Source organism: Cylas formicarius, unplaced genomic scaffold, assembly GCF_029955315.1.
Source record: "Cylas formicarius isolate icCylForm1 unplaced genomic scaffold, icCylForm1.1 PGA_scaffold_8__14_contigs__length_24414737, whole genome shotgun sequence".
NCBI classification, from domain to species: domain Eukaryota; kingdom Metazoa; phylum Arthropoda; class Insecta; order Coleoptera; family Brentidae; genus Cylas; species Cylas formicarius.
Window position 1 is genome coordinate 19,066,977 of NW_026844361.1, and position 72,089 is coordinate 19,139,065.

The 72,089-nt window shown below is 34.4% G+C and overlaps 1 long non-coding RNA gene across 1 annotated transcript; it reads left to right on the forward strand.

Moving 5' to 3' along the window:
- Positions 1–14,236: 14,236 nt before the first annotated feature.
- On the forward strand, positions 14,237–46,592 carry LOC132706600 (uncharacterized). The gene is made up of 4 exons (XR_009619603.1): positions 14,237–14,311; positions 43,138–43,374; positions 44,735–45,047; positions 46,441–46,592. It is a non-coding gene; the product is annotated as an uncharacterized LOC132706600 (long non-coding RNA).
- The last annotated feature ends 25,497 nt before the right edge of the window (positions 46,593–72,089 follow it).

A 72,089-nucleotide genomic window follows, 5' to 3' on the forward strand; every position in this document is an offset into this window, starting at 1 on the left:
TTATTTAATATTTTGGATAATTAAATCGCGATAGCAAACTATCCAAAAAAATATAAATTTAGATATTGGGAGAGATATTTGTAAACTAGATTGAGCATAACCGACTTACGTGTCTTGGGCTCGATTTTTGAGAAATATTGAATGGTAAAAACCCATTAACTCTTTTATTATGGACATTTTCAATTTGCACAAAAACCTTATTAGAACACTTTTTTGAATCAAATGCAGTGGCGTACTGAGGTTTGTTTTATAATTCTCCATTTTTTCACAAATGGATGCATTTTATATGATTTATATATGATTTTATAGTGTTAAAAATCTGCCCGTGTTGAGTCATTTTCGATCATGTTGGAGATGGGGGAGATATAAGGTAATTTGTATTTATGGATAAGTAGGCCGTGCATATAGCTGTCAATGTCAAAGACAGGACAAGACTATAGGACTAATAAAAAGTATAACTAACCGCGTAAGTAGTAACTTATGAAATCCAAATACTATTTCATATTTTGAATTCATTGGTAATAATTAAATATCACAAGATTATAGAAATTCCAATCCGAATTCGTAGCGCGTAGCCCGAAACAGCTTTGTATTTAAAAAAGAAAATGCTTCGCGGTTTCTTGTCAAAAACGTGGCTCATTGTTTTTCTATCGAGCTCCTATGGAACCACTATGGAACTTTCGCAAAATCGATGTAATTGTATTTTGCATAAACCCTGTATAAATTGACTTTCACTTGGGTAAATACAAAAATTTCTACCCATAATAGCGATTAACAATAATTTTTTTTTCAAATATTTCGCCCACCCTGTATAATAGACAAGAAAAGTAAATCAGAAAATTGTAGCTCTCAGTTCAGTTTACGGTATATATTATGCCACCTCTTGACGTTTTTCATTTACTACCAAGTATTTACCCACAAAAACGGAAATTTTTAGGATTTGTTGGAATTTTTGTCCAAAAACAACACTCACCGTATATAATTCAAATAATATTCGAATTAGAGGTTATAGCCCTAGAGCTCCCATGTTCCTTAGTCCATAAATTTTTCCAATAGAGTAAATGGTTTTGGAGAAAACATTTGTAAATGACCTCATCGCGTCTAGATTGAGGGCGAGAAACGGTGATTTCAATTTGAATTTTTTCAAATATCTCGAACAGCGTATCTGATAGACGAAAACCGTAAATAAAAAAATTTTAGCTCTTAATGCCTACAATATCGTTTAAACAATAAGCCATATTTTTTACGAATTTTGATTTGCGGATTAAAATGTGCTATCGGAAAGAACAATTTTCAGGGTCTTTAAGATTTTTGGCCGTAATTGAAAAAGACGGCCTATAAGCGAAAAAATGCTTGAAATAGAATTATAGTACTGGATCTTACGCGTCTGCCTACGAGTTAATAGTTTTGGAGGAAACATTTTTTTTCTGGAATAACAAATAACCCCAAAAAATTTTTTTGGGCTATTTGATCACGACCAATCTAAAGTGTTTAAATGTGGATCCGGACTTCTACTTCTCCTATTACGTTATTAAATATTGAAAGGTATACAGCGAACATCTGTACAATAGGTAAAGTCCTTAAATACAAAAATCTTTGTTGTCTACAGGAGCTATATTTTGGTATAAAATAATTTGACTTCTGAATCGCAGTCTTCTAGTTATGGTAATAGTGGCCACACCCTGTACATTTTTGGAAATTGTCAGGGATAAAAGTATATAGCATGGGGTCTTGCGGATCGTTTGATACGCGTTTTTTTTTAAATACTTCCCGACTCAACCCCCCCCCCCCCAAATTTTCAAAAAAATTTCGGCCACTTGTCGTGTTTCATAGCAATGTCCAAAAAACAGTCGAAAATCTAAAAAGAAAGAAAGCTGAGGTCCGATCGCGGCCATTTTTCGTGGGTTTATGTGTCCCGTGCTTTGTTTAAAAAAATTTTTTGTGGATCTGCTATATGCAATGAAAATAGTTGATATTATACAGGGTACCTCATAAATTTCTTACAGCACCGAACTACTGTATTTTGAATTGAATTGCTAGTATGGTAAACGGAATCACAAAATTCGTCCTTAGAGTTTCTTTCAGGGTGTCCAACAAACATCAAAACTGTAGGAACGTTACATTTTACAATTTACGCTCCACTGGAGTCATCTTCAGTCGCACCTGAAATCTTTGGTATAAAAACCAATAGACCACGGCCTAAAGGCCGGGGATATCGTTTTGATTCTCAATATATTTATTTATTAGTAATTTTTTTCACAATTCGTAATGGTTTATATTTCAAAATGAATACAGCGTTGCCAAACTAACGAAATTTAGTGAGTGTTTGTGGTTGCTTCGCCGGTACTTAAACGATCTTCCCGATTGTTTCACGTCTTTGGATCCGCGCCTAAAACTCAAGACTAAAAAATATAAGTAAAAGGGTTTCCATCCACGTACGCGCCATTACGGCCGTGGCGGCTCTCCTTACAAAGCGAACCAACCAATCTCCCAAGTTAGCCTTGTTATTGGTCGTAGTTCTAGAAAATTCGCGGCAAAGGCACTCGGATCGACTTGTTCATTGTCTCTCGGCGCTCCCACGAAAATTGTATTAGAGTATAGTGAAGTAAATTTGTCAAAGAGACGTGCCTGGTGTGGCAAAGTAAGTATAAACGACATTAAGAAGTTGCCAATTAGTTGAGTGTGTTGCCTGGAGGAACGCTGGCGAGGCTGCCTGCTTCATTTGCATACCTAATGTAGCACTGTTATATAATATAAATGAGAAGCGAATGGTGAGAAATGCGCGGAGGTGAGACGTCAGGGAACGAAGGCTCAAGAGGGCGCGGGGCTCGACTTTTTGATTAGCTGCGGGCGTGACGAAAGCTTTTAAAAGTCGACAGAGACACGAACGAAATGAACCAGAGATCAAATGGTTTGATCGTGTTAGTCCCACTCCGCAACCTACGGTTCAATTTGTCGAGAATGTTAATAAAAATAGAATAGAGAATTATGTATGGCTTTCCGTCTTTAACTATACCAGCTGAAACAGTTGAAATCATACATAAGATCTTTCCTTTACACATAAATTAGCGATTTCTACGTAGGGATAATAATAAAATTTCTAAATGGATGTTCCAAAATATTTCAAAAATTATAGAAAATATATATATATATATATATATATATATATATATATATATATATATATATATATATATATATATATATATATATATATATATATATATATATATATATATATATATATATATATATATATATATATATATATATATATATATATATATATATATATATATATATATATATATATATATATATATATATATATATATATATATATATATATATATATATATGACACTATATTCCGGGATATCATCCGTTCGCTCGTTGAACTCCGACTGGAATCCTGCATCCGACTGGAATCCTGCAAATCCTGCATCCGACTGGAATCCTGCAGACGTTTCGCCAAAATCTCACTTGGCATCTTCAATGCTCGCGCTCCGAAAACACTTCGAACACAGCGAACGGATGATATCCCGGAATATAGTGTCATCACATTTTTCCATCCGTGAATCAATACGTGAGAATATATATATATATATATATATATATATATATATATATATATATATATATATATATATATATATATATATATATATATATATATATATATATATATATATATATATATATATATATATATATATATATATATTTTAACGCACCACTATGACAAAATGGGTTTGGGTTTTTGGGATTGCTTTTGAGTTAATATTTACTAAGACATTTTCCTAATAATAATGAAAAAGTAAAAAATTAAAAGCCATGGCTGTGACCTGTAGAGTAAAAGCAAAACAATAATGATAAAAATAAATTGATATAATTAATATAGAAAGATATAAAGCGAATATGGCATAAACAATTGAGGTTTTGTATAGGTAACGAAAATTTATTATTTGCCCGTTATAAAATGTATATATAAAGTCAACATTTAAATTGTAAATAAATGGGAAGTAAAAGTTTTATGCCTTTAGAAGATTCTAGAGAGTGTTGTAAAAGTAATTTTTCTCATTAATCAACTATAAACTTTCCCGAGATTTTCGAACCTTCAATTTTATGACGTAATCCGAAGACGCTGACAACTGCTCCAAATGTCATTTTTACTATTCAAGACACAGACTCCAAAATAAAACAAGAGAATGGGCGGTATCAAATTGCCACGAACATTTTAAACGAACACAATCGCAGAAACGTACGTAGCTGGAGGCTTTTCTCCAAGATTTGCGATAATCGAGACGTTTTAGCAGATAAAGTGCTAAGTCTCGTAAATTGAACCTGCAACGCGATGCACCTAAGTCTAGAACGGCTCCTAAGAAACGCGGGAAATTAATCCTATGTTAACGTCTAATTGGTTACCTAATTCGCCTATAAAAACCAATATTACTTCAATATTTTCAATAAAAAAAGTCAGCGGTAAGGACTGCTTAAAACATATAATTTAGTCACGTAACTTATGGCTAACTTATGGATTATATAGGGCGTTAATTAACATTTTATGAAGTTAATTTTGTTTTATATAAACGTGGTTCCAATGTAATTTAATTAATCTTTTGTTGTTATAAATTACCGTTGCCTTTTATTTTATCCAAATCCGAGAGGTTGGAGGCAATTTCGTGGATACCTTGTAGAAAGGTTCTTGCCCGTGGGTACTTTTTTCTTGTCTGCCGAAAAGGGGGTAGTTTTGTTATCGCGATCGGACAAAGTGTAACACTGTCCATCTGGTGGTCACCGATTGAAAAACCTGTTTGAAGGGGGTCAGTTAAAGGTGACAAACGAAGGGACCAAGACGATCCGAAAACGTTGATATGTACGGATCGTCGCCCATAGGTCATGGGAAAGATAACCAGTTTTCGATAGAACGTTGTGACACTAGCCACCTCCGAAAGGTCATTTTATATCATTTTCATACTTATAAATTATAACAAAGGCATTCGAATTATATTATTTTTAAATTTTTAGAACATATACTTCTAGCAAAATAACGAATACGTTATTAAAATAATAATTGTATGGGGAACAACCCTGTATAGTCGTTGGTTCGGAAGGAAAAAAAAATTAGATAGTTCTGTTCTAGTCTAGAAATGTGCTCGTTTATAGAAATAAACCTGAGGTGTCTGCGTTACAATTCAAATTATAAAGTTAGTAGCGAACGAATCAAACTTTGTTCGTCTGTGTATATTTTACCTAAAACTTTCGTCATTACGAATATTCAATTAGTTGGTGGGACGCGCCGCGCGGGCTTCCAGGGGGGCGTGGGGGACCGACTGCGTTTTACGGGGTTTGATTTAAGAATATCGATCTGTTATCAAAGAAGAAAATCCGTTTAAACTAACCAAAACTACAGTGAATTATTATTTTTATTTAAATAATAAATAAACAAAATTTTAATTTCAATAAGATAGTAATATAAAAATCCTATTATTACTGTTTTTTAATGTTTATAGATTTTTCTCTACAAACAAACTTACTTAAATGAATAAATTGGCGTTTTCCGCACTGCATAATTGGTTATTTCGGAGTAATAAATAATATAAAAAAATATTTTCTTGTTTTAAAATAATTGGAGCCTCTTAATTGATTTACTCATTTTTTTTTCTTACTTTTTGACTATTTTAATTTACTTTACTACCTATCTTAAAAAGGTATATCGTAGAGATACTTTGAGATATAAGATGTTTAAATTTTATAAAATTTGTTGCTTTTTAGTTATGTATATGGTTATTATCTTTGATGTATAGAACTTTAAGTTGGCATTACTGTTCAGGATGGCGACCGATTTAACAGCTGTCAAGTGAATTATTCTCAGTTTGATTTGGCAATTCGTCATGAATAGACTCACGCCTGAACAACGCTTGCAAATAGTGCAATTTTATTTCTGAAATAATGGTTCTGTGCGAATACGTATCGCGCACTACGTCCATTTTATCGTCGACAAAATCGTCCATCAGAGCAGTTAATTCGATTAACCATGGAACGTTTTCGCACCACGTTTACGCTTATTGATAACTCGCATCCCCAGAGACGCCTTACGGTGCGTACAGAAGAAGCTATTGCTGCTGTAGAGCGTAGCATTGAGGAAGACCCAAATGAATCCATCCGCCATCGAGCACAGGAATTGGATCTGTGTTCATCCACTTTATGGAAGATTTTGCTTAAGGATATTGGTTTACGTGCTTACAAAATCCAACTCGTGCAAGAATTGAAGCCAAACGATCATCAAGTAAGGCGTAGATTCGTCGAATGGGCCCAAAACGAGATTGCAGTTCCCGATTTTCATAAGCGAATTTTGTTTAGCGATGAAGCGCACTTCTGGTTGAATGGCTACTTCAACAAACAAAACTGAGGCATTTGGAGTGAAGTTAATCCTCTAGTATATGTCGAAACACCGTTACATCTAGAAAAACTGACTGTTTGGTGCGCTTTATGGGCTGGCGGAATCATTGGTCCGTACTTCTTCAAAAACGATGATGTCCAGAACGTTACAGTCAACGGTGATCGGTATAGAGCTATGGTTACTAACTCTTTCATTTCTGAATTGAGAGGAGATGTGGTTTCAACAAGACGGCACAACATGTCACACAGCTCGTGCCACAATCGATTTATTGAAAGACACGTTTGGTGACCGCTTATTTCACGTTTTGGACCTGTGAATTGGCCCCCAAGATCTTGTGACTTAACACCGCTAGACTAATGCTTGACAAATTGGAAGACAACATTCGCCGTGTTATTGCCGATATACGGCCACAAATGTTGGAAAAAGTCATCGAAAATTGGACGTCCAGGTTGGACCACATTCGCGTCAGCCGCGGCGGTGATATGCCAGAAATCATATTTAAAATGTAATGCCACAAGATCATCTTTCGGATAAATAAAATTCATGTCCATCGAATAATCCATCGTTGTTTTATTGCAACTTAAAGTTCTATGTTATTAATAGAACAGGAAAAATGGATTTTATGATATGTTAAGCAAACAATAATTATTTTAAGAGCTCAGAGTTAATTTCCCGTTTTCTTTTATATCTTTATATCTTTCATTTTATTTATTTGGAGATAGAAGAAGTACATGCACAATAATTGACATTATAGAGGAAGCAAATACACTAACATTAAATAACAGAAAATACATATCTCAAACTGATAAAATTAATTAGAATATTATCCGGTAGGTTGTTACAATTTGAGAATTGAGTATATTAATGGAACATTTGTAATCCATTTAATTTAGATATATTTTTTAAATGTAGTTTTTACCATATAAATGTTAAAATATTAGGCCCTGCGCCAAGTTGAAGATAAATGCGTCAATGCTTTATTTTTATCATTTTTTTTTTCTTTTATTATTCAGGGCTCTGTATCAGTACTTTTCCTCTTGTATATTGACCGTTAGGGGCGTTTGCGTGGCTCGAACGACTTTGAAAAAATTGCGTTTAAAAAGTTTGCTGATGACTTTACGATATCTATGGCGAGTAGGTGGCAAATGCAACGTGGTATTGAGTGAGATGAATTCTTGGTTTAATGGTAATAACTTATACCTTAATCAAGTGAAAACATCTTTTATAAAATTCCATCATAAATACTGAAGATTCACTATCGGTACATGGCAAAGTTTCTTGGAATATTCATAGATAAAAACATAAATTTTAATACTCATTGCTCTTCTTTGGTATTGGGGTTGCTGTCAATATCTATTTATTACATAACCTGAAGGATATTTTAACAGAATCACAAGAATATTAAGTGTTTATTACGCTCACGTTGAGATTCGACAAATGTGTTCGTGGTTCAAAAAAGGGCCATAAGGTGAATTCCCAAATCTACTTCTTGCAAAACCAATTTTAAAAAAATTAATATTTTGACATTGTATAGTATTTATGTTTTTGAAATGTGTGTTTATGTCATTTGTGTGTGTCTTATGTTTTGTGTTGAACAGTAATTTTTGTGTTGTTGTTGAACAGTGTTGTTGTTATTGTTGTTTGAACAGTTTTCTATTGAACAGTAATTTTCACTCTGCGAATAGAAGATGTAAACACGACTTATTATTAGAGTTATTTATGCAAAATATAATAGTTCTTATAGAATGTCATTGGCGTGCAATTTCTTTACCTTTTACAGACAAAAATAAAAATGTGTGATAATTTATGTGCATTTAAAAAAATGTTAAAGGAATATAATGTGATTACATGCCTGTACTCAACAGAAGAGTCCTATAGTTGGTCTTTTTCCTTGCTTGTTACTGTTTGTAGTCTTGAATTCTGCGTCATTTTATTTTATGTTATTTCCTATACAAGCATTGTGTTTGTCGATTTGGAAAATAAAGATTATTATTGTTATTCTATTCTAAGACGGAAACGCATCGATACGAACGTCGTGGGAAACCTGTTGGAGCGTAATATCTTTTGAAAATTATTAATTCGAAGAACTTGCTACTATGGCTGCCAAATTAGAATAGGCCTATATTCCAATTTTACGTTGCGTTGTACATGTACTTGGTGACTTGGTCAGCTGTAGCTTGTCTTGCTTTAAAAAAATAACTATATCGGAGCTTGAAAAAACCGTAAATAACCTAAAAAATAGAAGTACAAGTGACTCTGTTCTAAATATTAAGCTTGTCAAGGATTTATTTTGTGAAATAGGTTATCCGTTGTTATATTTGGTGTCAAATAGCCAAGTGTAAAATAAATAAATATTAAATACATAAGGGCCAATATGTTAAGATCGGTTCGCCAACGTCAAGGGGGGCGACTTGACCGCAGTCGGTCCCTTTATTTTACCATTTTCATTCCTTCTTCTCTCTGTATATCCGAATAAAATCCTGTCTCTAACGACCCCGAGCGGCGATCTCCGGGGTAGTTATATATACAATATACAGCTTGTTATTTTCCAGCTGCGCATTTAACAATGAAAACTTGTTATTATTGTCGAAGTGACCAGTGTCCGCGTTCGCGTGGATACGAGTAGCCAAAGGCCGTTTTGAACGCCACGGTATAAGGGTTGGAAGGGACGAATAACGCACTGCTAGTTTCGTACTTACCGAACTGCCTCGTTAATTAATTAAGCAAACAACAACAGTGCGGCAGTTGATGCGATTTAAACGTTTTACCAAAGTACGCGGTTTCGATCCCTTGAAAGTTTTCGCGATAGACGCCCTGAAATGAAGCTTATTTTCTACTTTATTTGTTTGAAAAAATGTTTATGTTGGCCAATCGCCAAAATTAAATGTTTTACGCATTTATTTAAAAGAAAAAAATATTCACTTTTATTGAATTCCACAGATTAATGTCTAAATCAAGCCCCATTATTTAAATCATCTTAATAACTGTAAAACAAAAATTTTACAAATAAGATGCTATAAACATGTCTGCTAAGGAGAATATTTCAAATACTTCAGCACAACCAGCGCAATGGGAGTTAGCTACGACCAGATGGGTTTTTTCTCCCAACCCAGAAAAAACATTGCTATTTCCCAAATTCACCGTAGTGCTTGTGTCCAAAAATTCTGCTCTAATCGTGCGTCGAACAAAAAGCATCTCGCATTTTGTTCTGGTTTGGTGAATGATCCCAAATTTTTTGCCTTCAAGTTACAAAACTCCTCTCTATTTGATATTCTGCCAAGTCTTTAAACTCTTTGAAGTATTTCAGTACTTCATTTTCTTCATCACAGATCGGCATCAAGCAAACCTTCTTTTTATAGTTTTAAAATCTTGAACTTTGGAATGTTTCCATGTACGTTTTCCTTAATTATTTTTTACCATTAATATTTTACTTTTCTTTCATTCAACTTAGATTTCCTTGCCAGGAAGCATGGTTGCCAGTTTTCTGTATTTACCTGCTAGACATTATTATTGAACTTCTTCAATTAACACTCTTTTATTGTTGTATACTTTACAGCCCTTGTTATCAAACTTAAGAGGATTGTTATTCTTAATTAAACAGATAACAAATTTGTTGCTAATTGTGATACACAAAGTATATTTCTCACACATATTTCAATAAAGTTTTCTCTAACTAACCTTTCATTCAAAAATGCCAAAACAGAATTTCTAATTAAATAAAGATGCTTTTTGTTATCAGCTTCTATTGAAATTTTATTTTGTTTCTTGTTTTAAAAATACTTCTTTTTGTCAGAATACTGATAGGCAAACTGACTTTTAGAATGGCACACTTGTTGCACAAGCCGTATTTGATTCAGTTTGACACGACGTATCCAAAAATTTAACTTTTATTCTGTCTGTCGTGATTCTTATGCCAGAGTGTATATATTAGGTGGCTCAACCTTAATCACATATTTGCCCGTAGAGTCACTATTCTCCCTACAGATATTTAATGGGTGTTTTTTTTCGATGTATAGAATTTTAAGTTGGCATTACTGTTCAAGATGGCGACCGATTTAACAGCTGTCAAGTGATTTATTCTCAGTTTTGTATGGCAATTCATCATGAATAGACTCACGCCTGAACAACGCTTGCAAATAGTGCAATTTTATTTCGAAAATAATGGTTCTGTGCGGAATACGTATCGCGCACTACGTCCAATTTATCGTCGACAAAATCGTCCATCGGAGCAGTTAATTCGATTAACGATGGAACGTTTTCGCACCACGTTTACTCTTATTGATAACTCGCATCCCCAGAGACGCCGTACGGTGCGTACAGATGAATCTATTGCTGCTGTAGAGCGTAGCATTGAGGAAGACCCCAATGAGTCCATCCGCCATCGATCACAGGAATTGGATCTGTGTCCATCCACTTTATGGAAGATTTTGCGGAAGGATCTTGGTTTACGTGCTTACAAAATCCAACTCGTGCAAGAATTGAAGCCAAACGATCCTCAAGTAAGGCGTAGATTCGTCGAATGGGCCCAAAACGAGCTTGCCGTTGTTTCATAAGCGAATTTTGTTTAGCGATGAAGCGCACTTCTGGTTGAATGGCTACGTCAACAAAAAAAAGTGCCGCACTTCTTCAAAAACGATGATGGCCAGAACGTTACAGTCAACGGTGATCGGTATAGAGCTATGATTACTAACTCTTTCATTCCTGAATTGAATAACCATGATGTCCAGGAGATGTGGTTTCAACAAGACAGCGCAACACATCACACAGCTCGTGCCACAATCGATTTATTGGAAGACACGTTTGGTGACCGCCTAATTTCACGTTTTGGACCTGCGAATTGGCCTCCAAGATCTTATGATTTAACACCGCTAGATTACTTTCTGTGGGGCTATGTAAAGTCATCGGTCTATGCGGATAAGCCACAAACGCTTGACCATTTGGAAGACAACATTCGTCGTGTTATTGCCGATATACGGCCACAAATGTTGGAAAAAGTCGTCGAAAATTGGACATCCATATTGGACTACATCCGCGCCAGCCGTGGCGGTCATATGCAAGAAATAATATTTAAAATATAATGTCACAAGATTATCTTTCGGATAAATAAAATTAAAAATAATCCATCGTTGTTTTGTTGCAACTTAAAGTTCTATACATCGAAAAAAAAACACCCCCTATCAGTGACCTTAGTAAACCTATTCTTCTACTGAATCCACTATTATCAAAGACTTATCTTGTCTATTTAGTCTGGGCTATCTTGGTACCATTCTCACGACCACGAAACTTTAATGAAAATTAGACGATATTTTGACCTCTTCTTACTCCTTAAAAACGATTCTTTGTATTCTGCACTTGGCGCATAACCTATTAAAATGTATATCGGGAGCAGCAGGAGCAGCAGCGGTTTTGTGTTTTGTGGGCTGACGATGGTAGTCGAACAATCAGAAAACTATGGGCATTACGGTTAGGAGTCTCATTGCAGTTGGAAGCAGATAATGTCCAGTTGTTTTGTACAGAAACGTGAACACTCACAGCATATTTTTTTCTTTTTCTAAATTTTTTTTACAAAAAAAAGAAGTACTTCAAATACTTTGCGATTTATTTTAACTTTTCCAATATTTGCATTTCATTCTGTCCAAGACTATTGCTTGGCCTTAAGAAAACTATTAGCCAACGGGGCTCTTGTTAGGTTTAATCCATATAGCTATTAGATATATAGAGGCCCTGCCTATGCTAATAGAATAGGAACTCGTAAAGCAATTATGCAAGAAAATTTTGAGGTCTGTTAAATATGCGCATGCGCGAGATTTGAAATTTTGTTTTTAATCAATCGCAGCTCTAATTGCAAATTCTGAATTCAAGAAATTTAAAAACTAGTATATAACAAGTCAATAAACAATTAGCTGTGAATGTAACAGAATTAACATTACCAAACGCTAAAGAGTATTGTTTATTGTCTCAAAATTTAGCAAAAGTTGCATTGTGGCTACTGTAAAAAATTCCCCGTCAAAAATGTTTAACAGCAATTGCTTTAAATACTAGTATCAATTAGCACAATAATTTTCCTATTTTTCATTGCCATCTGGATTCAAATGTAAACAACCAAAAATCACTTTTCCAGAAATGCTCGAAATGTTTTAGTAAGTGTAAGCTCACATGAAACAAAAGGAAAATTGTCTTATTAAGACATATTTTTTTCCAGATGCACACTCCAGTCCTGTAGACAAGATTGTGGTTTATGCCACAACTACAAATTACCTTTAATTATAATAGCATTGCATAGCATAGCATAACAGCAGTATTTCATTAACTCGTTTCGAAGTTCACAGAAGATATAGTTGGAAAATGAACACAATGTAAAAATTTAAATGAATGTGTATATGAAAATTAGTCAATTTGACGCATGCGCAAAAGATCCACACCTTCTCTACGAGAATATCATAGCCACCTGCGGCGCAACATTTTTTACCATAGTAGCGCCACTATATTATCTAATAGCTGTATGATTTAATCCAATAAATCCAACTCTACTGATCCATTTTTGTGAACAAGCTGAGATTAATAATTTTGTTTGCGCAGGAAATATGGTCCAATAACTTTAAAGTGTTTTATTCCAGCCACACATTAAGTGACCAATGATTTTGGTTTTGCACTTCGCGTACCCGGAATGGATGAACTGTTGAACAATTCATGTCATGACGATTACTGCGAAAAGTAGGTTCATCGGATAACATTATTTTAGACAAAAAATTTGTTTATGTTTATTAGGGTACTTCGTCTTTTAAAGTTTTCTGTCAACACCCGGTATATAAATCATATCAATTGACCCAGCTTTAGGAAAACCTATACTAAGTTTCCTTTTTAAGTTACGGACACCACAATAAATTTTATGAATTTATTTATTTAGTTGTCATGTAAAAAATTGACAATTGTCATTTTGTCATGGTCAACTAATGTTATGTAAAAAAGTCTTAGACAGAAAGAAGGGTAAATACTGGAAAAGTTAAAATAAATTACAAAGCACTAAAATAGGCATATGACACACTTAATACATGTTGTAGCTTTTTTTGAGATCTTTTAGAAAAAATTTACAATATGCATGTATGGTGTGCTATTTAAGAAAATCGAGATTTTTCAATTTATGATATATACAACACCCCGAAGCATCTAATTCAAATTCTTGTAAATATATTTTACGTCATTTTTAAAAAAAGCTAATATCATATATGAGTGATCTACCGTTTGAAAATAATGGCGTATATGGTAGTCGTAAAACTAGTATTTTTTTATAAAACTTAAAATATTGGAAAAACTATTAGGTTAAATTTAAAACACTTTTTTTAAATGTGTGTTTTATTAATCGCGTGCTTTTTGAGCTACCCTGTATGCTTTAAAATAAATTTGTTTATTATTAAATAAAATATTAATTTTTCATATTTACGCTTTTCTATAGGCAGGATGTAAAAATGTAAGGGCAACCTCGTACACGTCTCATGACAAAAATGTTCATCCCCAACCGAGCCCCGAACTCAACCGCCCCAATCGAGGTCATCCGCGTCGTCGTGAACAAAAAAACGAGCCACCGGTCAATCGGCGAAAACCTGTTCCCTTCTATCGTGAGAAATCCAAGAAAGGGTCAACCGTATGCTAGAAACTGCCCTACGGGTATGCGAAACCGGCCACACTCGGTCAAGTAACAATTGCAACCCCGAAACTGGCATCGCGTAGTGTCCATCCAAAAACCGGGACTCGTTTTTCGAGTTTGTCGACAATAAGTCGATCGGAACTGGTCCGAATTTAAATTTTCATTTTCGAATTTTATTTCGGGCAGTCCGATTTTGAGTTTAACGCCGGCGACATCGTGGCCGGCCATGAATTCCGTTTGGTTTTTCTCCTTTTGAAATCTTGGTGAGTTATGTAGATTTTATGCGCGACCGTTTACCTTTTTTTGAATTATCGCAAGTGCGCTTCAAGATATCGAAGCGAACCCATGGTCTAATGGTCAGAATATGTCGACAAAAAGAGCCTGCTAGATCTTTTTTTTTATTTTCTTTCGGAAATTTTGTGAATTATTTTGTGTTTATTCTGAAATTAGTTTTGTACCGTGATTTACTCCCAAATTTTTGATAGTTTCGTATAAGAAATAGGAAAGTGGCAATTAGAGAAAATGTAAATTACAATTTCTAGCAGTAATAGGAAATTTCAACAATTTAAATAACGCATACCAAATATCAAAACTCAAAACCCAACTTTTAAGTTCCAATAAATAATTCAAATTGTGACACCCGCCTTTGATCGTGACGTCATACCGCTGCTTTTCGATCGATACGGCGACATGTGTTATTCTAAGGTTAAAGGCCGAGAATTATGTTATTTACGTTTATTTTGGGATCGTGTAAAGTGTCTTTTTATTTAACACACAGTGTGTATTTGTGCTTAGTGTGCTTTACATGATAATAACCAACGTGTTTCAGTACAACCCATAAAACGTCAGATAAACTTTTTATTCCTTTACCAGAAAATAAAAGTTTTTTGGTTAACATTATGGTTAGGTTTTACTTTTTTAACATCTTTCACTCTTCGAAATTGCACCCGTCCTACTGCAGTCTCCATAGGCTTTCCAATCTGTAAAAAATAAAGAACACTTTTTGTTTCTTTAAAAACTAGAAGGCTTTAAGCTGAATACAATATTATATTGATTTAAAACTAGTGGCTAAAATCTCTAGGAACACCGTAAAACTCAGCAAAAGAAAAACATAAAAACATATTCGCTACAGTGAAATTATCAGAATCAGCTTTTAAAAATCGGCTTCGTGATTTTCATAATTTTCTTTTTGATACTAAACACAAAAGCAAGCGACTAAAATTAAAATTGAAACACTGATGATGAGCGTGTTGCCGTTCTCTAACGGCTTCTCTATGCTGACGCATATTCTAACCAGCGAATTGACGTCACAACCGGCCACAGCCAATGACAGCGCGCTTCAAAGCGGATTTAAATTTTACATTATTAATTGCTTATATTTGTTACATAGAATTACGAAATTATTTTTTACTTTTATAAGCAATATTTTTCAAATAAAATTTTGTCCAAGTTCCTATTAGTTCTAGGTGCACTTTTGCTGGTAAAGGTCCTATGTAGCGTTTCAAGCATCTTGTAATTGAAAATAAAAATTGTGCAGTACAAAATATAAGATTTTCAATATAGGTTTTACTTTTACGATGTGTGAAGGTTCATTACTAAGAAATTTTAAAACTTACTTTGATATTATATTAGTTGTCCCAAACGTAGTAAAAGTATAAGTCTTTTTAATTCTAATTAATAGTATTTTCTTTCATTATGATTAATGCCTTTCGCACTTTTTTCATATCAAATTTGGAGGCAATATTTTCAGATGTTGTATGCCGATGTTATGCAATGCTCTGCGATCATTTCAATTCCATTCAATATAAATAAAGGTGGCCACATCGAGCATAGCTGCTCATTCAACCCCTTTGACATCACAATTTAAAAGACAATGTTATAATCAAACAACATCAATAAGCAAAGCACTTTAATAGAGTAATAAGTAAAGGAATCTGCTACAACTCTCGATGCAATGCCTTTCAATTTTAGAAAAATTAAACTTCACTTAAATTCTTTCAGAGTCTGAAATATCATCATACTTGTCAAAAAAAATTATTTAATAAACGTCCATGTATCCGATTTCAAAATTCATTGCTAAATAGATATCTCACCTTTCAAAACAATAATTTCTACTATTCGGAAAAAGTCGTAATAAAAAATGGTAAATAAAAGGACGGCATATATCCACAGCAAAAAGTTTGTAACTTTCAAATTGCACACGGAAATGTATTTCTTAACAGTATGTCTCTGCATTTTCAAGACTGGCCGTTCTATCTTCCAAATGTTGAGTAATAAATTATATACTCGCTCCTTTAATTTTTAATTTTTTGTTGTTTGCCCTTCGGTTCATCCAATTTTCTGCTTTTCTGTCTAATAAAAAAAATCCTATATTTCAAAGTTGTATATGCAATCAGAATATTATCAACTTACCCTATTCAACTTATTATTAATTAATTAAGATTCACTTTGCAACAAAATATTTTCTCTTGTCGACAAGTGACGTCGAAAAACGACTTATAAACTAACAACTAACCGAAACCACACTTCAATTCTTGGTTAACTGTTACGCCTTTTTGAAGCCTTATCTCGTTTCTAAAGACTTTGTTGGGTTCAGAAACGAATCGGTTATTTAAAAAAATGCTTAATTTCCCGTATATTAAAACAAAAACAACAAATTTTGAATAAATTAAAAAACTCTAAGGGCTACAATTTTTTAAACTCTGGTATAAATTCTATTAATCTAAACACGATTTGCTAGGGAACAACGTGTGTCCAAATGCGATAAGTGAGAAAAGCTTCTCAAGAGCGTTGGAGGGAACAACTAACCAAAACTTCAATTTTTGGTAAACTGTTAAGCCTTTTTGAACCCTAATCTTTTTCGGAAATTAAATCTACTCATTTTGTTAAGACAAAAGCCCTCTCGTTTTAGTTTTTCTTATTGTAGGATAAATTCTTGCCGACAACAGATGCCGTCTGAAAATAACTCAAGAGTTCTGAAAACGTTGCAGATTTTGCAGGAAGGCTCCTTGCTTTTTCAGTGTGAAACAAACTTCCTGCCTATACTATGTATATGTAAATAAGTTTTTTTCGCCACGTTATGAACTGGCGCACATGCTCAAAGCTCGATCCTGGCAAACAACGAAAGCGTCTTCTGTTAATCTTCGCCGCTGCTATTCACGTTTTAAAATGTCCCAAACGTAAACGGCAAACATTAAGCAAAACGCTGACGGGAATTGCTATGGGGTTGGCGCTTCCCTGAATATTCAGACTTATACTCACTCGGACTTAAGGGAGCGAATCGTAGCCGTTCTCCGGGCCAATGGAAATCTCAGGATTTTAATTGCATCTTAGGTTGCTTTTGTTTCCTCCCTTGAGTTATATCGTCGACAGGGGAACGTGTTCGGGCCTACGATGTATCTTTTAGATTTTTGCCGACGCTAATGAGAAGAGTTTTTCTCCTGGGTATCGATTAAAAAACTTTCAAGTTCCACGCGTTTTCCGCTATCTAAATTGTTAAGGAAGCCAGATACAGAAGACTTTGTTTTTATTAATACTAATACAAAAATAGCAATATGAAGAAAATATGAAATAAAATACCTATTTTTAACCTAAAGTTCTGAAGTCCTTAACGATTTTACGTTTATCGGTACCGAAGAATTATAGAACAAGGCGGAAGTACCCAGAAATTATACTTATAGGGCTCCATTATTTCATTTGATTTTTTACAACCATAATTAGAAAAAAGTTTTTGAACTGAGCTGGCTTTTAATTGACGAAAATCCATTTTGAAAAACGTTTTTCTTTATACGCATTCGCTATCGAAATAAAAACAAAACAAGAGAAAAGCTTTTAGCCCAAAATACCACTCGATTTCCACATGTTCCGTGTTAGTTAAAAGTATTAATGATTTTGTTTATCACTAACTAAGAATAGAAAAAAGTTCACAAGAATTAAGAAATTCTATTTATCGGGTCAGCATAGCTAACCAGAAAAAAGTTTTATTCACTACATACGCATATCGATATAGAAAAATGAGAATCAAGCTCGAGGTATAGAAACGCTGTTCAATTTCTGAGTTCACATTTTTTTTCGATAAGCTCAGCAATGGTGTTACTTACATTTTCATTAAGAGAAAAGCTTCAAAGTGCCTTAAAGATCCTTTAATTATCAATACCAATTAACTGATGAAAATAAGAGAAATGTGAAGAAATTAAGATTGTGGCTTCTTTGTATCAAAAAGAACTGAAAAAATAAGGAAAAGGTGAAAAATGTTAACGTTCAAAAAAGATCTTATCGATTTTATGTTCGTAAAACTTTTACTAGGTTACTAGGAAACTTACTCATGTTTATTGGGCTTTAATTCAACTAATGTTCAATAAGAATGAAGAAATAATTCCGGCCTCTTCACACTATTGTAGGCGTTACGACAGCAGCACCGATATGTGTGCTTAACACTCTACGAATTTGAACAAAGTTCGGAATTTGAGAGGGGCAGTTTTTAATTTTCGAACGGACCAGGTATAGAACGTCCCACTCACTTGCCTCACGGTTGCCGGTTGTGGAAGAAGATGAAGGACTTATGTCTGTGTTATTGAATACGAACTTAAAAGATGTCAAAGAATTCATATTGACTTATACCGTCTTTTAGTCGTCCTTCTTTCCGAATCGTATTTTATGAAAGCTTTACGAGCGTTATTAATATTTTTACATTCATTTTCTTAGCATACAAAGAACCTCAGTGCCCTGAAGTAAAGGGACTTTACTTAATCCTTACATGAAAATTCACCTGCTTCAAGGAAGTCGTCCTTTTACTGCGATTTACTGCGATTTATTTTGGAAGTTCCACTGCTGACCATTCTTTGCGGCAATGATTTATATATCTCCATTTGCAGTTTTTCATGTTTGAACATTTTATACTAGGCTACATACTTTTTCGTTCACTGATAAGGAGAGAATTACTATTACTTCTTTTCATTAGAATGAATGTCGATAATGTACTGGTCATTTTATTTATATCGTTATTACTGTTAACACGATAGATTAATTTTAATTAATCTTTTTAATATTAATTAGGAGTATGTATATAAGTTCATCATCTACCTGAAATATTGACTGAAATAGGCGACCGCTAACTTTGGTCGTATTTAAAAACATGCTTTATACTAGTGTTGCAAAACAAGTACTCTCTCAATTATTTATTGCCTTTTTTATAAATAACTATTGTAAATCACCTAGAGAATGAGGTTATCTCTATCCTTTCCCCGTTTTTTGGAACGTAGCAAAAGTGTTCACGTCCGCAACCACCAAAACACACCTGAGAAAGCAACGACGGTCGAGCACAATGACGACATTCGTCGGGTGCGTCGGGACGTTGCTTGATCCCTCCAACATTTCGGCGGTTGATATCAAATTAAAATTAATTCCTAATGAGATTACGCCGCACGGGGGGGTTGGGAAAATTTAATCAATTTGCGATCCTTATAGGAAATCAGTGATTTTCACTTAAACGGTATTAAATTTCGCGAGAGATAATGCGGAGGGTATTATAACGACTCGGTTAATGCGGAAGAAATACGGTTTTCAGGACTAGGATGAACCCCAAACTTTGGCTCTCGGCGTACCATTTTTTTAATTTGAACTAACTTGAACAATAAAAGAGTAAAAAACATTAAATTTGTATTAAATCTAGCTAGGATGCTGTTTCTGATACTCAGAATAGAAAAAGAACCTCATTGTGAGATACTCCAACGGTACCGGTCTACAATGAAGGAGAAGATCCTCAATTCAAAGACAAAAATAGAGAAGATTGTCCATAAAACTTCCTTAATTCGATAGGTTTTGGGACTAAACGGTTTATATTGATAAGTATCACTTTATAATTACTACCAAATAAGCTCTCAAAAAGAAGATCAGATGTTGTGAAGCATCAAATTCTACCAAAGCAAGCTACCATGCAGAGAGAAGAAGTTATACTGTTTTTAGACTGATGGGAAGTCACTACTTATTACCAGAAGGAGAACACGGCTGATTTATCATTTGTCATTAGTTTGGGTCTGCCTCAAAGTCGACCTCGCACTGTTGGAGAAACTATAAAAGTCACTGTTGCTAACGTACAAAAGGAAGAATAATGGTCTTGTGACGAACGAATGCCGGCTCCATAGGCATCTAGCCTAATGGGCGTAGAAGAAAACATTGAATGCTGATTCGATCAAGAAGAGGAGAAAACAGCCACACACGTATTGTTTCAACGTAAAGGCCAATCGAGAGGTCGTATGTGTCTGTCGTCAGTAACCAAACCAGATGCATTTTCAAGGAGCCAGTATCTAATCAGAAAGACGAACCTAGAACAAGCTCTGTAGCTATGGGGAGAGTCCAAAGAGTCACCATAACTCTCCCAATATTGAATCTTGATAGTTACGGTTGACACGGAAATTTCGTGCAATACCATTTGGAAGGTCGGCTTCAAATACTAGAAAAAGAAGGGAAGCAAATGATATGATCCACCAATCAGACAAGTCCAATTAATAAAACTTGCCGGATAAGCCGAGCATGACGTATAACTTTTTGTGTTTACTCTCGGGTAAAGTTATCCGGGGGCTTGGCATCTCGCGGACTATCCGAGCTAAGAGAAACAAACTTCCCCAGAATAAACAGTAATTTCCTTACCAAATTACCAGCCTTATTTGCGGAAAGCTAAGTTTTCGACGGGCGATATTATAAAACTGCCGCGCTTTCTGTTTGGCAAAAGCGTTCCACCAAACCAGGGGCGCGCGGTGCGAATTTTCCGATCGATCGGAGGAGTTAATTACGGAAACGGATGGTCCTTGAAATTAAAACCTTTTTTTTTTAATTGTCCATAGTTAGAGCAACGGTTCAAAGCTGATTTTTGTCAAATGTGTTCAATGGTTACCAACATTTTACAACTTAAAAATGTAAATAATGAATAAATTTAATTGATCTCCATCAATTTAGTTTAGTCACAGTGATATATATTGATACAATATATGATATTTTTTTTACAAAACTTCGGTTTTTTGCTGAGTCCAACTTGCTGACGGTTCGCCAATCATCCTGTTGGATTCTTCAGCTCTCTCTGCTTATATATGATGATGATGGCGGAGCTAAATGAGGGACATAAACACCTACTAAGATTGTTAGGTTGTCTATAGATTTCTACAGACTCTCGGATTTTTCGTTGGTAGAAAAATTGATTACATGCAAGAATTTTATTTTTATCGAATAAAATTTTATGTCCAGTTTCGTGATTGTGTTCGGCAAGTGCTGATGAGTTTATTTGTCTTAGTCGTAAGGCTCTTTCGTGTTCTTTGAGCATAGTTGATATTTTTCGTCCAGTCTCTACAATGTATTCTTTGCCGCGCATGAATGGAATGTCGTAAACTCAAATGGAAATTTGTCTTTGACGGATCGAAGATGTTGAGAGATTTGACGTTGGTTTTGACGTTTCTTTAGAACTTTTGATATGTGGTCAGTGATGTTTTGAATGTAAGGACGGACCAGTGTGGCAAGTGTAGGATTGCTTTCGGCCTGATTGCTATTGGAAGATCGTGGTGAAGTGTATTTTTTGGTGGAACGCATAATATCTTTAATATGGAAATTAGGCTGAGATAGTTTTAAAGCTCTGTAAACAAGAGAGTTGATAAACCATGATTTTTGGGCCAGATGGTGATGTGTTCACGTTCACGTCTGTGTGCGTAGGTTTTCTGTATACGCAATGACCTAGGGTTAGGTCTGATTTACTATTGAATAGAATACCTAAGAATGAGAGTTTATTATTAGTTTCCAACTCAATGGTAAAACGTATGTTAGTTTTGGTTAGTTTAGTAAGTTAATTAGTTTCAAATCGAATTTCATTAGCTGTTTGCGATGGCAGGAGGAATTCAGAAGTTTTGTTAAAAGTATTACAACAGCCTGTGGAAGTTTCTTTGAAAAATTGATATATGATAGTATGTGTCAAAACATAATAATATACGTCAGCGAATTTGGTGCCCTTGTAAAAATAAAAATTATACTTTATTCCGACTTTACATATCATTTGACATCTTAAATACCAGATTTATTTGCTAAAATAAATTGCGCACATCCCCGTAAAATGGAACTGCTTCTAAAAAATTCAAATTTTTCTGAGCTTTAAGTTTTTTTATTCATATTTAAGTTTATTTGACTATGTATTGGTTTAGTCAGTCCTTATAAAAACTGCCATCATTAATAAATAGTGTGGATGTTTCTATCTTATCCACATGATGCTAAAGCTGAACTTACAATACCCATTTTTATAATTCTTGCAAAAGTTCAAGCAATTAGGACGCAATTCTGATCACTTTTAGTTCTCTTCTATTCGGAAATCGAAATTAACGAGTTCTGTTTTCCGTCTTTCTCCCACTTCGAACAAACAGACGCCATCGAAAACTCCTTTTGTCTGTACTCTCGTGTTTAGTCGTCAGTTGTCAATATATTCAAGGCACGCTTTTACAAATTGTTTAATTAAATCGTGGGAGGCTTGGGCGGCAACTCCGCTACACACAGACCGACGACGACTGTCTTCCGTGCCGACTTTGCATCCACCCAGCAGCGCCAACTACGACTGGTGTCTTTAAATTAAATTTAAGACTCGCTCTTCTCTCGCCTCAAATTTGACGCGTTTTGGGACGTTCCATTCAATTGTATTGTTCCAGAATTTGGAGGGAAACTTTCCCGGGAGTTGTATGCTAATTGGAAATAGATTGGGGACGAAGAGTTTCGAGTTTGCCGCGGAAGCTTTCGGGCTGCCGTCGAAAAATCGGAGCCCGTTACTGGCGGCGGAGTCATTTTCGGGTTTGGAGAATAGATTTTGTTGGAAAACTTGCATTTTGAGTATTAAATTACAAATTTTAAAGTAAATTGACTTTCGATCTATGGAAAAAAATTCCGGCTCAAATTAATCTGTTATAGTCGTAGGCCGTAAGCGAGAATCGATGATTTTTATCATTTTACCACAGAATAAAATACAAGTTCGAAATTATAAAATATTCCTGGAAACAACAAATTCAAGATCATTACAGAGTAGTCTCTCAAACTTTGTTTATTTATTTACATTTTTAGTTTATAATATATAATAAAAAATATATTTTTTTTATTTCTACTGTTGATTTAAAACTATGTGTATGTGTGTGTATGAGAGAGAGAAAGAGAGAGGGAGAGAGAGGAACTAAGTGAAATGAAGAGCGTTGATAATTTGTTGCATTTTGGAAATTTGACTTTGCCTAAATTACTTAAAATATTATATGAAATTTAAAACTAAGCAAAATTATCATCAAAATGGACAGTTTGACAGATGAATTACTGAGTTGAAAAAATAAGCGTTGTGCATTAATAACAATTGAAATTGAAATGAAAGTAGAGGAAATTTTGGGAATATTAACAATAACTAATAACTAATAAAAAATGAACCAACAAAACAAGAAGTGAAGAGAAAAAGAAAGGGAGGTACAAATAGAAAAATGAAGCGCAGGTTTGGACGCAATCTGATGTTTTCGGAGATTTTACCGTTCTTATGAAAAAATGTACCCAACAACTAATGATCGTAGAAAAAGTATAATATGCAACACGTTTGGTAAACTTCTTAAGTCACGAGCTTATTTGGCAGAAGCAGAGCGCAGCGGAGTATAATATACTAGTACCAAATATACAGCGGTGTCAGATAAAGAATAAGTATACGAATACAAAATGTCAACTTACTTTTCTTGGTTAGTGATATAGGTCGTAATATTTTGCTTATTATTATTAAAAAATAATTCGCAGACATTTTTAAATCACTTTTATTCAGCAGTGAGACCGCGCACTGCGCCCTCTACTGATAACATCCCAAAGGTACTCACATTATTTTGGACAGTTTCTAAAATGTTCAAATTAAACGCTTCTTTTTAAATTCAAACTTTTTTGCTCAACTTAATCCAACTGAATCAAACTATATAGATTTTAAAGCATATATACCTTATGATATATGAAATATAATAATTAGGTATGAAAGGATTATAGAATAGATTTATTTTATTAATTAAATGGACAGCCGCGGAACAGTCAAGAATTTCAGATCCTAGGTTGGGGGGGGGGGAGGGAGGTTGGAGCGACGATGCCCGTGGCATGCAAAAACTTTCTGATTTCCGAAATTTAATATGACGACGACGACGTCGGCGGCGGCGGCGGCGGTGCGGAGGCAGCGAAATATTACCATAGGCGAGGCATCTTCCATCTCTCCGGCATAATTTTCTTAGTTTTCCGAAGTTGAACGTAATTTTACTTTGAGAAACGCTCGAAAGGGTAGACCGCGAATATAGTCGGCGCGTCTCCAACACTTGCCGAGCGCGACTCAGCCGGTCCGCTGGAGCTACAATGAAATGCAAGCGAGCAAAATACTCCGCGAAAATGGCGGCCACATCTATCTTATTTTCTCTATTCTTAATCTTAATTTAGAGCCCGCGGGCGTCTCGGCGTCTTTGTCTACGCCGTAGACGCGCGAAAACCGTCTCCTTCTACGGCTGACGTAGAGAGGGTGGTGGCGGGGGGAGCCTGACGTGTTAATTTGTTTTATGCCGAGGCAGATAATTTATATTTGAGGCACCTTCTAGTTCATAATGTCAGGCGAAAGTTTCATTTTCTTGAAATATATAAGTTTAAAAGCACAAGGCGTGGTTGCCTGAAATTTATTGGGCGAGCGTCGCGGGGCCGGGGGGGTCGGGTGGTACGCGCAGTGCCGGAGCCAGCTGGCCTAGGAGCTACCATATACGAAAAATTCGTATTTCGTTATAAAGTAAACGCGAAAGAACGACATTTAAAGGGATTTCAAAGAGTTGCGGGAGAATTTTTAGGAATATCTTTGACATCCGTTGATATACTACGCTATTTCTCATCGTTGCCATTTTGGGACTCTTTTCTTGGTAACAACATGAAGTTTTTTTTTTGTTTTTACGAGAAAAAAATCCTGCATTTTCTAAAACTTAAAATACAAGTATCAGATATAAAATTTGTTGAACCGTAAAAAAGTTTAACCTAAAAATTAGAATTTTATGGTTATTTTCTAGAAATCGACAATTGAAAAATAATTTTCGGCACATCGGACATGTCTGGTCATTGTATCGAGTCATAGATTATGCAGAACTTATCGAAAACGAAAAGTTTTTAGTGAAAATACGAATTAAAAAATTGACTAGATATTACCGACAGTATTATAGGCAAATTATAAAAAAACTGATTTATATATTATTTATAAATATAGGTCTTCCTCTAATTTTAATGACAATTTTTTGCCATGTAATATTTCTACAATTTAGCGAAAATTTATTCTCCTTAGAGTGCCATGCAAATTCTTGTCATATGTTTCTGTTAATTGCAGCATTTAGGAGATCTTGAAACTTTTCAATCCCTTTCCGCAACCACGAGAGTTTCTTTCTTCCTATTCCCCCTGTCCCTCCTTGGATCTTACTTCGAAGGATAACGCACTGGAATTCATATCGTTCTCCTCTCATAATATGTCCCAAGTAGGATATTTCTCTACCCTTAATTACTTCGCAAGGTTCACGATCTTCTATTTGTGCTCTTCGAAGCTCTTCTTCATTTCTTATGCGATCCACGGCATCACATCCCGAATGCTTCTAATTTATTTATAGAATTTTAATTTCCAGGCCTCTGCACCTTGGCAAAGAACTGACCAAACATAAAATTTAAGGGTTCGGTGTCTTAGTTTAGAGTTTAGTTATTTCTTTGTAAGATTAAATTTTTAATGTATTATGTAATTGAAGTTCTGAGCAAGATGTCAAAACTACATTTATTTTAACAAGACTTCCAAGATTTTTTTTTCATTTTTACAAACTTTTCTCTCAACTAAGGCTCAATATTAACAGTACAGTACCATTAATATCCTGTACTACAATAGTAAAAATGTTTTTCAATTTTATTATTTCCAATGACAAAAAAAATCTCATACGGAAGTGTCAAAATTGAACTGTGCCCCCGAGTCTAACTAAAACTCCAGGTCCGATACTGGAATGTGACGTAGCGGGAGGGAAAGGGGGAAAAGTTTATGCCCGTGTTTCGCCTTGGTCGTAATTTTCCAGCCGATTCCCCGTTTGAATTGTCAAAATAACGTCTTTGGAAATGTTTCGTTTGCAATTACAAGTTAATTTGAATATGTTTTCCGAAAACGACAAACTCGGAAAAGTCGCAGCCAATCTCATTTTCCGCCGGGGACACTTACCGAAAATGTCTCTAAAAAATTTCGATTTAAAAAATTACATTTTTAATATTATAATTAATTGAAAATTTTATAAAAATATAATTACGTCATCGGTGAAAACAACGGAAAGTTTCACAAAATAAAAATTTTACTTCTTCAGAATATCAACTTTTGCATATCTAATTACACATGAAGTCGAGAGCAGCTTCTAATTTTCCAAAAGTTAACGAAATTATTTCAAAAATTATTTATGAAAATTTTTAAACTTTCAAATATTTGGGGTAACAGTTTTCCGCATCTTCTAGAGACAACCCGTATATTTTTTAACTAAATAATAACTTCGATTTCCCGGTCTTGGGCTGAAATATGAGCTATTGTATATTACAGCCCTTAACGTAGAATAACCAAAAATAAGTCGCAAAATAAACCCGAGCGTTGGGATGAGGTATTAACCAAATTATGAACTCTGCTTTCGTCGACAAAATGAAGCAGGAGTTATTACCGCCATTTTGGCTCTCGCTCATTAAGGTAATCGAAAAGCTGTATTTCTAATTCCCGCGCCCGTTTCTTAAATGCCCCCCCGCCGTTCCCCCATCCAAGCCGCGGTAATAATTTCCCCAATGTCAAATCCATCTGTGACTAAAATATGGCGCAACTTTAACTGCTTCGGTCGCGTGGGAGGAAGGTGGTAACTTTTGAGAGTCTAGCACGTGGACAGAAGCGAAGAAATCGTTCGAAGGGGTTAGAGGAGTTACGGGGGAACGCTTATAATCGGCTAATATATAAGAATATGTAATATGTGTAACCATAATATGAGGGCGATTGAAGTTTTTTTACATTGGACACTCTCGACAATAATTATGTCCACAGAACTTTGGGTTACTTTTCCTTGAAGTAGGGGAAATAATATGCTCAGAAAAATATAATGCTTCAGATATTTTTAGTGTCAATATTTTGAGATACTGACACATTCTTCATTAGCCCTGTGTTTTTACGTAGTCTATACGAGGATTTATTTGAATGTTCGTGAAGCAATAACAATATATAAAAGTTTACCAAAGTGTTGCTTCTGTAACTGGCATAATTGACAATAATCAAAATTCAAGCAGTGCGGTAACATCTCCCAAATCCATTTGATAATATCCCGGAATATGTTGCATAATATACAATTATTTGGCACAAGCGGAGTGAGTGTTTAATACACGAGTGATATAAAAAGTTTAGCAAACGTGTTACATACTATACTTTTTCTACGACAATCAATTGTTGACTGTCATAATTGACAAACGTCAAAATTCAAGCCGTACGGTAAGATCTCCAAAAATATCCGATTGCTCCCAAGTCGGTGGGGCAATATTTTGAAAATGTCCAAAGAGATTCGGATCCGTGGGACCAAATCGATGTATAATTAAGTATTTTACAAAAGGGAGTAGAAAAAGTATAGCATAAAATCGAAGGAAATAATAAATAAAAATTGAACTGAGATGACTTTTATTTGAAGAAAATCCATTTATCAAAATAAATAAGAAGTAAAAGTTTAGATTCTCACGAAATTATATATTTTGACATGATAATTGTTATATATTTAAAAATACAAAATACAAAAGTGGGGTGGGTTTGGGGCATTTTTCATCAATTAACAATATTGACGTAGCATCTTGGTGAGATAGCAAATAGAAACAAACTTACTATTTATTTATGATGATTTTGTTAAGATTGCTATTTTGTTTATAGAGAACTGTTGGTACAGTAATAAAAGAATCTAATTTTTGACACTAGGGTATGTTAAAAAGACATAGATATAGTAGTTTGCCTCACTATTGAGCAACACTACAAATTATTATAATAAGGAAATTTTTTCATTATAAGTTAAACATTAAATGGAAAATCTCAATTATAATACGGAGAAAATATAATGAATTATAAATAAAAATATAAGAAGAAAAATCCATAATTATAATAATGTATAGTATTTATATAGTGATAAAAATTAGTTGCTTTTCTCACTCTACCAACATTACATCTCCCAAAATAAAATAGTAATTGTAACATCATCACAAATAAGTAGTACGTTTTTTCTATTTGTTATCTAATGCAAAAGGTTTTTCCTACCCTTTTAATTATTCACAACTCATTTTTAGTTCTTGATAATCATGGCCTTTACGACAAAACTTACCAGAGGTACTTGTTTATTTGGTTCTTTATCAACGAAGCCATGACAGCATCGAATATATAAAGTGATTGTGATAAAAATAAATGCAAAAAAAAACATCCCCAAGGCAAATTGCTGTTGACATTGGCAAAGCCGTGGATCCTGCATATTTCCCAACAGAATAAAATTCGAGAATAATTATATAAGAAAAATATATATACGTACATTCGTTAATACCAAAACCTTTCAAATTCCTCTTAAATATTGCTAATTTGAAAGGTAGATTACTAGTTTTAACATTTTGACCGCGCTACCTCACTTTTCACAGTTAAGAAATTAGACAACACGACCTGACATATTGAAAAAATTTGAGCAATTTTATCTCACATTAAAAACACGTTCTATCGCAAAACGATGAAGCATACAATACGCACGAATTTTCTCGTTCCACATTTTCCATTGTGCAGACACAACTTTTTTCCCCATATAAATATTTACCGGTTTTTCACGTTCGTGTTTTGACGTGATGTTTATGAATGCGCCTGATAAAATATTTCTGTCGGAAAATTCAACCGTACGTGACGTCGTCACATGAATTTTTGATCGCGTTTCCCCGAGGGCATTCGAATGATGGAAATACCGCGCTTGTAATGTTCCGCAGATAATTGTTTTCCGACTATTTAAAAATATATAAATCACGCGTTACGTCCATTTTGCGAAATTTTATCGACAAACTAAAATTTTCGTTTTCCAAAAATCATCGACGATTTCCTTTCAGCGGTCGCGGCCGTTTTATAATTGACGCGACGTTGCGAGGAAAAATGACGGAAAGTGCGACGAAGAGGTCCTAATTTAAATAGATGAGGGTGAAAATTGCCGTAAAAAGTGCAAATTTGGTGGTAAATTAACAAAATTGGCTGCTAAGCGGTCGAGCCGTCTGGAAAATTTGAGGCCGGGTAAACACGTTTCAGATGTTTTCGTGTTGCCTGTTCGTTAAATAAAATGTGCACCTTTACAGTTAATTAGATGATGGTTGTGGTCAAAAGTGTCCAAGAAAAGTATCAAAGAAAAATATAAAAGCTAACAATGATTACTTTTGATAATAATCATTAGTTGGTTACATATTTGAGAGAACATTTATGACTAAAGTAACTAAGAATATTATATTTTTTGCTAAGAAATTTTCACTTGAGCTATGGTTTACTCTCTTGGGGCAGTGGAAGTGATTCACATTTGGTAAATCTAAGTGTATAGCAAAACTAGATTTTCATAAACCAAGTGTCAAGTTCACTGTATCTCCATAGATTTCCCGATCTTGTGCTTCACGGAGTAACTCATCTGCGTTAAGGCCTGTCCATTGCCTCAGGCTTCTTATCCATGAAATCCTCTTACATCCAATTCACTTTTTCCTTCCAGAAGTAGCCTGCCGTGTCCCATTCTTCGAAGAACTTCTTCTTGTGGTTCAAGATATTTTAAGCATTCTACTGTATGTCTGCATTTCAAATGCTTCGATCTTATTGAGCATTTCTTTATTAAGCGTCCATGTTTCGCATCCATACATAAGAATCGACGATAAGTAAGATTTTACAAGCTTTTCTCTTGTTGTGTGTTTAGTGTATTAGCAGCGTCATGAACATACATACATCCATACATAAGAGTCGACCATATGTAACATTTTACAAGCTTTTCTCTTGTTGTGTGTTTAGTGTATTGCAGCGTCATGAACTTTCTTGCTTGTTCTATGCGGTATCTGATTTCATATGAAGGATTTATATTTTGATCAATTCAGCAACCGAGAGATATTCAAACTTTGTCACCCTTGTCACAATTCTTACAACCTTCATTGACTGTGTTTACTAAGTTTTGCAGGTCTGCGAGATTTTATGCTATAATTACTAATCTATTGTTATATTTTTATTATTATAATTACTAATTTATTATTATTTAACAATTCTCAAATTCTTTATATTAGGCAGTGTCTTCTTGAGAAAATCTTAATTATAAAGAAATAATAATATAATGATAATAATATTGGCCAGAAACAAATATATATAGGAGCCATAACAACCTTTTTGATTGCACGTGGCAGGATTGGCAATGTTTTATGCAATAGTGTATATGCAATGCAGAAAACCACGGAATGGTTCGAAAGAAATCAATTCATAATAAATGAACATATAGCAAATATATTTCTCGAATCAACACACTGCCAGTATCTCCATAAAATTAAGTAAAATAGACTATGGTATAAAAATTGTATTACGTTATGCAAATCTGAATGTGTCTAGAATACTGTACTGTGTCAATTTCCAGTCGATGTGTAGTATAGAGTGTAAGATTTTGGGGTTGCTCTGCAATAATTTTTAGTGCAAAAAAAGGATGTTATAAATGTAAATTTCCTATTTATATACTATTTATAAAATTTCTGGATTCCTCCTGTGTTGTGGCTAGCTGCAATAATAACCGAGGCAAGAGGAATCCAGAAGTTTTGTAAATAGTATTACAGTAGCCTGGGGAAGTTTCTTTGAAAAATTCCTATATACATACTTGCAGAGGTAGATTTGAAGAATTTAAAATCATGTCATTTAATGCATTGAATATTTTTGAATACGTACTATTTCTAAATAATAACGGAAACATTTGTTTGACCACCATGCATAGATGTAATGCTAGAAATTAAAGCATTATGCACCCAGTTCATATATCAACACTTATCGAAAAAAACTTTATTTTTGTGACATTATATTTTAATATTTAAAATTAATCTATATTATTATTAGTACACGCTTACGAGTATCTATTTTTATTGTCGTAGTTATATGTACGGCTTCACTATAAGATTAATATAATAATTTTTAATTAACACTATTTTCTCCCCAAACTTCTACGGCTATTAGCTCCAGTGATGATATACTGTTCGTTTGGAATTGTGGAAAGTGGACAAGAATGGCTCGCCGGTTATGTACAATTTTATTCGTTTAATAATAAACTCAGATACGTTAAAACTGGAATGAGAACGCCGTCCCCATTAAAACTACTACCAATTAAATCTGAGCTCGGAAAATTAAAGCCGCGAATCATAAAACGCGGCTTCTAAAGACCGTTCGGCTTGTATACCCGGCGCCGCGAAAACAAATTAAGGCAATCTTAGGGAAAGTATCAAAATCTGAAGACCATAAAAGATTATAGCCGTTATCGTTATAAGGAATTTTGCATTTGTATGGAAAATTAGGTAAAACCAAAAACTTTTGCCTACTAAATTGCGAAAGAAATCTGAAATTATTATTTATTATCTTAGAATCATGTCCTACAATTATTTAATGTCCTATGGGTTGTGATAAATTGCTAATAGCATATTGCGCAAGTTTGATAAACGCCAATTTAGTCACTAATTTCATTTGGCACTCTGGACACAAGATTTATAGTGACTCTCTCCGTGGCTGCAGAGCTTTATTTAGGTTCTCCTCGTCGATTAAGACACCTTAGCGTCGATAACGACTCCTTGTTGTAGCTCCTTGCCTCTGCAGATGAAAACGTACCCTCGATAGGCCTTCACATTGGCAGTTTCCTTCTCTTCTTGGTAGTGGTAGTGGCTTGTCAGTAGACCTACCATTCTTACAGTCTTTTTATGGAAGCTTAACTGATCTGATGCACCTAGATTTTGCAAATAGACTTGCAATGCTCGGATTCTCTTTCCATCAATTTTTAGTTGACTGATTTTGTAATTGATTTAGCCTGGGTTTAGGAGACTCGTTTTTATAATCTATAATTCATTCTCAGTATTTTATACCAGATTTTGTTTAGTTCTTAATATTTATATTCCTACGCTTTTTTCCTGCTTTATAAATAAATTAAGTAGGCAGCAAAACGATTTAAATAAAAATTTTCAAGAAAATTTTCTTCGCTAGCAAAACATGGTTTAAGGCGAACGCCATTGATATATGTTATTTGAGCCTCCGCGTATAACACACCCGTCGCAATCACACGCAAAACTGGCAAAACATTTTCCCGATTTTCCTCCGCTTTAATTCTCCTTTGCATTAATTTTCGCCCTGGCAGATCCCTCGCCAACAGTCCCCCCGCAAGGGGTCCCCTTTGCCAATTACACCACTATAAAATCTCTCCTTAAACTTAAACACAACTAAAATCTGCAGAGAAATTCCAAATTGGTATTATTTTCCCTACATTAAATAGCTACGCCATTTTACCCCTTCGGGTGGGCCGAAGCCAAGCCCCGCCGATTTTCACCTTTAAGTCGCCCTTAAATAAGGGTCGCGGCGTCGCGTTTAAGAAACGTTATAAAATAAGGGGTGAGCGTGTTTTCCGTTAAGGATGTGACCGAGTGTGCGCCTTAATTTTGCATGGTTTAAGGGTGAAATTCGAGACGTCGCGGCCCCCCATACCCCGGAACGTACCTACAAAGAGAAGGGATGTTTTAAAGGGAAAACGAGAAGGGTCGGGGAAAAGGGAAAGGGCGAGAACTGAGATAAATATAAGAGCCGGGGAGTCGTTTGTTTGAAGAAGCGGAATTTGTGACGGGAGTAAGAAAAATTGCTTACGTGACTGCCTGCGGGATGGCTTCTGCCCCCCACACTCTCTGATATTTCGGTTGGGTTATTTTAACATCTAGCGGATCCCGCGCTTCGTGGTTTCGATTGTTGGTTAAGAGCCTCGTAAATAACAAGATTGATTTCAAAAAATCGTTGCTGGGCGGAGAAAACCTGAAACTCTCTCGACACAATTTTCGAGACTGTTTAAATTAAATTATCCCATGTTTTGTGGTTTTGCATTTATTGCGAATTATATTTATATAAAAAAATTCCGTTTTCTGGTGCAAGAATTTTTCTAAAATAGTAAATGGTTTTTGAGAAAATCGGGTGAGTGGTTATGGAGAAACGCATGTTTTTCTGGAAGCCAAGATAATCAACAAAAATAATTCAAAATTTTTCAAAAAGTGCTTGGTGAAATTGTATTGCCCCCAATTTATACTGCTTAAATGTGAGCACGGACTTTTACTTTCCCGCTAAATTTGAAGTCGATATCTGGAAATTTAGGACACCTAACACATTTCTTATACAGCACGGAATATCTTCAACACCGCGTACAAACGTCAAAACCTTAAACAAAAAATTTTTAGCTGTCTATACGGGCAAACTAACATCTGAAACACAGTCTTTTAGTTGTAGCGAATTTTCATTATTAGGGGGACCCATTTTTCAGTTTCTTTTTTTTTTTAATAGGCCCTGTACATTCCTGAAAAATTATTATCAACGGTTTTCGAGAAATGTTTCTTTTGTTAGACCCTTGCAAACGCGATTTTTTATTTTTAAAAATACTTCCCGTCCCCCCAACCCCCCCAATTTCAATAGATAGCTTCAAATTTCGGACACTTATCGTGTTTCATAGAAATGTCCAAAAAACAGTAGAAAATCGAAGAAAAAAAGATGGACGCCGAAACTTGACAGCCATTTTTACAGATCTTATGTACCCCGCGGACTGTTAAAAAAGAGCAAAATTTGAAGCGTGTTACATGAACCGTTCGGAAGTTATCGTCAAAAAACCCAGGAACAGAGAAAGGAGAAAGGAGAACGGACAGACAAAAAAAAATTACCGAGATCTCGATTTTAGTGAGGAGCGCGTATACTTTCGGAAAGAATCGATTTCATCAGTTTTGTTCATTTTGAACATCTACCGTGTTTTTGATATAACTTTTTATTTTCTCATTGGTTTCTTGAGTTATTCCTTTTTTTCTTTTTTTTTATTTCTTTCTTCTTTTTTTATTCTTATTTCCTTTTCTATATGTTTTTTGTTTACTGTCTTCGTCCGCAACATAATTTTCTAAAACCATTTAATTTTAACATTAAACGGAAAACGAAAAACTGTACAAAACTGCATGAAACAACTTCTAGCGACAAGAATTTAAACTATATTTTAAAAAAATCGAAAATTTCAATTTACCCGCTTCTGTCGGCGGGGCCCTCAATTATTTAATAACGCAGGAATCATCCTTCATTTGACCTTATCTTAATATAATAATGATAATAGTAATAATAATAATTAATAATAATAACAATAATAATAATAATAATAATAATAATAATAATAATAATAATAATAATAATAATAATAATAATAATGATAAAAATCAACACTACTTTGTTGCAAATGGGTCCCGACTTAATAAATCGAAAACAGAATAAATGCTTATAAGAATAGAAAAAACACAATAAAAATAATATTGAGCATTGAGCGTTCGTGGCAGTTTACTTTGATCCCAAACTTTCAGTTGAAGCGCATATCCAGAACTACACTCCTAATTAAAAAATTTAAAAAAACACTGGCAACGATGAAGTAACGCACGTGGTCAATCTCGCCTGTTAACATATAGGGGTGACGTAAAAGAACACTTTCAAAAACAGTGAGTTTTGGTTAGTTTTGGAGATATATTTTGGATTGCTTAGTTTATATCAAAGAACATGTAAATAATTATGCAACACATAATAACTTTCATTCTTTTAAAACCCGTGTTATTAAAGATATAAAACCTGAATTTCTCAAATATTAAACAAATAAAATTAACGACTTTGAAATTAAAAAAAAATCTTTCTATACTGTGAAAGATTTCTTAAACAATGATTGTGTATTTTTACCAATTTAAACTGATTAATGGATGTTGGGATAACTCCAATTTAATAAAAAAATTATTACGACCTCTAATAAAATAAAACAAAGCTTTACTTTAGATTGTATGCAGGTCAGGATATTCGCACTGTGTTGAATACAAACAATACATAATAGGACAAATTTCAAATATTTCCTTCGCCATCCCGAAAACATCCGATGATTTACGACTCAAAGTATCACGCCCACATTGTATTAGAACTGCTGCTACAATACTACTAACATAAAAAAAACCACAAACTTAGACAGAGTGAATAATTTTTTTAACTTTTTGGCCTTGAAAATAATGTAACTGGTCATCACATTAAAATAAATCATCAAAAAATAAAATATTGATATCAATTTCGAAAAGAACAATGCTCACGCATAAAACTTAAAAAAAAATTGATATATTTAAGAAACAAGTACAACTTGTGGATATTTGGTTATCAGATAGTGTATATGTTAGCCGATTTGTGATGTAACTTGTTGAAGTCGAACTATACGTACTTGCGCCATGAAGTCATAGTGAGCAGAGACAACAAAACTGCGGAGCTGACTAGTAGAATATCATTGGGATGGGTGGCACATGGAAAACTGAAATATACTGTTATAGAATCAGAAACGAAGAAATTCGTCATAGAACAAAAGTCGAGGCAAAGAGCAAAGTGGAGATGGGAGAGACACGACTGAATAAAACAGGCATAGGGAGACCCACTGAGAGTTCTTAAAAGAATAAGTGCAAATTGGATTGAGGGATATTAGAGTTTCCACGGGCATATTCATCCCCACTCCCCCAAAACGTAATCGTATAAATTTGGCAAAATCTCCACGCTTAATTCTACGCAATAAATACCCTAAAAGACGCGCATAATGGAGAACGCGAAACGGTAGCTGGATTAATGTGTGCTGAACCATCAAAAACTTTCCTTGGAGCTCGGTACGCCGGTTGCCACGAAACGAACGTATATAGGGTCCCAAATATGGCGACGCCGCCACACGTACTCGCTCGGGAAAGCTTGAAGCCTTGCCGCAGTTATTTTCTTATCTTTTAATTTCCGCCCGAATATTAGCAAAGTTTCATCCAGAAACTCTCCCCGACTCAAAACTAATTAAAATTTGAGTATCGCGGAGTTTGGGCGAAGTTTTACGCTAGTTTTACTTATTCATATCGGAGCGGTGATGGATGTTTGTTAAGCCCTCAGACTCCGCTTTTATCCGCCCCGCTCGTTATTTCGACGTAGAAGCGCCTAGAGACGGATAGGGTTACACGGATTTATTGTTTTATACATACGCAGAGGAGAAAGTTTGACTCTACACTTCGCGTTAGTTTTACCAAGCGATTTTCTGAGGTACATTTGCAACGCCGTACTACTCACTACTCAAAATTATGAGGGTGGTATGGTTGCTTCCAAGAAGTGTACGGAACTTACCACGACCATTATAGTGAACAAATTCGCCAAAATGATATATCTTGCAGATGAGAAGTATAAAAAACCAGTGCTTTTCTGCTTCATCGGCTGCAATCCTAGGAGATGTACACTAGGGTCAGAGTAAAGGCAAAACTTGAGGGGACAATTCCAAGTTAATCAGAGACTAAGACAAGGTGACTCACTAAGTCCATTTCTGTTCAACCTCATCATTAACCATTTAAAATAAAAGACGTTAAAAAAGTCCTAGGCAAATTCACTGGAAGATGAAAACATTAATATCGACGCACCTCTTGTTACGGAACGTGATGAACCAAGAAAGCAATAGGCACTATAGATTTAATAGATCCTAAACCTATTAATACTAATAGTAATCAATTGTCTGTTGCCTATGTGTCACTTTTGCTGGGTCGTATCTCAAATTAGATTACGATAGTTGCCCCCTGGTGTAGCTCCTTTTTTTATGATTTTGCTCTTACGATAAGCACACGTGTGGCACTCTCCTTAGGCTTAAATGCTTTTTTAGTGGCCAGTAAGCCTTCGGCATGGTCTTGCCTATCCACCATTGCAAAATTTCTTTTTTCATATTTTTTTAAAGAGAACCCAAGCCGTCTCCAGAAAGTTATATACCATTTTAGATAGGAAGATCTTGAATTCACAATACTTGTTTTCAAATGAATCAATTATGAAACAAAAAAGAATAGCTTAAACTATGACTACAGATCATCAGGAAGGCTTTGTTAACATACATAGTGTTCAAAAAGTAGGATAACTTTTAAGTTTTATCAAAAAGTATTTACTCATTCATCAAAATTAATGCTGGTCCCGTTAAAGTAATCCCCCCTAGATATAATACACTTGTACCAACGTTTTTCGCAATACTCGAAGCACTTCTCTTATGGACTAGCTGGTATAGTTCTTCCAGCTATTTTTTCTTGATCTCCTCAATCGTTCCAACCCTTATTCGTTTCATGAGTTTTAGGAACAGGAAAAAGTCGCAGGGGACCATATCCGGTGAATATGAATATTGTGCTCAAAAAGTAAAACACAAACAACGATGAGTGAGCAGTACAATTCGGGACGTTTTCTTCTTATTGCTTAACTTAATAGACTTTATTGACCGTATTGACCTTGTGGTAAGAACTTTTGATGTACTACTCCACGATAATAAAAAAACAGTAAGCAATACCTTGACATTTGATCGAACTTGACGTCCTTGTTTCGATTTTGGTTATCCTGGCTTATTCCATTGAGACGAATGGGCTTTGGTTTAGAGGTCATTACCATATAGCCATGTTACTAGTTATGACCTTTTTGAGCATATCAGGATCATCAATAATGTAGTTTAACAGCTCTTGAGCGACGCTTGTTTGACGATCTTTTGTTCAAAATTAAGTAGCTTCGGAACGAAATTGACTGCTACACGTGTCATGCCCAAAATTTCGGAAAAAATTGCATTACACGAACCAACAGAGATGCCGACGACTTCAGTCACTCTCTAATAGTGACTCGCCATTTGTTTCACTTCTTCTACGCGTCCAGAGCGGCCAGAGCGGCCATCTTGGAACAGCTTGTATCACTTATCAACATTTCTATTGCCCACGATAGATTCGCCATATGCCGTTGTCAACATTTCAAGTGTTTTACAAAAGTCACCTTACTTTGTGAACATGCCTCGTACGAGCCTTTTAAAGGTACAGAGAGAGAGTGCAGAAGAAAGCTATTGGAAATAATAAACCTTACAATTAGTCAATATCCTCCAAGATGACGCAGGCATGTGTTTCCCCGTGACCATGCAAACACATCCTCCACCCCCCTGAGCAAATTATTTAGCACTTAGTAGTCTTAAGCAAAGTCCCTACGAGACTAACGGTAATATTTGACGTTATCGGTGCTGTAGGTTGGTAGCAGTGGTGTTCGCTAGCGACACGTAACGCCGTTTAAATACCCTGGAGAATTTTCCGCGATAAGAGACCCGCCGCGATCTCTCCCGTTTCCGCTTCCTATTCAGAAATTCGCCCCGGATATGACCAAATAAAATATTCAATTACCTGAAATAGTTGGCGAATAGAAATTCCACGTTTAAGGTTTCGCATAGTTAGCGCAAACAAGAAATTTTCCTCCGCAGAGAAGACGGGTGCATCCAGATAAAGGCGTGATTTATTGGACGATGTTTCGCCGGATAAGGGTTAACTATTGTTCCTTCTAATGACGTTTGCCGAAATGATAGGTGCAGCACGAGCGTGTTTTTATTTTCTTTGACATATCGATTATTACAATTAATAATATAAAAAAAAACTTGAAATAAGACGAACAAGTCAGTCAACGTTGAAGTTAATTTTGTCGCGAACTGCTGACTTAATTTGAATATATATATATATATATATATATATATATATATATATATATATATATATATATATATATATATATATATATATATATATATATATATATATATATATATATATATATATATATATATATATATATATATATATTTATTTATTTATTTATTTTAATTTGGACTTCGATCTTCAGAAACGATGAAAAACTCTTTTATTTCAATTATTTCAACGCCACATTCTGTGGGAATTTTCGTCCACAGCATCAGGTGTCTGTCTAAGTCTATGCATAGTCCGATCTTTTCTAAGCAAATTATTTTTCTATTCACTTCTTTATCTCAGTTGGAATTTCATGTCTAACGAATAAATTTTCCAGATTACAAGAAGAATTTCATAATTCCAGACCACAAGAATAGTACAAAATTATTTATGAGGTGAATATTGAGCCTTTGGACTGGCCTCCACGCAGTTATAATAGATATGCTTATTTATTTATAAGGAATTTCAACAGAATCTGATAAACGTCGAATATAAAACTGGGTTTTCCTTTAAACATGCCTAAATATGCATAAAACCTAAAGTCAAAAGAGTGCTAGTGCTTTGAGATTAGCACACATCTATGCTACATCAGGATAAATTTTTATATCAAGGTTCTCTGACCCTGACAAAAATGTTAAGTTTCTTTTCAGTTAGATTTTAACAATAATGCTTAAATTTTTAATTTTTGAGGATGTTTACAATACGTTTGCTAAGATCGCGGCATTTTCTATTTCATCAATATGAGTTCAACCCTTAGCTTATATGACCAAAAGTTCAGATAAATAGATGTTCTCAGTCACTTTGTTGTTTACAAAAGACAGATTTTTTTGTTAGTTTTAATGTTTTCATAGGAATACCAAAAGAAATATTTTTTGACAAAGTAGCATCAGGAAGAAAGGAATTATCGACTTTATCTGTTGGTGGTATTACTATTGGCCAGGAGTCAACTGTATATATATGCCGTATTAAATACGGGTTTTCTTTATTGTTCCTTTAGTCGGAATTGCAAGCAGGTACGCCCCTGGAGTTGTTAGCTGTTTTCGAAATCCTATTGGATCTCCTGATATCAACAACCAATTAGCTCTTTGACAGTTTTATCAGTCTAAGATTCCAATAAACCACAAACACACCTGGTACTACCACAGACATCTGAAGCCCACGATTCTCTGCTTTCTGTTAATAAAAATAGTTTCTAAGTTCATCCAGTCTAATGGTGGAGGCCTGCAGACTCGTAATTTTTAGCACTCTTAATTAAACGAAAAAGCGAACGTGGTCGTCGTGCATTATCAGGTACGCCTCCATGTTGCAAAGTCTTATTAATAATTGGCGGCAATCGGGCGCAGAGACAAAGCCTCGCAAAATAGGTGCCAAATTGGATTCACGTATATAAGAGCGAATAAGATTGAAGTCGTCAAGTTTGAAAGTAGTAGAGGGTGCGACGAACAAAGACGAATGGATACATTTACAAAATTAATCTTTGAAACAAAGCAAGCACTCTCCTCGGCCTTATTCATCAAAGCGGGGACTCATTTATTTGGTTTAGATTGAAATAGCGAAAATGTTACTTCCCGAGCTTCGGGCGCGTCGTCGTTAGACGTTTACCATTGTTATTACTTTACTTTGAAGACGACAAGTGGTAGAGCCGCCTGCATACAGGTTCACTTGGTAGAGTGAGCAGCATCGCTAATAGCTTACACATAAAAGTTTCCTCTCGTTTAGAAATGGATTTATCAAAATTGTGCCTCGTCTAGTGCTGCTCTTTCGTCCTCTTCCCACCTCTATCTCTGACTCTATGACAAGGTACAGGATAATATAGCAAAGACTAGCCTATATCAGGAATTATAGCCAAAAGGGCAAGTCTCTCTGCAACACTGCCTACAATGCATCTTGCAAGCAATTGAAGTTTCCTATTTATACTATACTTTTCTCGGATGCCCAAGTTATCATTGGAAAGAAAATGCAAACCAACCCAAAAATTAATTATTTTTTAGAGACCTTCGCACATAATCGTCAATAAATCTTTGAAAGGAGGTTACTTTCCTGAATATTGAAAACACTGCTATGTAAGGGGTGTTTTTTTTTCTCGACTTTTTCCAGAATTTGCGGCCGTATATCGGCAATAACACGACGAAGGTTGTCTTCCAAATGGTCAAGCGTTTGTGGGTTATCCGCATAGACCAATGACTTTACATAGCTCCACAGAAAGTAGTCTAGCGGTGTTAAATCACTAAATCACAAGATCTTGGAGGCCAATTCACAGGTCCAAAACGTGAAATTAGGCGGTCACCAAACGTGTCTTTCAATAAATCGACTGTGGCACGAGCTGTGTGACATGTTGCGCCGTCTTGCTGAAACCACATCTCCTGGGCATCATGGTTATTCAATTCAGGAATGAAAGAGTTAGTAATCATAGCTCTATACTGATCACCATTGACGAACACACTTCGAACACGAGCGCGAGCATTTTGGGGAAACTTCTGCAGGATTCCAGTCGGAGTTCAACAAGCGAACGGATGATATCCCGGAATATAGTGTCATCTCATTTTTCCATCCGTGAATCAATACATACATATATATATATATATATATATATATATATATATATATATATATATATATATATATATATATATATATATATATATATATATATATATATATATATATAACCGGTTTCTGTGTGTTCTGCTTTTGAAAATGTAATTACAATTTGGAAGTTAATGACGCGTTTCATTTGTTCGTCTTGCTGGGTAAATAAAAATTAAATGTCAATTATTCGACAGCTTTCAATTTTGTCCATTGCTGGTAAAAAATAGTTTTTTACTTGGATTGTTCTTATAAATTCCTATGTGTATTAATAAAACCTCGACGATCAGGTATTCGACTATTAGAAAACTTTCTACGATTCAGAAGTCTAGTGCGGACGGGACACGTGGTTACCGGCCTCGAAATTTTCGCGACGGTCCGACTTCCGTAACCGGGCGTTTTTCTCTCGTGGATGATGAAAAATGCGCCCGTCGCGCTTTAAAACTGGTAAAAAGTGGCCCATTACGGACCGGATAGGGGCGGGAAAACCCCGGCCGCTCGTAAAGTACGATTTTTCTACCCGGGTGAAAAATAGCCGGACACTCTCCGCCTAAGTGAATTTAAAGTGGAGCAGATTGTTTTACATTATTTAGTTGTCAGCGGGGCTAATTCGTTTTCGCCTGCGGAAAAGTAAATAATTGGCGAGAGAGGGGGGCGGAAAAATCTGACCGGTCGTTTTTCGTCGCCATCGTTTTGCGGCTTTTCGGTTCGTTCGCGAGCTCGTTTTGACCGACTGGTTTTCACGTCCCTTTCACCAACGTTTTACAAGCAATTACGAGCGACAAGATGTACGGGGTGTTTGACTAAATAAACGCTGGAATTTGTTTTTAAAAATTCCAGATTATCCGCTAAGATAATATAGTGGCGCTACTACTACTAAAAGTGATGTGCGGCAGGTGGCTATGATATTTTCGTAGAAAAGGTGTGGATGTTTTGCGCATGCGTTACGCCCCAACTAACTGAGTTGCCCCATTTCCGTTATTTTTCTGAAAAAATTGACTCATGTTCATAAGAACGCAAAATCATCCGAATCATCATGAAATCAGAATATAATTGGCAACGCCGAACTAGGAACCGCTACTGCCAGAGACTACTATTAGTCTGTGCGATTGTTGTTTACATTTTTGGTGGTTATGATTCTCCGCATACCTTTTTCGTGTTTTTGCGAAAAACTTGTTGTGTTTGTGGTCAAAACTGTAAGGAAAAGAACGTGCCTATTTTGCTATTTTTTAACTTAATTATCTCCCAATTTTGCGAAAATATCTATTGAAAAAACTCATACTCAGCATACCTGCTTCACATAGACGACATCATGATATCGCGAACTGAAAAAAATTATCTACAAAATCTTAAAAGATTAGCATAGCAACCAGTAAGTAAATTCTAGACTATTGGTAGGTTTGGCAGGTTCTGAGATATTCTATTTTCTGTTTCTATTCTACTCGGCTTCAAAAAAGTAAACAGGTCAGTCAAAGCGCAAATTAATAATAACTTTTTTGAATGGTAAACCAACTAACCAACACTAACTTTATTAATATTACTACTATATTGTAGATATAGATTTTGCAGTTTGTACAAGCGCTGAGCAAAGAGTTAATATTATATGACCACAAATAATTCAATCCAAAACTAACAGCCAATCGTTTAATTGACATTTCCGTTTCAGATTCCGTTACAACCGTCTCCGGCAGCAAAATCCAACCGCACACAAACAAAATCCAACTTTACCATGATGTGACGCTTCGAAAGAAAATCGGACTCAATTTTCACCATCGGTCGGATCCTGCTGCTCCAAAATGCATACGTTTCAATCCCACCCATAAAAGTTCGAAACAAAATGTTCGGAGTTTTTTTTTAAATCACGGAGCAGCAGGATTTCGACTGAAGAAACGCCCTTTTGGAAGTGAGTAAATTAAATATTCAATACTCGAGTTGTCAGATAGGTCATGTAGGAGAGTATAGTCAGTGTCGTCCTGGAAAATTCAAATTGCGCAGCTAGACACTAGAGCGATCTAGAATGATCTTTTTTTATGAAAAAAATTTAACGAACATTACTTTTCATTTCTGCATGTTTCAGAAGCATATAATAGGAAAAAAGATGTTATCCTTCCAAAGTACTTGTACAATGATTCCTTTAATATATTTGTTGTTGCTATTTGGTTACCGATCCTTATAAATGCAAAACCCGGTAATGATTAAGATTTTGAAGTTTATATTGAGGCGGAAATAAAACGAAACCTTTTTGCTGTATCAGCGGGATTAAATAAGAAATATTAAAAAAACGAGGTATTATAGAAAATGGCATAAAATCTTTCAATTCATACATTCAATTTTCATAACTTTTTAACTTTTATTGGGCCAGAAGGAAAAAATTTCTCAGAAATCGAAGAAGAAACTTTTTTTCTACATCAAAAATTGATATGTGAAATAAAAACTTTGCGCACTGCATGCTATTTTCACTATTCTGATTATCAGTCAAGAAAAAATCCAAGAAATTATTGATTTCCTATTAAATAGCACTATTTAAATTAAGACTAATTTGCACTAACTAATTCTGAAATATTTTGAATTTGTGCTCTTAGAGAGCAAGGCTTTAATACTAGACATAAAGTTATTTTAAAAATACACACATTAGAAAAAAAAACAATTAAAAGTAAATGCATCAATTTTTAAAAATTAATTTAACTTTAAAAAACTAAAAATTTTAATATTTTAAGATATTTGTCGAACAATTTTTTGTACTGATTTTGCTCTATTGCTTTACAACTAATTACAAATCTGTGTGCCAAGAAGTGCCAAACGCCGTAAAAAATGTTTTTTTAGGGATTATGTAAATAAATGCCGTCTGGTGCGAACGTAGCGTAGCCTAAGAAAATGTTAATGATTCCGAAAATTCTGGTCGATATCTGTACCTTTGTTAATTTTATTACAAATACATTTTATTTTTTATTTAAATAGAAATAAAACCATCTAATTAAAAATAAAGTTTGAAACATTATTATTATGATTTAAGAACAGATTTTTAAAAATATATTTGGACATAACCTAGGAATATTTAAGCTGGTTATTGAATTAATATGCTTTATAATAATAAGTACAACTTAAAGACAATAATTGACATATCTAAAGCAATTTTCAAGACATAAGTTCAGTTGAAAGTTAAGATTTGTATATTTGTATCTTTCTATGGTACCGCTTAAATTATCTATCAAATCAGGTGACCAAAACTAGACGGAAATACATTAATATCAATTGGTTTTCAGAAAACGACTCGGTCTGACAACAGCTTCTAATAAAAAAACAAAGAATGGAGAACAAAATGAAACAAACCTCGAAATAATAAATGCGAACACGAACCGAAAGAAGGAAGATATCAGATATGGGCGTCGGTGAACAATAAACGGATAATTCAGTATGACAAAGGCTCGGCCGTCAAGCGTGACATTTTCGCAGCTCGGAAGCATCGAAAAAACGACAGACAAAAAAATGGACGTCACCTGATACGTTCGGATTTGTTACCTGTCCGGGAAGTGGTTGTTATTTGTAGCTTCGTTGACTTTCTGATGAGTAAAACAGGTAGGTCGAGAAAAAAAATATATATTTAACGTTCCGACGTTATACGCCTCAACAAAAAGCATTACCCCATAGAAATTAAGCTATTCTTAACCTACAAATTATTCGTTAAAGTTCGTTAGAAAATCTTCTCTTTAACATTGATAGATAGATTATTTATTTGACTTTTTTACAATTCCATTATTCCCACAAAAAAAACAATTTGAATGAGCATTTGGGTTTAATCAAATTATGAATGAACTCTGATGGCCTAGTAGGAGTTTAATCCAACTTTTCCAATATTTTTTACGCTATTGTAGTAAAAAATATATTGAGTTCATCTTATTTTTGGATAACTACAGATAGTTTGGGTTTTTGAATGAAAAATCCTCGGGATTCTTTGTAATACTGCGAATCTTCGATGATTTTTCTGGCATGGCTTTGAGACTATCATTGGAGCAGTAGACCAGAAATTTCAGGCTTCATTTTTTTTCACGAAAAGAAAATACAGCAACTTTTGTTCTTCGATTTATTTTACCAAGGTAAATGGCAAATCATTAAAATTGTTTAGTACCAATCGTATTAAAATTTCTAGTAATTAATGAAGCTTATTATTTACTGGAGAATTCCAAATTATGAATACAATGTAATTTATGATCCGACTAACTATCGTTAAACCGATATTTATCTATGTTCGTAATAATATTAACTAAGCAGTTTCCGCAGCTGTTAGCTACTTTGGCGGGTTCCCGAATAATAGGCTCTAATCCAAATTGGCCAAAGTCATCCAACTTCAAATATTGAAATAAATTTTAAAATTGCCCAAAATGACTTTTTCGTTGCACTTAAAAATCAAAAAAAGTAGTGTTTTCCTGTTAATGCAGAAAAAATTCGTTGCTGCAGATTAGTACTAGTAATAATTTGATGTGGCTCATATTTTGAATTTAAGGAATTTGCGAAGGAAAAAGAACGGAAAAGTGTTTCAAAATTTTGAAATTTAAGGAAACGCATTTCTACTATCGAAAATTAAGAACAGGGTTGTCAGTTTGACTTTTTGTTTTTTATGATTTCCAAAATGCGTCTTTTTAATGTAAGAATTATTACTGACCACATCTAACAAAAAATTCATCCTTACTAATTACTAATTTGAATCAGAAATCAGAATCAGAATTTAAATAAAGATACAAATATGATTGTTTTAAATTTTCAATTTTTTTTTGCGAAAATTATTTTAAACAAAGTTCAAAAAATAAAGAGGTCAGTTAGAACATTTTTATAATTACAATCTTAACTTTTTTCTAATAAATATATTTTTATTTAGCGACTATGTTTTATATCAAAAATAACGAAAATTCCTTTTTTGTTTGTTCCAAACTCTCCATGCCGACTGGGGCATTAATAATGCTTATAATTTCAGATATTATTCTTACCGGGCCCGCCCACCACAAAAACCAGGAAATGTCCACCGTCGGATACCGAGAAAAAATTCACCCCTAAAAACCGGGCACCTCTTCGTCGACTACGGGCGTCCCCCCCCGCCCCTTCGCCGACTCCTACCCCGGCGAAAAACACCCCCCTCCTGCGCTCCTTAAACTTCTTTGCCGCCGCCGCCGCCGTAGAAGAGGGGAAACCCCGTAAGGGGGCAAGAACTGAAAACTGCGCAAATGGGGCCGCGGGGGGGAGAGACATAAGGAAGGGGCGAAGCGCTCGAGCTAAGGGTGTGGCTTGGAAGTAAGAAATCAATGACTGTAGCAGAATTCATCCCCCACCCTCCCGTGCTCCGGTTTTTCCTGCTACGATCGCGCCAAGACTGTACGGAACTTTAATGAAGGATTTATTTATTTATTAATATTTTTTATTCTGGATCCAATTACTTGCAGAAATTTTAAAAAAACACGAAAATTAGAGCGGAATCGTTCGCTCCTCAAAAGGCTCCAAGAAAGCTAGCGTTCCACCCCAAGATTGACTGCACAAAACCCGATTTTATTAAATTTCTTATTTATATAATTTAACTAACCAAAACTAGCCAAAATATTAAACACAGGCGCTTCTCACAGGCGTAATTCAAAAGTACAACTTCCAAACCGATCTAAACCTTCATTTCGAAAAGCTCTGCTCAAAAGTTTTTTTGCGAAAAATGCTACAGTCTTAACTTGCTCTCAAAAATATCTTCTTAGAACAAAAACGAGATACGTAACAAACAATTTTTTGATTAATTACAAAGCCCTCGTAATCGCATCAATTTCTTTACACAAATCCTAATAATTTCGAAGTCTTCCAAAATACTAAATTCGTTGAACGTCATTATAAAATTCACATTATCCAACATCCAATCATTTCTCTAAATCAGAGCTTAAGACGATGCGATTCATGAAAAAATAGCGTTTCTTACATAAATCTTAGCCTTGAATATCCTGGTTCATTGAAAAATCTAATTCATTCTTTAAATTTGGGCTTTATTATACCCAAATATGGGCTTTGTATTTGTAATCTCAGCTGTGGGCATCCAGGTTTATTCTAAAATATAATGTTTTACGCAAATCTAATCTAAACCTAAGTTTGGAAGCTGTGATAACGAAAAATCTCCTTTATTACATAAATCTGAGCTATGGAGTTCCGGTTTATTATAAAATTCAATTTATAACGCAAATCTCAACTTTGGAAATTCTGATTCATTGCAAAATTCTATTCTTACCTAAGCCTGAGCTATGAACGTTCAAAGTCACCGAAAATACCATTTACTACAGAAATCTGAACTATGGATTCTCCGGCTCATTATAAAATTCACATTATTACATATATCTGAACTTTGGATATACTGATTAGTTGCAACATCCAACATTTCTCTAAATCTGAGCTTCAAACCATGCGATTCATGAAAAAAGAGCGTTTCTTAAATAAATCTGAGCCTTGAATATCGTGGTTCATTGAAAAATCTAATTAATTGCCTTTGTACGGTTTATTGCATTAATCTCAGCTTTGGGCTTATGATTCGTGGCAAAATCCTCTCCCTTGGAAATTCTGGTTAATTGCAAAATTCTATTCTTACCTAATCCTGAACTTTGAACGTTCCAAGTCACCAAAAATACCATTTATTACATAAACCTGAACTATGAATATTCCGGCTCTTTACAAAATCCAATTTATTACGTAAATTTCAACTTTGGAAATTCTGATTCATTGCAAAATTCTGCTCTTACCTAATCCTGAGCTTTGAACGTTCCAAGTCACCAAAAATACCATTTATTACATAAACCTGAACTATGAATATTCCGGCTCGTTACAAAATCCAATTTATTACGTAAATTTCAACTTTGGAAATTCTGATTTATTGCAAAATTCTATTCTTACCTAATTCTGAGCTTTGAACGTTTCAAGTCGCCAAAAATACCATTTATTACATAAACCTGAACTATGAATATTCCGGCTCGTTACAAAATCCAATTTATTACGTAAATTTCAACTTTGGAAATTCTGATTCATTGCAAAATTCTGTTCTTACCTAAGCCTGAGGTTCGATCGTTCAAAATCACCAAAAATACCATTTATTACATCAATCTGAGCTATGAATATACCGACTCATTATAAAATCCAATTTGTTACGTAAATCCCAATTTCGAAAATTCTGATTCGTTGCAAAATCTTTTTGAGCTTTGGACGTTCAATTTATTACAAAAATTTGAGTTTCCGACATGCTTTATATTTGATTACATAAATATGAGATTAGACAGTGTGACACTAGTCACTTCGAAATCCACCAGGTGTCAGCCAATACCACCAAAACGTCAACCGAAGGAAAAGGGGATTCGCCGCCGCCGCCGCCCCTTTAACGCTCTTTTTACGTCAATTTCCACTAGATCGACGAATCGTGTCGACGTCAACTAATAATTCTTGTTCTTGGCACCATTCTTCTTCGAAGACAAACGAGCTTGTCCCACGCGCAGGCATCTTTTGTTTGTTCTATAGCGTCGTTCATTTGTCTAAAAGGTATTCCAAGGCGTATTGCGTTGAATAAAACATCCGGCTTCATCTTTAATTCTATGAATCTTAAATTTCGCCGCCCTGCCTGGTGGGCGTCAGCGGCGTACACTTCAGAAGTGGGAATTAGAATTACTCAAAAATAGAATAAAATCTAAATTCCGTTCTTAACATTTGCTAAAAGCTCGAAACTGAAATCAAAAACAATACAAAAACACACAGATTTGACATTGAAAAAAATTATTTAGTTGGTAATTACTAAAAAAAAAATCAGGCCTACTGTAAAAGAAAACGTTGACTTTGTGTGCTTTGCAGAAGTGTAAAAGATTGGTTCAGCAGTTAATTAATTGATATACTTTTACTTTACTTTTATTCAAAAAATTAATTCAAGCAATTAATACCGTTGAAAATTACTTTTACCAATTCCCAGTTACAAAATAATGGAAAAGTGAGATGCAATTTCTTTTCTGTTTTAAGGCAACTAAAAATTTTAAAAATGCCTTTACTAAACATTTTAAATAGTATTCAGTAACAAAATTAATGCAAAAGCATTAAAATCAGATCTACCGTTAAAGAAAACGTTGCCTTTGCGTGCATAAAAGTTGGGGTTCAAAAATTACTTTCGACAAATAATTAATTATACTGGACGTATCTTTGAAAAAGCTTTTAACTATTGACTGCAGTCGAAATTGTTAATTAGAAATTACTATCAAAAAACCACTAACAATTTAAAATTAATATTACGTTTATTCAAAAAAATAAGGGATGAAATTAATGCTATTAATAAATATTGTGCATTCCTAGCTAGGAAGTCGTGGAAAAATAAAATTCAACTCAAACAAACCCTTTATTCAAAATTTAAAAACTGCCTCCAAACAAACAAAATTGCATAAAAATCAATCGACTATTTCGCCAAACTACTTTTAGTTTTTCTGTTTTAAGGAATCTAATAATTTTGAAAATGTATTTTCTATAACGGAATATTTTAAATAGTTTTCACTAACAAAAAAAATGCAAAAATTAAGGCAAAATGCATTCAAATCAGGTTGACTTTGTGTGCTTTAAAGACTCCTCAAATGATTCAAAAAGTACTTTCAGCAACTAATTTATTCAACAATTAATTCATTAATATACCGGAAGTGTATTTCAAAAAGCTTTCAACTATTCATTGCATTCGAAATTGTTAATTCAAAATTGTTATCAAAAAATTAATAATAAGAATTAAAAATTTATATTACTGAAAAAATTAATACTGTTAAAAAATGCTGTGCTGGTTATCCTAGTTAGAAAATCGTGGGGAAAATTCAATTAAATTCAAATTCAAACGAATGCTCTAATCAAAGTTTAAAAAGTGCTTCCAAGCAAAGAAAATTGCAAAATAATCAATCGAATACTTCGCCAATCTACTTCTACTTTTTCTGTTTTCAAGCAATAGAACATTTGAAAAATGTCTTCTCTGCAACGGAACATTTTAAATAGCATTTAGTGGCAAAATTTTATTTAAATACCGTTCAGCTCAAATATTCTTAGCGGCAGCAAAATTAATTGAAAACATTTCCAGCAACACAGTGGAGCCCCAGTAAGATTTTTATACAAGCCACAATCGTTATTTTTTATAATAAGAAAGTTAAAAGGAAATTGCAAGTATTTTAGGTTTATGTCAACGTCTACCGAGAAAATATGAAGCCACAGCCTAAAATTCAAAACCAAATTTTTCTTATTTCAGGAAAAACGGCTACAGTTTGAATGTTTCCTTTGATTAAAAAAATGTTCAATATTCAGTAGGTTTATTAGTATCTTGATAAGAAATATTTTCGAAAAAAAATTCCTGCATAAAACCACTGATATTTTTAGCAGCAAACAAATCAATAAATTACATAATTTAATTTTACAAATTCTTGCGCTGAAAATTAATTTTCCTAAACCGCGATTAAAAAAAATCGTGATAATCATCGCCTCGAAAATCGCGTTTCCAGCCCGCATCTCAAAGCCAATCAAAATAAATCCCCGCCGACAAATTTCGAAACGCCAAACGAATTTATTTATATTATCTGTCCGAAACTTGATGTTATGTATGGCCCAATAAAGCGGAAAATTTTAACGGGAATTTATCACTGGCGAATATTTTTGCTTGACGTTTATTGCGCTGGTTATACGGCGGATAAATCATCAGCCCGGTCGATACTCGCGACAAAATTAAATTCAACAATTCACTCTATAATATAAAATCCCATTCCGATTCGCCGTCGGCGCCGTTTTTCTCCGTAATTCTAAATCCCACTTCTGATGTTTCGCGCGAAGGTGACGATAGGCCCTCGTCTTTTTCCGGCAGAGGTTTTTTTTTATTCCAAAAGTACGTTAGGTTCGCATTCTTATTAGCCCTAATCCCGATGACGCTAATTAAAATGGCCGCGGTTAAAACAACAACCAATCATCCCGTAACGCTCAAACCAATATTTTGATTTCGAAGACGATAGATCAATCCGAAATTCTAATTGCGCAATTAATAATCGGAATTGGAAATTGTTTAATTGAATTTAAATTAAATCGTAGCGGTAAAAAAAACAAATGATCGAATCAAAAACGACCCACTCTTTAAAAAACAATAAACGCCTCTTTACCGCATAAATCCGATTCGCTAACAGCGAGTGACACGCGAATCCGACAAAAAATAATAAAAAAAGTCCCCTTTCATCCCCATTCGGGATGACGGGATAACGAGAGCTTCGAAAAAAAAAACGCGTCGAGCCCTGCGGAAAATAGTTTTGAGTCAGCTCATTCCGATCTTCCAAATCCTTAGCAACGGGCTTTCAAAAATCTTACTTCAAATAGATTCCTGCGAAAATATTTTAAATCACAACCTAAAATTTGTTTTGTTTTCAACTTTCGTCTTCAAAGAGTTGAGTTGATATTATGTCCACAGTATCGTTAAACCTATAGGCTACTAGTCATCATCACCCGCCTCCAGGAAATTGCATCCAAAAAGGGGATTAAAATATTTAGAATTTAAACGATGCAAACAAGAAAGCACTCAAAATTTTCTAAAATTCAGATCAGCCAAAGATGAACCATTAATTTTTATAAATAAATGAACTAAATTCATAAAATTAATTAATGAAATTAATTGGACAAGACTGCACACTCAACGCTCTAAAAATATAGATAATATTAGAATGGAGTTAGAGAATCAACCAAATTTTTACATTGTTGAAGAAAATTGGTTTCGCTTTTTTGTGGGCAAAATATTTTGAAAAATTGAATTCTTCAGAGAGTATCTCCAACCGACGAAATACACAAAACTTAACCTAAAATCTTCTATTTTTCCTCTTCAAAACACCATAAATTTGTCGATTTTCGATTCCTCTCTCAACTCCACTTTTTTAGGACAAAACTTTCTTCTCTCGCAGGAATTTTTAGGCGGCACGCGCCCGCCGGCGTTTTTTACCCCCGGAGGGTGATTTTAAAAGCTTTTTTTTCTGCCCCCGCAGAGCAACAGGTGGCTTTTTTACGGCGAAACGCGACCCGCTGCCCGGGGGATTTTTTTTTTGGTAATTAACTCGGGCTAAGCCAATTATCGAGTGTTTTGATTAATTTCGCAAGGGGCGTCGCTTCGAGGGGCGGTTTTTTGCCGCAAATTATCCGTTTTAGCCGAGTTTTTCCATTTTCGCGCCACCGCCGGTATCCGATATCTTTCTTCGAACACGCGCTGCGAATCCCAAAGATTCCGATAGATACAGAGCCGCTCAAAATTGGTGGCGTAGCGTAAAACTCCTTAAATTCCGCCGCTTCAAAGGCGCAACTGACAAAGTTCCTACCCACACCACCCGATTGCACCCCGGGAACTTTGAGCAGGCGCGCCTATGGCGTCGGTACTGCAACTCCGGCGTTTTGTTATGCAGAAAAAAAGAACGAACGTCGAAATTAAAAACCGCAGGTACAAAAATTGTATACGGTAAATTTTGCGAAATTCATCTCGCCGAAAATGTAGATATTAGGAACGCATTCCAGAAAAACTATTGACGCAAGAAAAAATACAATAATACAAAAAATATCCTCCCCAACAAACGAACCGACACCATCCGGCGTTATTGTATTTTTTAGGCCCCCAAGATAATTTTCTGGAACCGGCCCTGTACCGTTTAAGCTCTTAACGTTTTACTTTTAAGTGTTTTTGTTCTATTTTTTGGCTTCTGTTTTCGGCTGTAACGTTGTTTCGGTTTTATTTTGGTCACGTAATTTTAAGTTTTCTTTTTTTTTTGGATTTAATTTTACGGATTTTAGTGTTTAGGCCCTCTTTTTTTTTAGAACGTAGTACACATACAACTGTTTATCATACATATAAGGTTTTTCTAACATGTAAAATAGTCTTAAGTTTATATTTACTCGGATGTTTTTTTGATAGCTTAAGTTTTGTTCTGTATTCTGTTAAGATTATATTTTGTATTGGATTTTTTGATTAATAAAGAAATTTCAAAAAAAAGGTCGAAAGTTCACGGAAAAATTAAACAACCAAAGTCAAGAGAAAAGAAACAACCTTATCCTCCTTCATGTCAATTTAGGGTAAAATCCTTCTTTTATATATACTCCGACACATGATAAATGGTCATGACTTAAATAACGCCATTAACGTTTTTATCAAACCGGTCCAGGGTGGTAGTCAGAAAATTGAAAAAAAAATGCATGATACATTCTGTTATATTGCGACTGAATAATTGTAATTATAGAAATAATAAATACATAAAAAGTATCAGAATAGTTTGAAACTGTGCTATCACTAGGATATAATTTATAGATTTACGTTGTCCCAAGTTTTTTTAGTCTCTGCAACTACTCTCTTCACGCTGAGTTTACATGGACGGATATTTTTGGGTTTATGTTATTGCGGCAAACTTTGTTTTTTACATCGAAGTGATAAGGTGGGAAATCTATTACCGGAATTTTTATGACCTTCTCTACGAAATAACCTTTAACACGATTTGGTTCTTAAAACATCAACTGGTTGTGTTTTTTGTCATGCTGACGAAGGAACTCAACAATTCCGCTTTTTTTTGCTATTCATTGGTACTTTTTCAGTTAAAATGCTGTGCTAACTACACCCAGAAAAAAAAGTTGTAAAATTAAAAGAAAAGCTAACGATTTAATCAAAATTAAATATATAATTTTGCTTCATTAATGCTATTTAATAAATGTGCATGACAATTTTTATTACTTGTCCTTAGTAAAAATAACATAATTAAATAATAAAATAATAATCACAAAATATTATTTTAAATGTTTAAAATAACAATCTAATGAACATTTTAATTTGTAAGGAAAATACTTCTTTTTTATGTTAACGGTATCCTTAGAGCAGTTTAGTATATTACGCAACAAGCAATGCAATATTAAATTTGGTACCATTCAAACAAAATGTTTACTAGTGGCCTATCCATTCCGATCGATTCCGCTATTGTTGTCTCTTTTTAACTATGTGCTTTAGCCAGAGAGAGATATATTATTGGATATGTCATATAAAAAAGGGAATAAACACAATATTAAAATATTTGTTGTTGTTTATTTAACTTTTACAATTTATCATTAAGTAGTTCATTTAAAGAAGAAAACTGTAATTGGAAGAAAAATCATACAAGGATAGAATTTAAAATGTTGCTTTGGGACTGATGAGATATTTGAAAATGGTACAATTGGTTTTGGCAAGATATTAAAATAAAAACTGTAAATACCACTAAAATTCAAGCGAACGGTATGTCAAATTTCTGTTTGAAACTTAAATTATAAATGTCACTTTACTCACCGACTAGTGCACTAGATTTTACTTGCAGCTTATAACACGTGTCTGTAATATTGCATAACGTTTCTCGGTGTTTTAGTTTTTGGGTACAAACGTCAAAATTCAAACCTTGAAAAAAAAAAGCTGTGCGGTAAAATCCCGGAAATGTCCGAAGTGGCTCGGATCCGTGGGAAACGAAACGGCCGTGGTAAAGTGACGCCTCCCGCACAGACGGGAGTAGAAAAAGTCCTATTTTCTTATAAAACATGATATTTTCATTGCAATTAAATTTGCCTTGACTCTCGTTCCACTTAAAATAAAGCGAACAGTTTTTTTTAATCATATTTAATTGCCTGTGCTTAGGTTTGGGTAATAAACAGAAATTATTAAAAACGTTTAGGCGTGATCTTTCAGCCACTGGTTGTACCATATATGACATATGTATTACATTGCTAATTTACCTATACCTGCGATATACAATTATATATACAACTTAAAACATGAACTACTCTTAAAACCAAGAAAAAAGCGGTGACAAAAACTTGAGAACACTGAAAATGCGGTCACTGGCTAACAACACAAGTGGACGACCAAGAAGGAGCACGGAGACGCTAATGGCCGCTTCATCAGATGACAGAGGACCATCATTTCTTTTTAAAGAAGCTTTTTGCAAATTGAGACATCCGTCTGCAGCTCATCATACGTACATTATATTTCATATCTTTCCAAGCCTGATCTATGGATGCGACCGCTGGACCTTTAACAGCTCACTGTGTATATCCTGGGTAGACAGGATAACTAATGAGAAGGTACTCAGGCAAATGGATAAGAACAAAGGACTTATGACAATCATGAAAGCACGAAAGCTCAAGTATATAAGACAATTCATGAGGAGAGATTGTTACTGCATTCCTCGACTTGTCATGAAAGGAAAAATTGTGGACAAAAGATATGTGGGAACAAGGCAAAAAAGGAAAAGAAATCGACGGCAAAGAAAAAGATCTCTTGGCTTATAGATCTACGTCGATGGTCCGGAAGGACCTCTATCGAAATATTTAGAGGTGCTGTCTCACCCACATTTATAACCAAACCTCAGACGGGAACGGCGGCCTAAGAGAAGAAGAAGAAAGACATCTTCAGCTTAAAATTAATCGTTCCATTATGCGTATTATTTTGTGGTACGATATTCGGAACGCCAGCTATATTAGATTATTACAATTAATTAAGTAAGATCAGGAAATTTTGATATAAAAATTTCTCAAGGTACAACCGGTATACGTGGCGTTATTCAACCCAGATTAATCGTCTCAATTAACGGCATTTAAAACACCTATTAGAGCCCTAATGGCACGGCAATATCTTAGAACCTTTCCTGTCCCTTGAAAACTTTCCTTGCGATGCTTAATTCTTGAGGGCCGAAACTATTCGGAGGCATTAAGGACGATATCGTTGTCGATTAAAACACTGGGGCATCGATTAGTAGATGACACGCAACCCCCGTGAGAGGATCGAACCTCCCCTCCATCCAGCACAAGAAAAATCCAAAGGTATATTCATTCATTCATTCTTGTTTGATTAATAGAAAATGAGGTTTAATATTACATTCCGATGGGTTCAATAATCTGGATTTAAACAAATATCTGTGACCATTTCCACAAAGTTTTGTCCTTGGAGCCCTGCAATAGGAATTTGAATTCAAGATCAAAAATAAGAAACTGAAAACGTTAGTTAGATTAGTTAGTTAGTAGGAGTTAGATTTCGAAGGGAAAGATTATGATTCTTGAGATGCTTTGTAAGCAAATAAGCTTTGGTTCTCCAAAAATGATTTTAAATTCGAATATTTTGATATATCTTTCAAAGTATTTTCTAATTTAAACCATTGTGTAGGATGCAATTTTTTTAGAACTATCTGAAGTATCAAAAACGTCCATTCTTCAGTTGGAAGTCCTAAAAGTTTCAGAGCTTCCATATTTTCCCATACTGATTCTAATTAATTTCCCTCTGAGTCTGGGGAATATGGTTTAACTTTATGAAAGTCAACAATTTCATGATAATAGACGTGGGCTAAGAAATAGAGGTTATTGTACCTATTTTCAGTGCCTCAAATGGAATCAGACAACTATCGCTTATATTGGGAATTGTTCTGAAAATGGACAAAGGATATTTCGACAAATAAGTGGTCAGAATTTCATATTTTTGAGAATATGTTGGTATGAAACATCCCAGTAAATAATTTAATTAGGTAGACCAATCTTTCTTTTGTTATCAGTGCAAAACTGAAAAACAATAGGTTAAAAATGGCTGATGATAACTTGGTGTGCGGTAAACCAGAAATAATAATACGCCAGAGTGACGAAGGTTTTCTAGACGCTAAATCAGTCGTCACATATACGATGTCACGTCTAATTTTATGATAGCATTCTTCATTTCACCATTATGACAGAAATCTAACTTGACATAGTCAGGTCGTTGCAGTTTTTTCAGGTGTTTTGAGATTATTGTGACATTAAAATTAAACTATGCAGTTGTTTCATGTAAACTTTCTAATATAAATTTTATTTTACACAAGAAAAAGAAATCAATGATGCTGAAATGAAAAATGTTATCATAAAATTAGATGGCCATAAGTGTTAATTATCGAAAAACCAAACGTTCATTGCAACAAGGACACAAAACCGCATAAACTTCTCTATTTAAAGAAGTCTACATCCTGAATCCTTCATTAAACTTCGAAAAAAAGGCATTAAGGCAAAGGGGTAATGGCATTCTGATAGAAACTAATCTCTTTATATAACTGAAAGAAATAACAAGGACAATGATTCCATCTGCTTTGTTTTATTTAAATTGTGTTTTTATCCTTTATTTTAATACATTTTTTTATATCATAAATTCGAATTTCTTCGGGGTAAAAAAATGGGGATTTTACATAATATGATTTAAGGATTTTCTATAGATGTACTTAAGGAACCTAGGATTTATGATGCGCACTGCTCTGACAATATTAGCGTAATATTTTTAATTCATTTTTTTTATAGCTTTTTTTATCCATTTGACTCAAAAAGAATTAGAGACGTGATCGTGATTTACGTATTCTTATGTATTGTAGCATTCCATTCCTTGTAAATTTATACTAAAAATAACGTGAAAAGATATTTTCACAACATATTGACCCGGTCTATATTCCACCCGACGTGGATACCTTGACTGACCAAGAAGATATGAACGATAACATAAATCTACAAGAGTACATACACCGAATGATACAGCTGTCCTTCAACAATCCTGTCATTCATCAACTACTGAACCTGAATGAGACTCATCAGATGATGCAACCCTGGAATTCAAAAGAAAACGTATGCTTTCTGCAAACGACAGGCTTGCTTCTACTGTCAAATGGAAGAAAGGTCAGATTGAGTACACCCACACACCTATATCAGATGAATTTAGATCATGTGAGGAACTAGAAAATAGGCTTTCTGGAAAAACTCCGCTTGATATATTTTATATGTTTTTTGATGACGAAGTGATTGATTTGATTTTAAAATTTTCGGTAAAATATGCTCAAGACAATAACCGCCATGAAGTCTTGTTTTCAAAAACTGAACTTTTGTAGGCATTTTATTGTTCTCGGGTTATCATTTATTGCCAAATATTTAACATTATAGATCTATTGATGAAGACAAAGAAATTGATCTTATGATATCAAAGTCACCTCATCATTATTAATGCTAATAAGGAGATGTAGAATCTGCCACAGCCACACAATTTACGTTTTTAATAAGTGTAAGGGTGTTACCAGTGGTTCGCTCACGCAGCACAAAATATTATGCGTTTTTTTGTATCAAATCAGGTTCTATTTCGAAAACAATCTACTCCTAGTTGTTTTCTGCCGAATTTGAACTTTCTTTTGTATTTTTATATATAAAGTATATGTTACATCTTATGTGCCCCAAAACATTATTTAATGTTTTTTTCCAGTCATTTTGCGCACATCCACAACTGGGTGAACTTAAAAATCCTAATTTTGAAAGAAATGTTTTATGATTTATGATTATGATCCTAGGAGGAGTTATGTACCAATCTACAGATGGAGAAAAAGTCAGGCAGACAAGTCTAGAAACCTTGTTAGAAACAACGATTACTGTGACTTACTCCAATTAACAACTTCTGGCTCCTAACAGAATCGTCTAATTCGAGACCGACCTCCCAAAGCATTCCGGCCAGGGATGCGAAAGGGGGACAACCCGACTTTCTCCCCCCTCCCGCGCCCAACTTAATGCGATAATTAGAGGAGTGACGTTTAAGTGATGAGTGACATTAGACTTCAGTTACTCCAACTATTATATTTAATCTTAAGTTAAAGTTTGCGCCGCGGCTTAATGATTCGTTAAGTAATACCCCCTCGGGCTGAGCAATTTCGAATGTCTAATAAACGGCCGATTCTTAAGCGTCATTTCGCTGGGAGATTGGTTCGAATACCAGGAACGATGGATGAATCCACCACGACGGCGGCAGACAATTTTAGGCGATCGATGCCGAAAGTTGAAAAAGATCAAGTCAAAACTGGATATTCAGATTTTCGACATGTATTGAAAAGCATTTTAAAGCCCATGATGATACTGGTTTCTCTGTCAGTTGCAGAGGCGTTAAAATTTATTTAAACATATTTGGATTACAGATTTCGTGTCCCAAAAAATGAGTGTCCTTTATGCTATTCCCAAAATAGCACAAATACGTCCGTAAAACTTCCTCAGGATATCTGACGGGACATGGCGTATATCCTAGGGATATCCGCTAAGGATATATGGTGTTACTAACGTCCACATTATGTCCGTAGGATGTTTGTCGGGACATACTAAGGATATCCAGTTATACTAGTTCCGACTTCGTTAGTATGTCCGACTGTGAGGATATAATATCTAACATACCAGTGGACCTTGCGCTTAATTATAAGGTTATTTCAAAAAGCCTATGAGAAATACTGGAAAGTTAATGTCCAGTAGTCCAATTACCACAAAAAAATAGTTGAAATGAAAGCACTGAAAGCAGTAAGCACCGCACACAAAATACTCAAAATAGACGCCAAGTCGCTGTATGCCTTATACCGCCAACAAAAACAAGGTGGCGGACGCCGAAACGGAGGAGAAGCCGACGAGACTCGAGCGAGTCCGGCACGGCACGACCGCAAGTAGTTGCGTCATTGGTCGCAACCGAACAGTGTTGTCAAATGGGTTCTTATAAACAAATATATTATTTTTACGTTTTTTATAATTTCTTCTTAGATAAATCCGTATTTTCTGTGGCGTTTTTATTAAAATAGCGTTTCTTGTCTCGTTCGTGTCCAAAAATAATAAAATCACGTTGGTTTTAAAGGTTTGATTCCGCTTTCTTTTAGAACTTGCCAACACTGACGTCGATGTAGATGTGCACATAAACGTTGCCAATAAAATGTCTCCTAAAACACGACAAATCTAAAAAAACTAAGTATTTTCCTTATCAGTTGCTCAAAATTTAACCTTCTAGGTTTCATTTTGCTTCACGGTTTTTCACTTTTTTCCCTTATTTCTATTCTAATGGTCATATTAGGGCGCAAGGAGATATCCTCAGGAGGATGAGAGGATAGTGGATATCTGTGGTATATCATGTACAGTAAATCGGCAAGCTATCCATTCAGAGGATATCCATTTGATGTATTTTACAGTAAATCCTTAGTATAAATGCTAACATATATCCTAAGAATATTCTCCACATGTCCCGGGACATGCGAGTTAAATGGGACGTTGACCGGATATACTTTGGATGTGTGTGCTATCTGGGTTACTATCACAAATTTTATCAATGCGTGCCTATTGTCTTAAAGTATTTAACTAAATATTGGTTAGTTTACTACTTCCTTACCTTAATTAAATCTGTCTTTATAACTCTCGTTATAACTCATAATAAATAATTAAGAAGAATTTTATACATTAAGAACTCTCTTTAGTTTGTTTTTTTTTTTTTTTTGATCAAAATATCTAACCTAATACGAAAGCCGTTATTGTTATATTTCTAAGAAAGTTCCACTCAAAAAAAGTCTTTGATATTGTTTAAAAAAAACAACAAAGCACACATTTATTTTGTTTCTTGAAATAGTTAAGTCTTATACTTGCAATTTGAAGTTGTTAAAATTGAAAAACAATAATAACAGAAAATACAACATTGTGTGTTTCGTTATTTTTAAATTTTATTTTAATTGTTATAAAAAATAAGCAAGGTTAAAAAAATGGGCAAAATAAGAGGCTTTTTAAATGAAATAAGTCAATAAGAGCCTGAAATTTGGGGGGTAATAAAGTACAGGTATAACGTTTTCATTTAAACAATTTGGAATAATTATACACATCCAGTTTCAAAGAAATATATGAAAAACTGCGTGATTTATAAATAACAATTATTATTTTATGGAAAAAATGCAAAGCAATGTAAAAGCGAAAATGCCAATGGCATAGTTGAAGTCATCATATTTTCATAGTTTTCGACTTTCAGATTCACACCGTATTGAATAAAAAAAAATTAGAATTTAATTTCTCCGGTTATGTATTTTTTTATGTTTTTAACATATGTATTGAAGTTAAATTTTATTTTTTCTTAATTATAGCTGCAATATTATTAAAGTTTTTACTTTGTAATAGGAAGCATTGTAATTTATTTTTTCTGTTATATGCATTCTAACATTGTTAATTGAAATGGAAGATAATATAATTGCATAATTAGTTATTATCACTTTTGTAATTGTAAATTATAGGTAGACAAGATATTGATAAATCCATCGGAACTTTCACATGGAGCGCCATCTATTAAAATATTACCGCATTACCATTTGGAGCCGTTGAAAGGGGACGCAGCCATTAAAGGATCCTACTCGAAACGGGGGCTGAATCGCACCGGACTAGAAGTTCCCTTATTTTTTATCGATTTGAAACTATAAGACTATTATTTTAGTATATTTTTTAATTAGCGATACTGTATGAAACGTCCTTCTGAAGTTTTTATTGCATTATGTTGAACAAATAAAAAGGAAAACAATTTGGAGGTGAATAAACAAATAAATCACAATGAAAAATAAGAGCACAAGCCAGCCCATCGACGTATTAACAGCAAAACTGAAATTGTTTTTTCTTGTTTAATTTAGCAAGTACTCCAGATCAACAATTAATGTGCTTTTAAAATAAATTTTGCATTTTTTTTTCTTATTTGATAATTATACTTTTTAATGTTAATATTTTAACACCATGTGGCGATAATGACAATTAAGGAAAGTATTTCCGGGTGTCTAAATAGAAAAGCTCGCTATTCAAAAAAATTAAAAAGCTTTCTTTATACAAGTCAATTCAGAAAATTCCATTAATGTATGGGATCATTTGCATAGAGTAAAACCGACATCTTAGCGTTTACACATCATTTGATTTTAAAAAAATCTGTTCACATTATTACTGCATTAAAATAAATACCGATATAAAATGCTAACCGTGGACAGATCGTCGACCTACAAACCAGATCTTCAGCAACATACAATAACCAGAGTTTTAGCTTATGCTAGAATTCTTTTGAAATAATTTTTAATTGTAGTTCCAGATGTTTGCGCTTTACACTAGAAGACAGGTAAAAGTTGTATTAGGGAACAGGATATTTGTAAAGTTGAAGGTGCCCACCCTTATTTTTTAATTCTTATGTGATTGCACAATGTGATATTTTGCTTTCATTTCAATAGCATCTTTAAAAAACAAATATGTCTTTACATGAGAAAATATTCTAACACCATTTGGCCTATACGAACGGTTGAAGAAGAGACCTACATTTTTGTATTGCATAAATCAATAAATTAAAAGCTTTTAAATATCATTGAAAAGGTCACTGGATAGTCGATAATGTTTTGTAAAAACGCATTTATTCTGGCACGAAATCTTGGACAATGGGAAAGAGAAAACTTTTAAAGATCCCATGGGCAAAACGAAGTTATAAGAGTAATGCGAGCTTTTGCAATATGTCGAACGTTCCAAAATCTTACGCAGAACAACTGCATGGAATTATAGTTGTAGAGTTTGCTGCTGGCTTCAGTGAGAAGGCATTTAAAAAAGAGGAAGATTAAGAAGATGACGATGTTGAATAAGATCGCGTTAAGTTACAGTTAAGATTTCAGATTTAAGTAATTAAAATATCAATGTAATTCGAAAATCAATTCAATCCGAAATAGAAGAATATATTCGGTTTGAGTTTCTTTTGTTTCCTAGTGTATTAACTGCATCAAAAGCCGAAAAGTTACATTTTCGAGACCCTAGAGCGAGTCCAAACTACCAATAAAAAACGAGTTTCCTTCTACGATTCCCGCACAAGCGATTTTCTTAGCGAATAGCTTCGACACCCTTCTTAATAGCCCGACAAATGACCCCCCGGTCAGTCTGGCGAGTGACCAGCACTGACCTACATTGAAAACGTAATAGTGGACACTGGTCAACCTATGAGAAGGAAAACTAGAAAATCGAGATTGATATCGTGAGAATACGAACACTGTTTCTGATCTATATCGGCTTGAATATCACGGATATTTCACGCACCTTTTAAACTAGTTATATTTTAAGAACGAGTATCGAGAGAAACGGACTTCACACGCTGACAGCAAGTTTAATGTTTTGAGGATATGGTCAATATGAGTAGGAATGCAAATGATATTTATTTGGGGGTCGATTGTAGCCGCCGTACAAAATATCGGACTGGAAATAAAAAATAAATAAAAATTTCGATATATATGAACAAAGATTATGTGCATTATTTACAGTTATACATAATATACATATTCTCGACCACAATCAGGTATAGACGTTTTATTATTCAGCTCAACTCAGCTACTTTACTATTTCAACAAATGATAATTCAGTAGTTGTCACGACTGACCTCATTTAATTGGTTTTCTTGTCACTATATCTTCTAGGTTCTCAATAAGAACTTAATTTTGGGCTTAAGTTAAGGAATATTCACAATACTTAAATTTTTATTTTATCATCGCTTTTGTTAAATTTTGTTTTATTTAAACTTCAAAAAATGCTTTGATTTTTTCTTATCTGTGAGACAAACGATTGAAGCTGAGCGTTTTTGGTGAGTTTCTTTTAACGTCAATTTCGTTCTTGAAATGTTTGCAATTTTTGCAAGACACTTGCGGTGGTCCCAAATAACTAACCAATGCAATGGTGTTCAGAAAGTCTCTATTTGATCTGAAGGAATGGTTTCAATCAGACTGCAGTAATTATTTCCGATTCGATAAAGATTAACATTTTGATTGGTTGAGATGTTGATATCGAATCGTTCCAAGAAACTTAGCGTTACTCCATCGTAATATACCACGTCCTTTGAGGTTATTAACTATATTATAACTCCAAATAACAAGAACTTCGACTCGGCAATAACAATACATTTTAGTTTTATTATGTCATATACAAATGGCCCTTATCTTAAAGGATAATTAGATTGGTGTTAAATTTCTGTGACGCGGTTTGACGCCAATGTCGCGAAGGAACATTTTTTGATCATTTTCTAATTAATCATGAGAAAATTTACCATAGGTAATCTTAAAAAAATGTGTAAGCTGAAAAGTACCGTCTCTCATGTTAAATTTTCTCATTATTGGGCCAAAGCATTTCAATGCTGCTGCTGAGATTGGCGTAGAGCCTCACTTATGTGTTTCAAAAAACATAAAGCCATTTTGTTAAAAGTTTCTCATAAACGTCTGCAGATATTGTCATAAATATTTTTGCTGGATGAATTTTGCGCTTTGCCATAAACCAATAACGCGTCAGTTAATTCAGGCAAGTGAAAATGACTGAAGGACATTTTAAAGGCGTGTAATACTTACCGATTTTTTTTCTGATTAGGTGTGAATTAATAGAAATTAGAGAGCTTTTAACTGGCACTAAACAGTATTTTTAATTTTACTATCAAAGAAAAAATTCAGTGCCGCCCAGGTTTATTTTTAGAAAAGCTGCCCAAACTCTTTTTGTAGTAAAACATTTACTAATTGCAATAACTTTTACTCTTCAATTTTTATTGGAATTGCTAAAGTCGTTTTGTATAAATTTGGAACTACGAAATGGAACGCAATAGTGTGGCCATAAAAAAGTCTTATTTTCATTTCCTTTCAGCGATCGCACAGGTTTTTTGAAGCACATTGTACAAGTCTTATTTTTTGGGACGCCCTGTAATTTATTAAATTAAAACTAGGTTCAAGTAGATTTTAGATGATGATAAGAGTTCATGATCATCTTTTTTTTTTAAAGTAAAAAATCCCTAACAGTATTTTATGACGTTTTGTTAGGTTAGGTTGACGAGAACATTTTTTGCCTTTAATATACTTCACCTTACTAATAAGAAAATTTATCATAACGGGTGGTACTCCTGATAGAAAAAAAAAGTGGAGACGTTTTGACACTAACATTATCTACCTTGGCAGCCATTAACAAAATCTTTCAAAAATTCCAACAAATAAGTAAAACCATAAAAATAACGACATTAAGCAGCTCACTAAAAACGCTCTGCTGTCTGTTAAGCATATTTTGTTCGCTGAAAAGTGCCTTCACCCATGTTGATTTTCTTAAGATTCAGGATTCTCTGGTTTAGGTAAAAATTTTCATTTATTTGCAAGAACTTTCTAAATTCTCATTTTCTTTTCCTTTTTTTTAGGTATTTGCGTATTTGGTATAGCTATAGTTTTTTGTAGCTCGGTTTAACTTGTTGATAATAAATGGTTATTTATTTCATTTATTGAAGAGTGGTTATAAACAGTTACTGTTTTGAAAAAATATTCTAACAAAACTTTGACGCCAAAGATAAATCGCTTTTTGTCTTGACGCTCACAAGTCGAAAGCTTCGACGTGCGTATATACTCGTACATCCTGCAGCCATCAATAATCTTAAACACTGCCGGATACCGTTCGAGATTGTGATTGAAATTAAACGTCGTGTATCTCTTCCAGTTGGCAGTCTTTTCAGGATACACCGCGTAACAGGAAACTATACCTTAGCTACAAGGGAACAAAGCGACGGCTGCGGCAGCCATCTTGGATTTTCCAAGAGGCAGACGGCGCGTCGCGTTGCAGACGTCAACGGAGCTGATTAAACCTTGCGTGAATGAAATTTGCATTTCTGCCGGGGTTGCGGTCGCTAAAGACACGGAGAAATTGATTTCGAACGGACGGATTGCTCTTTAAAACCTTTCCAGGGTATTCCGAATTCAGACGGAGCAAAGCGTTAAGTATTTGTTAACGTTTACACTCCGTCGGCGTCGCAACCAAATATACACTCTTTTTCTTGGATATGCGACGTGAAATATCAGCCTTGTGCTAAAATTGGGAGACATCCTAATATTTTAATGGAAAAAAAGCAATTTATATCGAGAATAATGATATTGGACAGAAATAAGGGCAACTTTTGTAGGTGTAAGCCTGAATGTGAATTTAATTTACATTCTTCTTTTTATTCTTCTCATATCAAAACATATTTAAATGGCTGCTACGAAAACTAATTATCACTAAAAAGCTTTTACTCCATTACGGAGTTCCTGGAGTGCGTTATGTTGTAAGGGAGTGAGAACTAAAAGTTTGTCTAATGTGCTGTTTTCCGTATTGTGTTTTTTATTTTTGGACTTTTCTTATCTTTTACGCCTGCAAATTTTTAAAAGATTTATCTTGAAACGAGAATTTCTTTATAATTCGAATCAAAAATCAGAAAAGTCAAACAACTTGTCATTAATGACTATGCCTACTTTTACATAGTCAACTGGCGTTGAAATCATAAACAATTAGAAAACGGTTTCTTTTTTTTGAGTTTTCAAAAATAATCTTTATTTTTTTTATCAATTATTCATCAAAATTTATCCTAAAGAATAAGGTATCATTAATAATAAAAAAATGCATGCATTAAAACAGTAATCAGACTATTAGGTTTTCACAAAATTCGTGGAGAAATAAACAGCCATTCAGTACAAACCGGACTTGGTTCAATTCTGGCCAATTTAGTGTTGACTATGCAACTGGACTGGACTGTGAATAAAATAATAAATAAAAATTAATAAACAATACTGTAATTTAATTTAAATATTTAATATTAAATATTAATACGAACTTAGCCACAACTACTGAATTATGTTGCATTAGACTGAACATGTGAGTGAACAAATTTCTCAAATTGGATATTTCTGAAATAAGTGTTACTTTACTTTACATTATAAGAACTTAACCACTCAAAATGTGTTTCTAGTTTAATAAACCTGGGTTAGTTGAAGTAAAAATAAGTCAATGCCTTGAACATTTTCAGCACTAAGATGATTACACCTAAGTATGCCAGTGCGTGAGCATTTGCCTCTCTTCCTTTCCTCTTGATATATCAGACCAGAATTCTACCACTACTACTCTCCAGTCTGCATAATTTCCCTGTTGTTTTTCACTGTCGTTGAAGTATTTGCCTCATCCATATAATAATAATTGAGTCAAAAATATATAGGTCTAGCTTAGTTCAACAATCCGTAGAAAGCTGACTGCCTTTCGTATATTAAGTACCAAATAATGCCCTTTGAGAGTGCTCAGGGTCATATTGCATATTGGCCATTGAAAGGGAGCGCTCTTCAGGGCAGAGAAGATCAGGATTTCTGAAGAGATCATTATTACTATTATAATTATTTCCGAACGAGCACCTAAGTCGTTATAGCCCGCCGACACCTCATCCACCAACATCGATGCAAGACATTTTGCTCCCGTCGTCCCCTTCGCCATTACAGGCGTATCAAACTCCCGCGGGGGGTCAAAGTTCCTCCTCGCCAGTAAGCCGGCAATATTCGCTTCGTCTCCCGCACACTCCAAGCAAAATAATCTTCCTTCCGCTGTTGCATTTCAGTTTTCCGAAATACGAAACTTTGATAGTCCGGGCGGGAGTTTACCCGCCTTTTCGACCACCCCGCCCCGCCCGCCTCACGGAGAAGGTGGCAAAGACGTCGTCTTGGAACCTGGAACAAAGGAACGCGGTAAATAGACAGCGGCAAGTTCTCATTGGTTGTCGTTAATAAGTTATAAGACGAAGGAAGACGGCTGAATTAATGAGTTCTGCATGTAGAAACTTAAAGCCCCCGGCATTGTATTGTGACAGCCCGCATGAGAGGGGAGGAGGCGGCTGACGCCGCCGCCGCCGGAGTTCGACGTAGAGTTCTAGTTTGAGTTTCGGGGTGGGGGAGGAAGGGTTTTCCATTAACTCCTTCGGTTTCGCGATGGGTAGAGGATGATGGGTTACGGCATAATTAATTAACATTTTCGTTGTTGCGTCTACAGGTATATTCGAAGGGAATCAATCAGTACGTTCTATTGTATAACCTGCAGATCCCCCCCCCCCCCGCCACCGCTCCAATCAAACGTCAAACATAAAAAAGAGCTTAATAAACACACTATAATCAAAAATAGTATTATTTAAAATGTAATAAATTCTATCCTTAGTATTGGATTCTCAGATGGAGACTCGAACTAGGATAAAGTAATTCAATTTTGACTAGTTTGGGCCATTTCTTTTTAAACTTTTATCCAAATTCGTTATTGGTTTTTGTCTTTATATTTTCTCGCTGATTCAAAACTTCCTAATAAATAAATGTTGTTTTTTTTCTTCTACAGTCCGGACCTGATAAAAATCAGATAGTGGTTAGCCGTGAAACTACTCTAAGCAACATCCGTATTATACAGGTTGTAATAAATTATACTTCTTAGTATTGGGTTCCCTGATGGAGGTAGATTAAGGTAATTCAATTTTGATTAGTTACAGATATTTCTTTTTTAATTTTTCATAATTTTAAGAAATATTTTTAAATAAAAGTCGTTCCATCTTCTGCAATGTATTCGTTTCTTCGAATGTGGATCTGCTAAGGGAGAGCGTTGCCGCTTTTATTTAAATTCCTTGTCGGTTTTTTTCTTTATATTCCTTCACTGATTCAAAACTTCCTATTAAATAATTGTTATTTTTTTAATACTGTAATAAGGACCTGAAAAAAATCAGATAGTGGTTTGCTGTGAAAATTACTGTAATCGGTATTATACAGGATGTAAAAATATGCTCCTCATTATTGGGTTCTCAGGTGGAGACTTGAAGTTAATTACAGTAGTTCAATTTTGGTTAGTTTCGGCCGCTTCTTTTAACTAATCCTAAAACTAATTTTAAGATATATTTGCAATAAAATGACACTTACTTAGTATTAAACAAATGTTGTTTTCTTTGTATTGGATTCCCTGGTGGAAGTAGATTAAAGTAATTCAATTTTGATTAGTTACGGATATTTCTTCTTTAATTTTTCATAATATTAAGAAATATTTTTAAATAAAAGTCGTTTCATCTTCTGCAATGTATTCGTTTCTTCGAATGTGGATTTGCTAAGGGAGACCATTGCCGCTTTTATTTAAATTCGTTGTCGGTTTTTTTCTTTATATTCCCTTACTGACTCAAAACTTCCTATTAAATAATTTTTTTTTAATATATAAATTATAATAAAGTCAGACAGTAGTTTGCTGTGAAAATTATTGTAATCAAGAGCGGTATTATACAGGATGTAAAAAAACAGTACAGTAACGTCGACGCGAGCAAACCTCGCGTATCGGAATTATTATTATTATTATTATTTTAAACTCTTATATATATTTTAACTGTTTCGTTAAATTTGTGTGTATTATGTGTGTGAGTGCCGTATACAAATCATTTTTTGTTGGACTTTTATCTTTTATCAAGGGCACTATGACAAAACCAAACGCTTTTAAAGTATAAACTTCCATATGATGCTACCTCTTCAATTTTAAGATTTGTGTTTGTCTCTTTTTGACTGCACCCCTTTCTGAAGAAGGTCATAGAAGACCGAAACGTCAATATATGGACAAAAAAAATTTTAATCGCTTTTAATACAAAGACCTATAACCCAAGAACCAAAAGCTAAACATATATATATATATATATATATATATATATATATATATATATATATATATATATATATATATATATATATATATATATATATATATATATTGCTCTGTCCTTCATTATATTTCTTATACCATCGTTCCATGAGGTCATAGGTCTTCCTTTTTTCCTTCTGGTTTTGCGGGTATATTTTAGTGCTCTTTTTGGCCATCCCTCATCGTTCATTCTCTGTAGGTGCCCATACCATATAAGTTGTTTAGTTTCTATTCGGTCAGTGCTGGTATGTATTCTCCCTGTTCTTTTTCGTATTTCTTCATTCCTGACGTGTTCTACTCTCGACACTTGGCACGCTCTTCTCAAGAAACCCATTTCTACTGTGTCGATAACTTTCTTGTCGTTCTTCGTCATTTGCCAGCATTCTGCGCCGTACGTTAAGATGGGTTCCACAACTGCTTCATATATTCTAATTTTCGTACCTATTTTAATACCGTTGGACCACAACAAGGAATTAAGCGCTTGAATTGCTCTTCTTCCCTGCCGAGCTCTATTTTGAATGTCTGTTTTTGAATTACCTTCTTCCGTTATGACTCTTCCCAAGTACTTATGATTTGTAGCTCTTTTTATTTTTCGAATATATAGTTCAGAATCTTCATCTTCGTGTTTTCCCCCTACTTTCATATATTCAGTCTTCTGCTATTTTTTCCCTCCACTCTCTTAGGGCTTCCTGAATATATATTTTGAATAGAGTAGGGGACATGCTACAGCCTTGTTTTAGTCCTTTGTTCACTGAAAAACGGTTCGATCCATGTACCCCCGTCTTGATTACACTCGTCGCATCTTTATATAGGTTCCAGATGGCTCTCACATATACATTTAAACTACTAAGCTATTGAATATTAAAAATTAGCTACACACATATTACTTACAATTTGAAAAAAGTGGTTTACTTTATAGAAATAAATCAAACAGTGCGTAAAAAAATTAGGATAGGATGAAGTAGTTCAAATATTACAAATTAGAGTACGCACGACTTTGGTGCCAGATAGTTAATTATTAATTACGATAAAAAGGGTAAGAATGAGACTAGAAATAAGATATTTTGTTGAAAATTTTTTATTTTGATCACATAATATTGATAGAAAATAAATGTACTTTGAATTTATAATATTTACCGTTGTAAAAACGACAACCATCTCAGTCAAGATTACGCAGATAATCGGCCAATAATATTTTATTCCATCTGCCCTTCTTCCCTCTAAGGTACATGCAGCACATGCATACATGAAAGCTGTTAATAAATTTGTCGCTATTAAAGAAAACATATTGAAATTGCCCGACATGCTCTGCAAGAGATTCTTTTAACTTCCATGCTGGTTTTCAAAGTCTTTGGACAATAACATTTTTTCGATCAGTTGCCTTCCTACAGGTTTTTACACGAACGAGGCTTTTTTCTTTCTTGATTTCAAGCCCTAAGGCATAACAATTGATTCTGGGCTTTCGGATTTGGTGTTCAATTTTTGTGCCGAATTGCAAAGCAACACCCATAGGCTTTGTGGACTTTTGTGTTGTGAACTACTTCAAATTACACTAAATTTTTGATATGCAATGATAGCAAATATAATAAAACCTCTTTCGTGGCTGCTTTAAAATTCGTCTTCGGTACGGTTTAAAGCAAAATAAACATCAAACATTCTTTGCAATAACTATTAAATAGCTTACAAGGGGGCTAGATTTGATAGCTTTGTAAAAACAAAATACGTAATATCAGATAAACTTATATAGTTGATTTAGGTCTTACCCTTTTGTTATCTCAATTTTTTTATTTTCAGATGAATATCAGTGGACAAAAATAAAAAAAGGAATTTTATTTAAAAATGAAACGGATTACTATTTTATTCACGCTTCAAATCGTTTTCAATTTTTGATATTACTGACATAGCAGAAATAGCAGACTAAAACTTCTTTGGGCTGTTTCTTTATTCTACTTCGCAAAAGCTATTGTGCTCATAACTCAACTGTAACCAAAAATTTTAATAAATATGCGCAAATGAAATTGTCAAACAATCGCTCTTAGAGAATGTTGCCTTATTTGTGGAAAGGAATACGTTTCACACGTCAGCAAATAAAAATTGTTAATTGTTTTTATAATCTAAATGCCTGATCGCAAGGTCCCACCCACAAAATTATGGCTGACGCTACCACAATGGGCACTGATGAACTTTCTACATTTTAGAGAGAGAGAAAGAGATCGTTCCACGTCCAAGTTTCGCCGTTATCAAAGCAAACCGATAACAAACGCGCCGACCCATTCGAAATTCTTAATTTAATCCGACCACACGGACTACCCAAAG